The following is a 72,089-nucleotide window of genomic DNA, read 5'->3' as shown; positions in this document are numbered from 1 at the left end:
TAAGGGTGGAAAAATGAAATTTAAAGTTCAAAATATTTTTTAAAAATAAACTTTAATTTTTTTGGGAAGCATGCGGTGGAGGTCGAGAGTTGAAATATTAATAGGGACATATATATGAAAGTTTTGAAAAATCGTTTCTAAAACTTGGTAACAGAAGGTTTTTTAAAAATTTGGAGAAAACTTGTAATATCCATATTTGACCCGTAGTTTACCCATAATATACCCATATTTTAATGGGTAAAATATGAGTATAGTCCCAAATATTACCCATATTCAAAATCACTTTCAATCCATATTTGATGGGCTATTTAGGCGGGTCAATGAAAAATGGGCTTAAATTGCCAGCACTAGTCACGACCCAAAAATGGTGTGATGACACTCGTCTTATCCTACCAACACAAGTCAGTCTAAAATCCAACATCTAACAAAATGCGGAGTATAAACAGAAGTTCAATAACAGTTTCTATTACGAAAACTAGTCAACTTAAATTAATTCCCAAAACCAGGTTGTCACGTGCACAAGCCTCTAATGTGAATACTAGAATTGAAATAAAATACGAGTCTAGAATGAAGTTGTCTTTCAAGTAAAAACAAAGTCATAAACTGGAGTAGGAAGGTTCGCTGAGATGACGAGCAGCTACCTCACAATCCTCCATAAGATGCCTCGAAAACGAAGAGAATGAATAGTATCACGAAGATCCGTGGTCGTAACCTACAAAAAAATTGTAGAAGCAAGGGGTGAGTACCAAACCAGGCGGTACCCAACAAGCAAACCACTATACAAGTTAAGTGAACAAAATACGGGTACTCCTTACACCCTACTGAACCTCCACACTACAGCCTAACAATTCACAGTTCACAAAGCTACAACTCAATAACAACACGTTAACAGATTAGTATTCTCAATAACACAACCCAAATTTCACAAAAAAACACTCATAAGATCATCAAAACACAAGTTCAAGTTCATCAATGATCAAAATGTGCAATGTCATGAAATGTTATATCAAATACATTAATGCATGTCTGACCTAATGATACACACCCGATGTCTCTCAGTCTGGGACCCATGGGGGACATATCTGTCCATGCATCTATTGCGGCGTGAGATACAACTCTCGATAATAGTAACCATCGCAATGCGCGATACGTCCCTCGAAATATAATATCCATCGCGGCGCGCGATACGACCCTTGAAATGGTACATCCTCTTATCACATAGTACTTATCACAGGCATGTCAGATGCAATGCAAATGACATGTTCAAACAAATAATGAGGAAACTACCGTTTTGATAACAAGAAACAATTCACAACATCAACAAATAAGTAATAAGACTCCAAATCATTCTCAAACATCACAAAAAGAAATACACGAATTTCATACGCTTAACAAGGGTTTAGAAATTCACTTACCTTAGCCAATCAAATAGTTATTCCGGAACTAGAGCCTTCCCTTTCCATTGAGCTTCCGAATCGGTGAAATCTATTCAAGCATATATATTCACAATAAAGTTTCGGAACTAACAACACTTACATTATTATGTGTTTAATCTTGACCTAAAAATTCACCCAGATGTATAATCAAGTTCTTAATTTTTGATGCCAACTATCATTTCAACTATCATATTTTTTAAGTTTCAAATCTAGAATTGCATCCAAAATTTTTTTTCAATATCATAATTTAAATGATACTCACAAAATATCATTCACCCAATATTTAAATAATATACATATCTATATATATCAAAGCTTGAATTATAATATAATAACAAAGACTTTGAAATGTACGCTCGAATGAATTCACATTCAAATAGCACCTAGTTAATTTTATTATTTTATATATATCAGTCTCCAATGCAAACTAATCATTTTTTTCTTCATCTGGCATCAATTTACCCCAACTATAAATACTGACGTTGCATCAGACGGGACCTAATTGCAATTTTAAACCCATTTATTAAATTCATAACATATTGTATTTAACCCATAATCAATTAACCAAACAAATTACAACAAAGTACGAGTGATTGTTACCTGCAGATCGCTATAACTTTTCCTCTTTTGTGCGTCGCTTGGATAAGGTTTCTGCCTCTCTTTTTTTTCTAAATTAATTGTTTATTAAACTAATTAAAATCACTTACTTATTATTTTTTTATACATGACCTTAATAGTATAGGATCTTAAATAAATGTTCACTTTAGCCCACTAACTATTTATTAATTTCATTATCTACAATTAACCATAAAAGATTAACTCAAGTCATACGAATAATTCAAAATTTTCAAAAATGACCTCGCGGGTCATTACAATTTTAGAGGGAAAAAAATTTAAATTATCTTCGAACTTTGATCGGAATTGCTGTAACAATCCCTAACTTTGAAATTTTTTTTACCCCTACACTATTTAATAGTGTATTTTAAATGGTATATATGTCCACATGGACATCATAAATATTGCATCATTATAAATAGTAATTTGTCCATGGACACATATATACCATTAAAATACACTACTAAATAATGCAGAGGGATAATATATCTTGCTCAAAGTTTGGAATTGTTACAACAATTTCAGTCAAAGTTCGGATATATTACGAACCCTTTTCCCCTATTTTAAACCACAGGTTTCAAAGATTCTATTTTTTTTTAAAAATTTCGTGTTAAGTCAAACTAACTCATATCAAATAAGGCGGAAAGATTCAGTGTCGCTAAAGGCTTTATGAACATACACAAAGAGTACTAATTGCCGTTAACAATTACATATTTAGCTACCATTAAGATATTGTCGCCTCTATATGATAATATAAAATTTTCTTATACAAATATATATAGCTTATACATAATATGTCCTCCGTCCATTTTTTGTTGTCATACTTAGTTTTTTTCAAGAGTCAAAGGACACTACAATAGGAATAGCATTCCACTTTTCTTTACTACCCAGGACTTTGATACATTTAGAAATTAGGTAGAAGAATAAAGTTTTTCGATTTAGCAGTAAAGAGTGTTAAAATCTTTAACGACATTAGTTAAGTGTCATTAGATTCAGTGTTGCAAAAATGTTTTAGGGACATATACAAAGAGTGTTAATTGCCTCTAAAAACATACATTTAGCAGAAATTAAGCTATTGTCATTACTTAATTGCCACTAAAGATCATTTTTAATGTAATGCGATATGAATTTTGACTAACATTTTGAGATGTGTTTTTTCTTCATATATGAAAAATGTTGTAATGTATAGTATTTTTCTTGTGTAGTTTTTGAATTTCTATAATTTTATACTTAAAATATCAATTTAAAGTAATTTTATTTAATTTTAAAAATTATTCGAATTAACTCTCAAAAATATAACATGACAATTAAAAAAGAATCGAGAGAACAAGAGGATAGCCGCCATATGCATGCATATTGCAAGTTGCATGCATATTGCAAGTTGCATGCATTCCTCATGGATATCAAAAGTCTCATTTCACTTTGACACTCATATATGAGAGTAATAACTAATAACTTTAAGCATACTCAATCAACTTAATAACAATAGAATATTTGAAATTTATTTATCTAATTTATTTTGATTAGTAGGGTTTGAAATAGATGTGTATATTATTTGGATTAAATTAAAAATTTAAATTAAATTAAATTGAATTTTTATTTGGATTGATTTTTTGGTTTGATTTTGAATTAATAATTTACTTTGTTTGGTTATTCGGTTTGGTTTCAGATTTAGAAATAAAAATCAAAAAATCAAATTTTATATATATATATATATATATATATATATATATATATATAATATTGTTACTCCTCCTTGTATAAATGTATATTTTTTTTTTCATTTTGCAAATATAACTTTGATTTTGTTTCTAATCATTGATATAATCGAATAATCAAACCGAAAAAATCAAACTAAAATAGAAAAATCAAATCAAATCAAATTTATTTCAGTTTGGATTGAGTTACACTTCTTCAAAATCGAAAATTAAAGATCTCAAACTAAAAAGTTGAATGAGTTGAATGCACACGCTTAATCAAAAAACACTCTATCAAAAAATAAATTTCTTTTTTTAACCTTAAATTCGAGTCTTTTAATTAACGATAGAGTTGCCTGAAGCTATAATAAGCTCATTACTAGTGTTAGAATTAACGTAACATGCAAATAATATTAGAGAATATTATGTTGGGATATATACTATTAATCATATGTTAAGATATAATATTTATTATAGAATAAATATTTGGGTAACTTTCATATATAGCAAACATAAAATTTATATTTGTATGCTGTAGCAAAGTTTACATAATTGCGCTCCATAGCAAACTTATACATGTATAATTCGCTATACATATACAATTGAAGCGAATTGTATAAGGCGAATTGTATTAAACTAGAAATAGAGAAATTATATACAATTTGAATTGTATAAAACGAGAAAGCGAGAAAGGCAGAATTGAACTGTATAAAACAAGAAAGAGAGAAATTATATACAATTTGAATTTGTATAAAACGAGAAAGAGAGAAAAGCAAAAAGAGACTTGTGCAGGGAATATACAATTGAATTGAATTGTATAAAACGAGAAAGAGAGAAATTATATACAATTTGAATTTGTATAAAACGAGAAAGACAAAAGAGACTTGGCAGGGAAATATTTGTATTGTATAATTATAAATGTATAGGATGAAGATATATATGTATTTGCATGCGTTTATACAATTTTCTCTCGCTTTATACAATTAGAAACACAATTTATACAATTCTATTGTATAAAGCGAGAGAGACGAGCGACAGGAATAAGCGAGCGAGAGAGGGAGAGTGGAGAACGGGAATATGAGGGAGAGAGAGACTGACAAACAATTTGCTATGGAACACAAATAAATTAAAGGGTAGCTACTATATTTATTTTATATTATTAGTTTGTCATTCTATACAATTATCCCTAATTATTTGTCAGTTTTAATAGATCATATGTTCGTTTATGGTGTCTATTTACTTATATAGTTGATGATTTAGTGTGTAGAGTTTTAGTTTATACACAGAGGATTAAATCATCGGTTCTTATAAGTATAAAGTTTTTTTGTTCACAATCTAGGATGAAAATTGGACATGTTATCGATATGATTGTAGTACAAGATTATATGTAATTTATCTTGATTATTAGAACGATATAGTTCCAACTTCTTGTGCTGGTGCATTTTGTATATATTGAACGGGATCGAGTAGAGATAATTGTTTTAGACTGGCTGACAAAAAACATATACTCTAAACTATTAAATGTACTTATATTCTTAATCATTTTGATTTATTAGAAGGTGAGATTCTGAGATGGGTCAATATGCCTGTTAAGTTGGATGATAATAATATTTATTGGTGAAATAACAAGTTAGTTGATGAAATTTATGTCTCGTTATAGAGATTGATATGCCTTTTTGAGAAACTTATAAGTTTTCATCGTGTCAAATCTTGCAAGTGGATTTATGAATCCGACACATGAAATAAGTTAAGCAGTGCTCTAAAGGAATTAATCATTAAGTTAAATTTGTCAATAATTTAATTTATTGAGTAGTATCTGAAATCTCAATATGGAGAATTACATAAGTGTTTAATGGAGAATTACGAAATATAAATAGTGGAGTGCAATTAGAAATTTTTAGTGGAACGATTTGTAATTTATTATGCTAAGAATAATTCAAATTAATTATTTAGAATTATTTCCATGATTGGAAGCCTCGGTAATTAATTTTGTGGTCCCTATAGTGTCCATATTTAACTAGAACTCAGAATCCTATTTCTATGGAAAAAGGAAGAATAATACTTCCTCCGTCCCATATTTTCTTTTTGGTCAGTCCCAAAAAGAATGTAACATTTTCTTATATGATAAGTATTTAAAGGTATAATTTCTCTTTTACCCTTATTGGTCCCACTTAATTTTCTAATACATTTATGAGGAGAGAGAAAAATGAGTTATTTTTTTGAAGGACAATTTGATAAACATTTCAAAGTCTTCATTATTTCTTAAACTTTGTGTCGGCTCAAATATTGCCACATAAAATGAGAGGAGGGAGTATAGTTTTTGTAATCTTCTAGAAAAACTAGGTTTTCTAGTCCTTTTTGGATTAGCAAGAAATTTCTATAAATAGAGATTTCCAACCTAGAAAATAGAGGAATTAGTTTTCTATTCGATACTTGTCCACCAAGTATTGAGAGAGTTCGGATGTAAACTTGGGAATACTGTAGAAGACCGCTTGAAGGTCTGTATGTCCTGGGGATTCGCTTGATAGTATCCGCTCACGCTTTAAGAGGTAATTCTTGAATTAAATTTCAGTATATTTATGTGTTCTAGCATGGTATATGTTTTATCATAAACGATATTGGCTATCTATTATTCATGTAAACAGTAAATATCCTGATATACTTTCGTTGTGCATGTATGTTTTCCAACATATTAATCATATCAAAGTTATAATTTTTGACTTATTTGAGCCATAATTATATTAATTATTGAAATATTATTCATGAAAAGTGGACTTTGAAATTTACAACAAGAAAAAAGAATAGAGGAAATATAACTCAACTAACATATAATTCATTCCGTTAAGATAAGGAAACCAATATTTTAACTAAATTAATTAAATAAATGTCAAATGTATAATAGTATATTGGAATGTGGAACAAGCTAAGTCTTGAAAATTAGGGGTGGTTTAATAACATTACCATTTTATAATTATAGGTTACTAATCTTTATTTATTATAGAAAGATTATTTGTACCTTTTTTCTAGATAACAAAAATAAAATAAATAAAATTTAATTTATTATTAGATGACTGCCCTCTTCTTACAAACAAGTGGTTGATCATTTCCTCGACTCCATAATAAGAATCAATTATGAAATTATTTTTTAATCAAATTTTTCGTTCTTAAAAACTTTTTGGTCGATAGATTTTATGAGAGACCTGTCTCATTCACAATTAGATAGGTGTTATATACACATAAAATTTACGAATTGTTAAGAAAAATATAATTGATGCTAGCTAGGAAGGGGAACTATAGCATCGTGCAAATATTTAAACGTCAGATCAATCAACTTGATATATCTATTAAAAAATTTATTAAATATATATATATATATAATTTATATTTTAAATCCGCCTCTATACTAATTTCAATTGTGACAAACGTAAGAGAGTCGATGCATGACTGCCCATTTCTTCGTTTTTGGCTGCCTTTATCTTATCCAATAAACTCATTAAATAATAATATTCTACATGCAGACTTCACGTTTTATTGTTTATTTTTTTAAAAAAAAATAGAGAAAAAAAAGTACTATTTTTGAAAATTTTAAATTCGGTATGGGGAATCAAATGAACGAAAAAATGGCCTAAAATACCCTCAAAGTATTAGAAATGGTACAAAATTACCCTTCATCCACCTATTGGCTCCAAAATACCCTTTCCACCCACCTATTGGATCCAAAATACCCTTGTCATCCACCTATTGGTTCAAAATTGACCACTTATTTAACGGTTTTATGTTTAAACTATTTAAATATTTTTTAAAATACGTGGCGCTCAACTGTTTGTTATAATTAATTTGTATAAATCAATCCACTACCCACCCAAAACTAATTAAACTCCTCCAAATTAATAAACCCGTCACATTATTAATGCAACAAAAGAAAATCTACTGCCAATTGAGTGTTTTTAGAAATTTGAGGCAAAAATATCTAAAGAAGTAAATTATCATACATTCAAGTGTGTAAATAAAAATTATCGCTAAACTTAAAAGTCAGACTATGTTCATCTTAATTATTCTTACGTCTCAATTATGTGATGGTACTTCATAGGTAACTTTTTTTTCAAAATAATATAATAAAGGTTTTAAAATAAATCATAAGTATTTATAAAATTATATTTTAAAAAAGTGCATGAATTAATTTTAGGATGTATTACTTTTTTACCTTTAATCATAAATTTCTAAATTCAATCAATCATATTGAAAGTGTCCTCCTAAATAAGCGATTCAATCTAAATTTAATTGGGGCTTCGATTCGGACTCGAATAATTTTAGATGTCATTTTCAGGAATATATAATTTCATTGTGCTTTAGTAGTGTTTATGACGATTTTTATATTATAGTTGGATTATTACTTGGGTGGGGTTTAGTTAGTAATGAGTGGGTAGTGGGTTGATTTATAAATTATATTAATAAATTAAATTATAACCAAAAGTTGAACGGCAAGTATTTTAAAAAGTTTTTAAAGAATTTAATTTTAAAACAATTAAAGAAGTGGTCAATTTTGAACCCAAAGGTGGATGACAAGGGTATTTTGGACCCAATAGGTGGATGAAAAGGACATTTTGAAATCAATAGGTGGATGAAGGGTAATTTTGTAACATTTTCAATACTTTAAGGGTATTTTAGACCCTTTTCCGTTAAATGATTGCATTATAGTGATTTTTGTTTTTATATTTCTCATTTGTTCATTTCTGCGTGTCCACGATAAATAATATTTATATTAACTCATATAAAGTCTAAATGGATTTAAGAAATAGTTTCAACGGTGAATAATTAATATTGAAAATAAAAAAAGATATAATCGACTAATGCGTTAATATATGTAAAAATGAATAATAGAATTAATCATGTAAATCCCTAATACATTGTGTTTTTTTTTATAAATAGGGAGGCTTTATTTAATTTCGAAAGGGAATAATATTTCGGTTTCAAAATAGTGACATATAGCTAAGGTATTATTTGGCCACAAATATATTTGTAAAAAAATTAGGAATTAGCGTCTGGCCTTATAATTTGTTATTATTTGATAAATATATTTGGTAAACATCTAGATTTCCAAGTTCAAGGAAAAAAGTAAACTTTGGCTATTTAATTTTTTTTTTTTAAAAAATAAAATCATCTCAAAATTTTGTAATTTGATAAAAATTATTCGTCATTTATGAATTTCAATTTATATCTATTTACAATCAACATCATTAAAAAGAACAACTATATTTAATGAATTACAATTCATCTTTGTATCAATGACAGTTGAATATACGATTATTGTATTGCTCTTGCTTGTTTTTGTTGATGATGATTGACATTAATTAAGTAATAAAGTTAGTTTTAACGGAACATATTTATTATAAAATAATAAGACAAACTCATAAATAATTTTTAGAACTATGGGTATAAATAAATCATATTATACGTAAAAGTTAAATAATTCTTTAAAAAATTATGATTAACGCATGATGAAACTTCACTCAAAAAAGACTTGCAAAAAATAACTGCGAATGTGTAACAAAACGCAAGCTAAAGACGTTGGGGAGAGATTATTATTTTTCAAACTAATATAAAAATGAATTGAATCAGAATAATTTTTTTTTTATGAATTACTTACAAATTTTCTCTTTAATTACAAGTTTATCCGGTTGTAATTTTATCTTATTACTCCCTTCATTTCATAAAGAATTACCTGATTTGATTTGACACCGAATTTAACAGTATAAAGAAGACTTTTGTATTTTATGGTCTTAAATTAAAGTTAGTTAAATGTACAAAATTGTCCTTTGATCTGTAACCTTAAATTTGCCACGTGAAAAGGTGAAATTAAAATGTTACAACAAAAAAAAGAGATCATTTTTTTAAAACAAACTAAAAAGAAAAGGAGGTCATTTTTTTTTTAAAACGGAAGGAGTATAAGTTTATCCAACCATAATTTTGTCTTATTATAAATTTATCCAATTATAATTTATGTCGTTACAAGCTTATCCAATTATATATTTATCCAAAAAAAAACTATGTAATATATTTTCACAATATAATGTATTTATATAATTATCCTTATTTTTTTTTTTGTGTTTACTCCAATATTCCAAATTTGTAGTCAACTTAACTAAATAAACCAAAATAAAGCCTTTTTATTATTTTGTATATTTAAGTATTTAATTTCCACTCCATTTATGTGAGTTTCTGCTAGATTTAATTGTGTCAAATGGAAGAGAACTGTTATTGAACAAACTGAACTGTAATAAATTAATAAAAAATCAGTTAAGTAAAATTAATTTGTTAGAAATGGGTTGTGTCTTGATTCCGCCAACTTAACTTGATTTTCCCTTTTTTTAATGACCAACTTCCCCTTACCCCCGGTTTCTACTTTGACCCCTACCCGATCCAGCCATGCGTGACTCAAATTTAAGACATGACTGTAATTTGGAATTCGATCTCAATTCGTAATTTGAGATCTAGAATCTGATTTCGACGTCGAATTAAAATTCAAATCTCAAGACTTGATAATGTAGAATATTTTGTACTCGTGATCCGAGACCTATTCAATCCTGACCTAGGACGTAATACTCGAGACATGGGATTCGAGACCCAAGACCCAGGACCTGATCTTATTGAGTATACTGAAACATATTTAAAAATAATAATAATAATAATAATAATAATTGTGATTTAGTGAAGACAGAAAACAAGTTGAAATTCGTAACTAAATTAGGTTAAGCTAATTAAAATTGTCTTAAAAGATTGAATCGATGGAACTTTAGCCTAATTTTAAATATTTCAAGCTTAGACCATAAAATTTGAATAACTTAGGCGAGTCTTTTGTTTTAGGCTTATTTCGACCGTCCTAATAGAATCATTTAACTAAAATAACATTAATAAAGGATTATCACCACTAATCTTTTCTAAAACGAACATAATAAAATTAAAATTCAAAAAATTCAAATAATCAACCTCAACTAAAATAAGATTAGACGATGAGGGTGTTTGACCATCCAATATTCTACTATGATCAGAATTGTTTTAATTTCCTAAACAAATAGACAATTGTTACTTGAACTCAACTCAAACATTATGTGTATCTAAATTTAGCATGCATTATTATTATTATTACTATTATTATTATTATTATTATTATTATTATTATTATTATGTACATTGAATATAGCCAAATACATATTATAAAATTATTTAGATAAGCATATTATGAAGTACTATAATAGTATTATATTACATGAGAGTAATAGTTTGTTATATTATATTATTTAATATATATGATGAATATAAACAATGTATAGAAAATTTGCTAAAATTATGGAATAGATATTAATTGTAATTTCATAAAGACATTGAAATGTCAAATATTCTATAAATTTATGAAATATTTATAGAGAGATCAAAATTAAATATTTTAATTCGAAAAATATATCACAAGCGACTCACGAATCATGAACAAATATTATATAAGAAACAAATATCTTATGAGAAAAAAATCAAGGAAGAAACGAAATTTTATCAATAAAATCATATTTCTCATATTTTTTAAAAAAAAATTATTTTTTAATGAAAAACTGTATAAAATTAAATGCAGATTTTATGGGATCACCTTTAATGACTAGTCTACAATAATAAAATTTAACACATGCTAAAATTGATATTAGTTATGTCATTTATGAAAGGATGCAAAGTCATCAAACTTAATTAAGATGTTGCATAATGTAAAATAGATCTTCCCAATGCTATATAGGATAATCATAGTATAAAATTAATATATGCATAATTTTTCTTTCTATTTACAAATCAAACAATATATAAAATTAAATACACAAATAATCAAATGTATGCATAATTTTTCATTATCTCACGAAGTTTGTAAGATTCAATATCAATCAAGTAATTAAATGAGAGAAAAAAATAACTCGAGCTTTATAGGGAGAGCTAGTAGCTCACACTCAGATTCACCAAATTCAATAAATTTTTCTTAAATAACATATCATTTTATTGTGTATACAAATTTAAATTTAGAATTCAGATATTATTACTTGAAATTGTCATTATGAAATTCTAAAGTCCAAAATTAAATTTATACTTTCGTTATTTTAATTGTGCTGATTCAATATAATTTTATAAATAAGGTTCGAAAAAGAGTATTTTTTTTCCTACATAGGAAATATAGATTTAATTAAATTAATATTAATTTATGAAAAAAATAATATTTTTTTTTACCAATGGACAAAATTTTATTTTTTTTAAAAAAAGTGAATTATAATTCAAAGTGTGGTCATAAAAGTCAAGAACTCCAGCCGATGTTTTTTGGCTATAAATACATTTCCGATACATTAGCTTTATCACTCACAATACTTCCTCACATTTTTCCATTTCTTCTCTGTAAATTCCGGCACCGGAAAATTTTCACGATGGACGTTCGCCGGCGAGCTGTAAAACCCCTACACGCTTCCAAACACATTTCCTCCGGAGAACCTCTCAAACCCCATAATCAAGATTCCTCTGTTAAAGCTTCAGATGCTCTTCCATTACCTTTGTATCTTACAAATGGTTTGTTCTTCACCATGTTTTTCTCTGTCATGTATTTTCTTCTACACAGATGGCGTGAGAAGATCCGTGATGGAATTCCACTCCACGTGCTTAACTTTTCTGAATTAGTTGCTATGTTTTCGTTGATCGCTTCAGTTATTTATCTGTTGGGGTTCTTTGGTATCGGGTTTGTTCAATCTTTCGTTTCTAAAGGAAATAATGATTCTTGGGACGTTGAAGATGAAGCCCCAGGACAATTTATTGATACAACTGTTACATCACCACCTGTTCGACGAAATATCCCAATGAAATCTGTGCCTGTTGATGAAAACGCTGCTCAGATAATCACACCATATGCTGGAGAGGATGATGAGGTGGTTATCAAATCGGTGGTGGAAGGGAGAATACCATCATATTCGTTGGAATCTAAGTTGGGTGACTGTAAAAGAGCTGCTTTTATTCGAAAAGAGGCGTTACAGAGGAGTTCAGGGAAGTCATTGGATGGGTTACCATTAGATGGATTTGATTATGAATCAATTCTTGGACAGTGTTGTGAGATGCCAATTGGGTATATTCAAATACCAGTGGGAATAGCTGGACCTTTGCTTCTTAATGGGAATGAGTTTTCTGTGCCAATGGCAACCACAGAAGGATGTTTAGTTGCTAGTACTAACAGGGGTTGTAAAGCCATTTATGTTTCCGGTGGCGCTACGAGTGTTTTGTTTAGAGATGGGATGACTAGAGCTCCTGTAGTTAGGTTCGGCAGCGCAAAGAGAGCTGCAGAGTTGAAGTTCTTCGTCGAGGATCCAATGAATTTCGAGACTCTATCTGTTGTTTTCAATAAGTGAGTGTTCTCGTTCTTCTTCGTGTTCAAGTTTTGATTTTTAATATGCTTATACTCATTTTACTGCATTTATCTTTTGCTATGAAGCTAATAGAATCATAGTAATCCCTTAAATTTTACTTATATATCATAATAGTTATAAAAAAAAAAATTATGGTTAAAAGTATAGAAATATCATCATATTTAAGTCCATGAGTTGAATAGCTTTATAAATGTGAATTCTTGAAAATGGTATAAAGTAAAATGTATATACTCCCTACGTTTCAATTTGTTGTCTTGCATCCTATTTAGTCTGTAACGGCTCTTTCATTTTTTGGCGACTCGTTAATTCTAAGGGCATTTTGGTACATTCGACATTTCTTTAGTTCACGTGATTTAGAAGTTCTTTTTTTCTCTCTTAAACTCGTGTTAGTCAAAATTAGGCAAACGAATTGAAAGAGAGTAGTATTTTGCTTTGTAGTTGATGAAAGTTACCACGGATGTGTTCAAACAGTATGGTAGATGAGAAAATCTGAATCTTCCCTTCTTTCTTCTATTGTTGACTAATATCTCGGACATCTTTTCTTAATGCGTTTTCCTTTTGAAGATCGATTGATGTTGATGTGTTCAGTGAATGAAGCCATTTTTTTGCTTCTTTATGATTTTATTAGATTTGTCTGTTACTTCAATATCTGTCATTTTCGTTTCCTTGGATAAATCTATGATTTTTGGAATCAACATGTCATTATTCGACATCCAATACTAGTTGTATAACTTTGTTTTTGTTTTGGACTTTACAGATCAAGCAGATTTGCCAGATTACAGAACATTCAATGTGCAATAGCTGGAAAGAATCTATACATGAGGTTTAGCTGTAACACTGGTGACGCGATGGGAATGAACATGGTTTCCAAAGGTGTACAAAACGTTCTTGATTACCTTCAGAATGAGTACCCTGACATGGACATCATCGGCATATCTGGTACTCCACCTACCTTTTTCTAGAAAGAAAAATCCTTTTTGATACCCCGCGTTCATTGGTTTTTCATGTATACTTAATTTACATACTACCTAATGCCAATGTAATGTAACGACAAGCCTCAACTACTGCACACCTAATTTTTTTTCTTCTTTTTACCCCCATGATCTGGAGACACTTATTAATTAGAATTGTTGAACTATGACAGGGAACTATTGCTCGGACAAGAAACCAGCAGCAGTAAATTGGATTGAGGGGAGAGGAAAGTCAGTAGTTTGTGAGGCAATCATCAAGGAAGAGGTGGTGAAGAAAGTTCTGAAAACCGAGGTTGCTGCTCTAGTTGAGCTGAACATGCTTAAAAACCTCACTGGCTCTGCCATGGCTGGTGCACTTGGTGGCTTCAACGCCCATGCCAGCAATATTGTCTCAGCTGTATATTTAGCCACTGGCCAAGACCCGGCTCAAAATATTGAAAGCTCTCACTGCATCACTATGATGGAGGCTGTAAATGATGGCAAGGACCTCCATATATCCGTCACCATGCCTTCAATTGAGGTATGCATTAAACATATCACTACTTAGCTTTATTTTTTTGGTACACCGTCTTTCCACCCCAAACTTTTACATGTGACGGTTTTAACGATATCATTTAATGGAGTTTTAAAACAACTATGCCTCAAACCCCAAGGAAGTTATAGGTGTCTATATGAGTCCTTTATGCCTTTATCGAAAACAACCTCTCTACGCCTAAGTTTGTGTACACTCTACACTAGGTATGTCGTTGTTGTTGTTGGTACTACTAAAACTAGGTCATGGAAGCATGAGTTTCTTCGTGATGCTTATTATGCATGTCGTTGTGATTTATCAGGTGGGTACAGTAGGAGGAGGAACTCAACTAGCATCACAATCAGCTTGCTTGAACTTATTAGGAGTGAAAGGTGCCAACAGAGAGGCACCAGGGTCAAATGCAAGGCTTTTGGCCACAATAGTAGCAGGTTCAGTTCTCGCGGGTGAGCTATCCCTCATGTCAGCTATCTCAGCTGGGCAACTTGTTAAGAGCCACATGAAGTACAATAGATCATGCAAAGATGTCACAAAGTAATATGCAACAACACAGCTAATGCTTCAAAATTGTAAAGATTTTCTTGAAATATATATATAATCATCATCATCTTTGAAATAAAGGATTAATATTTTCATATTATTGGAGACAAGATGATCTGTATGCTGTGTTGTATGTATTAATATATGCAAATATTTTTTTTAAAAAAAAAGATATGTGGGGATAAGGTAGTTGGTATTATTAAGTTTCAATGTACAAGGTGGATGACCTTATAATGTCTTTTAATTTTGTACTATTACTTTGTAATTTAGGGCCAAAAATTAAAATGGCATCTCAATATTGGTATTGTTTTGCTCTGCACGTAGTGTTTTATCTTTTTAAATAAAAATCCTTTCTCTTGTCAGATACTTAAAAAAATACTAATATTTACTTAAAATTCATTATTGAAATGTACCCCATTATTTCACAATTATTGTATTGAAAATCGACTATATTTATGCGATTAAATATATTATTTATATACATAATATAATTTTTTAATAAATCGATGTCAATTAAATAAAACAAATACAGAAAATCGTAATTTTTATAAGATTACCTTAACGTGCTGCCATGCATGAGTTTGACAAAATCATCTAGGATTGAATGTGTGTGTATAAATATATATAATTGTTTTAGTTTCTTATTCGCGTGATTATTTTTTTATATTTTAATTTTCTGAAAGAAAATTCTGACTTCGTCATTATTTATATGAATCATTCCGTTCATTCACCATATAATAAAATTCACATTAATGACTCCATTGAGTCGGTGTTAATTATTTGAGACATCTAAGATAAATATTTGACAAGTACTTTTAATCTTAATTATCGTTATCTATATATTAAAATACATCTCGAAGTAGACATTGAATATGTAATTAGCAATATATCAAAATGTTAAACGAGATATGTAATTAGCAATATATCAAAACATTAAACGAGTAATGATATAATATGATTAGCTCATAACACTATGAAATTTATAAAAAAATTGGGTAAGATCCACCGAAGTGGGTAGCCTTAACCGGATGCGTCTGATAACAGGTTAAGCCCGAAGGCTGTTCCCGTCCCTGTCGGGGGAGATGCCAACCATCTCTCCTTTCTACGAACACATTCTTACAACAAGTTATCAATTCATATTAACACAAAAAATGTTTCATATATTGGCGATGTGGGACAATTTGGTAGACTTTTCTCAATGTCTTTAGCAACTATAAGCCAGAAAAAAAAAATATTAATAGATATCATTAACTAATGAGTAACTTTTGAATAAGAGATCTTAATAGTATCAATACAGTATACATTTACTGCTTGTATCAAAACAAGTTTAGTCTAGCATGTTGGACAAACTTACTTTTTATTAGTGTATAATATTGGATTAAAGTTTCCACTTTAGATGGGAAGAAAATTTTCATTTCCATGGGACAACTATGACAGGAGATTATAGTAGCACTAGCCAAAATAAAAAATAATTGTTGGAAAAATATATATTGGCTGATCATTATATTGTGGTCCATGCTGGTATTTTAAAAAAAGGAAAAAGTCCGATGCACAAAGCATCCTACATTACGGTTATACCAGGATGTTTCATTTCCTCTTCATCAACTTGCATTTGTATTTATTATGTCTTTGTTACTTTTTTATTACTTTCGAGTACAAGTGCATGTTTATTCATTTTCGTTTCAAACAAAAAAATTTGAATTGAATATTATTATTATGGTACAAAAAATTATTTAGTATTTTTATCTCGATTAAATTTGAGTCATTATTTGAACAAACTTTTCTTTTTTTAGGGAAGCTTCCTTTGCCTTTGAAAATCACTTTCATTCAAATGTCACCAATTGTGATAAGTTTGGTACTTTCTAATATTAATATAAATGTAATATATTGGACAATTGCTTCAAAATGCTCCAATTAAGGCTAAGATTGTAACCCTACAACATGTCATCATAATTGAGAGTGGTCCAAATATTCCAAAATTTGGTCCTACAAAAAAAGGTTGATTGGAACACATACAACCCAACTTTTTTTTTTGCCTTATCTTGTTAAGGTTTGATATCCTCAAAATAGTATTATTAGATGGTGGGAGCGTTTGATCATTCAATATTCTACTATAATCAGAATTGTATTAATTTCCTAAATAAATTAGGAAATTGTTACTTGAACTCAACTCAAATATTATGTGTATCTAAGTTTAGTGTGCATTATTATTATTATTATTATTATTATTATTATTATTATTATTATTATGTACATTGAATATAGCCAAATACATATTCTAAAATTATTTAGATAAGCATATTATGAAGTACTATAATAGTATTATATTACATGAAAGTAATAGTGTCTTATATTATATTATTTATAATATATATGATGAATATAAACAATGTAGAGAAAATTTACTATAATTATGGAATAGATATTAATTGTAATTTCATAAAGATAACGAAATGTCAAATATTTTATAAATTTATGAAATATTTATAGAGAGATCAAAATCAAATATTCTAATTTGAGAAATACGCCACAAACGAACCTCAAATCATGGACAAATATCGTTATGGAGATAAATATCTTATGAGAGAAGAATCAAGGGAGGAACGGAAATAATATATGCATAATTTTTCTTTCTATTTACAAACCAAACAATATATAAATTAAAATACATAAATAATCAAATGCATGCATATTTTTTCGAGAAAATTAAAGGAAAGGTGTCAAATAAGTCTCGTTTTTGTTTTTGGTGACAGATTGACCAAGAGTTGGTCAAATCCTCTTTAAATGTAATTAACTAATTATGAGACCAAATTAACATTTTCAAAACTTTCTAATCTTTTATAAAATACAAAAAAGCACACTTTTATAACTCAAACCAAATCATTTAAAAGAAAAAAATCTTTTCATCTTCCTTCCTCTCTTCTCTCTCTTCTTTTCTTCCTCCCTTGGGGGATTGTTCATCTTCTTCCTTAGAAATTCGGAAATCAACTATGTTGTGCCTGATGGTCCCGCTCCGTCACCGTCCCCCTGAGTCTTGTATTGCTGAAACATATATCTTAGCATCAGCAAGAATCCTTCACCCAGGCGTCCTTTGTCTTCCAAGCTTTCGTATTGCATCCTCTCAATTTTCTCCTTGACCCAGGTATCGAAATCATCATAACCACGCCTTAGTCTTTCCACCTCTTGAGTCGCCTTTGCAAGAGTATCTTAGTTCTTGACAAACTTAGCGTACACTTCTTGGTCCTCTTTCTTTACCTCTTGTAGCTCAGCCACTGTCTTAGCTTCTTTGTCTGTCATACTGCAAAAGCTGCGCGGGGTTGGGGAGGACATACTTTGTATGTCTTTTTTCAACCCTTTTTTTGTAACCCTCATCGTATCCAGCATTGAGTCGGTCTGGGGCGATGGTAGTTTTATCCATTCGCTTAGCACTTTTCCATTCCCTGAACATTTCAGATGCGTCGTGCACTCTATCATCTCCAATATCGTATACATAAGCTCCATAGTATGCCTTCTTGGGTATATTTTGTCTCCTCCCGAACTGTCGCAAGACTCGAAAGGGTGCATTCGATGTCCCTCATTACACTTTCCCAAGGCTCGACATGTCGGACAGGATGACCGGAGCTATAGGGTAGTATGTTATTATTCCTTGGTTCTCGTACCCTTTGAATAGAGTGTGCGCGAGTGTTATAACTCGAGTATTGATGCTCAGACTTGGGCCATGCGGAAAGACCATCGTTCCAAACAACGCTACACAAATGTTAGAGGAAGAATTTCGTTCCATTCTCTGTAAGAGACCTTGAACTCTCGGTTATAAGTGGCGTAGAAGCTCGCATGTCCAAATCTAATATAAAGATCTCTGAATGCTATGTGGGATTCTTGACACCACTAGACAAAGTCAGTCCGCAATATCTTCTATGGAAGGTTTATTAGGGATGAAAATATCTTCTTGTTTCCTTGCCTTTCTTTCTATCCCAGTACCTACTGTGTCTATGCAGTCTCTGATCTCCTCCAAAATCAGGGTAATTTCAACGGTTCCAAATCGAAACATCATTCGTTGTCTATCCCAATATCCCGTGAGGACATCAACCAATTCTGGTCAACCGTTCATGTTGATCAATTCTGTCAATGCACCCACGTATTTATTGAGAGTTTTTCTATAATCCACATCGAAATTATTATACCACATTGTGAGTTGAGGTGACGCTGCTATGACCATGTCAAACTTTGAAAAACAATCCATATCAACAAAGTAGAAACTAGTTAGGTTTACCCACCCCAAATTGGTTTTCACACGTACATCATTCAAATGTCAGATAAAATGATGTGTTGTTAGGTCGGAGACTTTAGACACGATTTTGGCGGTTTTCTACTAAATAGACTTAATACACCTTAGATATTAAGCCGTCTTAGGCTAATGCTTAATTTTTGGTTTTGATTTCGCTCTAGCTTAGTCTTACTAGAATAGGTTTCAAGTTGACGGTTACCCGAGTCGGACAAACCTCAGGGTGAAGCTACTAAACAATGTCGGATGACCGCATTCCAACTATTTATTTGATACTTCCAAATGATTTTTTTGTGTATTTCTAAAGAAAGCCGTGGAAAGCCACGTAACTTTCATTTTCCTAATGCATCTATTTGACCTTTGGCGAAAAAATGTCATGAAAATGCAACAATTCAACAATAAGGTAAAGTAAACAAATAAACAAATATTACAAACAGTCAAATAAAGTTAGTTTTAAGGTTAGAATCCTCCAACCTACCCAGCAGAGTCGTCATTTTTATTTTATCGAAAAATATTATTTGTTTTGAGAATTTTTTACTTTTAGAGTCGCCATTTCTGTTTTATCAAAAAATATTATTTGTTTTGAGAATTTTCGACTTTTAGAGTCGCCACTTAATTTTTGAGAAAAACAACGTTTTCAAAAAACTTATACAGATAAAATCATTTGAAAACATTTTTTAGGGGGTTCCGGGATTCACATTAATATTTTAGGAATGTGTTAGACCCCTAAAATATCCGCTAACTTGCGGTTACCGATAACTAACTTAGTTTGGCTAAAATTTAAAATTGCGATACGATATTTCTTGGAGTTGTTTGAAAATGAATGTCAAAAATCATTAAGATTGTTTTGAAAGTGAAAAATTATTTATCTAAATGAGTTTTAATTTGTAAAATCCTTTAAGCCATTTACTTTATTTGATCGAATCGTTAAAATCAAAGTGGCGTTTTGTGGGGATTCAGTTTATTCTAACTTTAAACTAGTGACAAACAAAACAACAAATAATTGAAAAACATGTAAAGAGGGAGAGAGATTTGGGTTCGAATCCGGGTTTTCTGTTCGCCTTGACCGGAATTTTGGACCCACCTATTTTGGGTTTTTGACCCATTTGACTTTCTTTCGTACCTGTCCTAGACTAAACGATAATAAAAAAAATACAGAAAACTGAAAAGCAACAATCGCTTATGCCCAAAATAAATACAATGCGATAATTTAAAAATAAACTTGGGTTAATTGCCCCAGGCTCTTCAACTCTTCCAACTTGCTTCGAATTCTTCAACTTTTAAACATTTTGACATCCGTTCATAGGTTTGGGAGACTGATTGACTTGATAAGAAATTTCGATCCTTAATGGTTCTCTCTCGAAATGCGAAGGGAAGGCGAGAGTTCATAGCGAACTCGGATGATATCACATACAATAAAAGAAAGGAGGGGATTAACAAAGAAACCATAAATTCAATGTCATGCAATTAGTTGGAAGTATAATAACATATGTAGGTAGTGAAGGTGAATGTAAATATAGAAGAAATCATCAGTAAGGTTAAAATTGAAAGTAATTAGCTTAAAGGTAGTTAAATATAAGTAAAGACAAATTGTATAGAAAAAGACATTCTGTGAAAGAGTTGAGATAGAAAATTTGGGCTGAGAGATAATGGAAAAAATTGGGGAGGAAAAAGGATTGGGGTGTGTTTGAGTAATTGGATGGGCTGAATTTGCTGGAATAAAAAAGGGGGCCCAAATTTTGGTCTTAGTTAATAACATTGCCAACTTAGTCAAAATAACTTGTAATTGACTAATTCGATTGGATTTAAAATAAGATGAATTAATGTGGTTAATTACCAAGCTTCTTAAGATTAACAAAATAAAATAATAAATTCGAATATAAAACTAACTAGTCAAACTATAATCTGAAATAATTAACCAAGTAGTTATATAAAACAAAGTAAAACTCTCAATATTATCTTTTCGATTTAGAATGTTAATAAAATTTAAATAGCTATACAAATAATTAACGTAAGATATATAAATTAGTTAAAACAATATAAAAAGTCAAAATCTTATTGAAAATAATTTGCAAGCTAAAAAATTTAATTATTATCTTATATTTATTATTATTATTATTATTATTATATATATATATATATATATAAAACTTAATTTATAAAATTAATTATTTTAAATTGTTTAAACTCGAGAAGCTCGCTAGTTAATTATATCGGGGAGGGTTAAAATCAAGTGTCAACAACGACGGTTGGAGGCGGGGGAAAAAAGCATTTATTTCCTCTTTTGGCTCGATATTTCCCACCAAAATTGGTTAAATTATGTTTGGTATAGTCAAGTAGGTATTGTGAAATTACCCTTTTACCCTTCATTTAATTCAGTGGACCAAAATGTCAATTTATAAACTTGAGGGCAACTCCACAATCCTAATCACATAATTGTCACCTACATCCAATACTTAAGACTGATGTCACCACCCATTTATTTTGAAACCTTAATGTCACTTTTTTTAAAAAAAATCCCTAGTTTTTCATTACCTCACTGAGTTAGAAAGTTGTTTTTGAAGGGTTCAATATCAACCAAGTAATTAAATGAGAGAAAAAAATACTCGTGCTTTATATAGGGGGAGCTAGTAGCTCACACTCAGGTTCACCAAATTCAATAAATTTATCTTACCCAATAAATTTGTATTAAGCATTTCATTTTGTGTATACAAATTGGAATTTAAAATCCAATTATTATCACTTGAGATCTTCATTATAAAATTTTAAAGTCATAAGTTGAACTTATACCTTCGTTATTTCAATTTTGCCGATTCAGTATAATTCAACAAGATTTCAAAAAAGAGTGTTTTTTCCCCTACATAAGAAATATAGATATAATTAAATTAACGGAAAAGGGCCTAAAATACCCTTAAAGTATTGAAAATGGTACAAAATTACCCTTTATCCACCTATTGGCTCCAAAATGCCCTTTTCATCCACCTATTGGCTCCAAAATACCCCTGTCATCCACCTTTGAGTTCAAAATTGACCACTTATTTAATGATTTTAAATTTAAACTATTTAAATATTTTTTAAAATACTTGATGCTCAACTATTGGTTATAATTTAATTTATTTGTATCATTTATAAACCAACTCACTACCCACTCATTACTAACTAAACCCCACCCAATTAATAATCCAACTATTATATCAAAATCGTCATAAACACTACTGAAACACAATGAAATTATAGATTTATGAAAATGACATCCAAAATTATTCGAGTCCGAATCAAAGCCCCAATTAAATTTATGTTGAGCCGCTTATTTAGGAGCACACTTTCAATAGGAATTATCTTTCAAGATTGAATTAGAAATTTATGATTAAATGTAAAGAATTAATATATCCCGAATTAATTCATGCACTTTTTCAAAATATACTTTTATAAATATTTATGATTTGTTTTAAAACCTTTAATATATTATTTTGAAAAAAAAGTTACCTATGAAGTAACATCACATAATTGAGGCGTAGGAATAATTAAAATGAACATAGTCAGACTTTTAAATTTGTCGATAATTTTTATTTAGACACTTGAACGTATGATAATTTACTTCTATAGATATTTTAATCTCAAATTTTTTAAAAACACTCAATCGGCAGTAGCTTTTCTGTTGTTGCATTAATCATGTGACGGGTTTATTAATTTGGTGGGTTTAATTAGTAATGGGTGGATAGTGGATTGATTTATAAATTATACTAATAAGTTAAATTATAACAATAATTGAGCGCCACGTATTTAAAAAAAATATTTAAATAGTTTAAATATAAAACCGTTAAATAAATGGTCAATTTTGAACCAAAAGGTGGATGACAAGGGTATTTTGGACCCAATAGGTGGGTGGGAAGGGTATTTTGGAGCCAACAGGTGGATGGAGGGTAATTTTGTACCATTTCCAATACTTTGAGGGTATTTTAGGCCCTTTTCCGTTAAATTAATATTAATTTATGAAAAAAATAAATTTTTTTTTTACCAATAGACAAAATTATTTTTTTTTCTAAAAAACAAGTAAAATTTTTTATTCAAAGTGTGGCCATAAAAGTCAAGAACTCCAGCCGATGTTTTTCTGGCTATAAATACATTTCCGATACATTAGCTTCATCACTCACAATACTTCCTCACATTTCTCCATTTCTTCTCTGTAAATTCCGGCGACCGGAAAATTTTCACGATGGACGTTCGCCGGCGATCTGTAAAACCCCTTGACGCTTCCAAACACATTTCCTCCGGAGAACCTCTCAAACCCCATAATCAAGATTCCTCTGTTAAAGCTTCAGATGCTCTTCCATTACCATTGTATCTTACAAATGGTTTGTTCTTCACCATGTTTTTCTCTGTCATGTATTTTCTTCTACACAGATGGCGTGAGAAGATCCGTAATGGAATTCCACTCCACGTGCTTAACTTTTCTGAATTAGTTGCTATGTTTTCGTTGATCGCTTCAGTTATTTATCTGTTGGGGTTCTTTGGTATTGGGTTTGTTCAATCTTTCGTTTCTAAAGGAAATAATGATTCTTGGGACGTTGAAGATGAAACCCCAGAACAGTTTATTGATACAACTGTTACATCACCACCTGTTCGACGAAATATCCCAATGAAATCTGTACCTGTTGATGAAAAAGCTGCTCAGATAATCACACCATTTTCGTTAGAGGATGATGAGGTGGTTATCAAATCGGTGGTGGAAGGGAGAATACCATCATATTCATTGGAATCTAAGTTGGGTGACTGTAAAAGAGCTGCTTTTATTCGAAAAGAGGCGTTACAGAGGAGTTCAGGGAAGTCATTGGATGGGTTACCATTAGATGGATTTGATTATGAATCAATTCTTGGACAGTGTTGTGAGATGCCAATTGGGTATATTCAAATACCAGTGGGAATAGCTGGACCTTTGCTTCTTAATGGGAATGAGTTTTCTGTGCCAATGGCAACCACAGAAGGATGTTTAGTTGCTAGTACTAACAGGGGTTGTAAAGCCATTTATGTTTCCGGTGGCGCTACGAGTGTTTTGTTTAGAGATGGGATGACTAGAGCTCCTGTAGTTAGGTTCGGCAGCGCAAAGAGAGCTGCAGAGTTGAAGTTCTTCGTCGAGGATCCAATGAATTTCGAGACTCTATCTGTTGTTTTCAATAAGTGAGTGTTCTCGTTCTTCTTCGTGTTCAAGTTTTGATTTTTAATATGCTTATACTCATTTTACTGCATTTATCTTTTGCTATGAAGCTAATAGAATCATAGTAATCCCTTAAATTTGACTTATATATCATAATAGTTATGAAAAAGTATTAAATTATGGTTAAAAGTATAGAAATATCATCATATTCAAGTCCATGAGTTGAATAGCTTTATAAATGTGAATTCTTGAAACTGGTATAAAGTAAAATGTATATACTCCCTACGTTTCAATTTGTTTGTCTTGCATCCTATTTAGTCTGTAACGGCTCTTTCATTTTTTGGCAACTCGTTAAATCTAAGGGCATTTTGGTACATTCGACATTTCTTTAGTTCACGTGATTTAAAAGTTCTTTTTTTCTCTCTTAAACTCGTGTTAGTCAAAATCAGGCAAACGAATAGAAAGAGAGTAGTATTTTGCTTTGTAGTTGATGAAAGTTATCACGGAAGTGTTCAAACGGTATGGTAGATGAGAACATCTGAATCTTCCCTTCTTTCTTCTATTGTTGACTAATATCTCGGACATCTTTTCTTAATGCGTTTTCCTTTTGAAGATCATTTGATGTTGATGTGTTCAGTGAATGAAGCCATTTTTTGTTTCTTTATGATTTTATTAGATTTGTCTGTTACCTCAATATCTGTCATTTTCGTTTCCTTGGATAAATCTATGATTTTTGGAATCAACATGTCATCATTCGACATCCAATACCAGTTGTATAACTTTATTTTTGATTTGGACTTCACAGATCAAGCAGATTTGCCAGATTACAGAACATTCAATGTGCAATAGCTGGAAAGAATCTATACATGAGGTTTAGCTGTAGCACTGGTGACGCGATGGGAATGAACATGGTTTCCAAAGGTGTACAAAACGTTCTTGATTACCTTCAGAATGAGTACCCTGACATGGACATCATCGGCATATCTGGTACTCCACCTACCTTTTTCTAAAAAGAAAAATACTTTTTGATACCCTGCGTTCGTTGGTTTTTCATGTATTCTTAATTTACATACTACCTAATGCCAATGTAATGTAACGACAAGCCTCAACTACTGCACACCTAATTTTTTTTCTTCTTTTTACCCCCATGATCTGGAGACACTTATTAATTGGAATTGTTGAACTATGACAGGGAACTATTGCTCGGACAAGAAACCAGCAGCAGTTAATTGGATCGAGGGGAGAGGAAAGTCAGTAGTTTGTGAGGCAATCATCAAGGAAGACGTGGTGAAGAATGTTCTGAAAACCGAGGTTGCTGCTCTAGTTGAGCTGAACATGCTTAAAAACCTCACTGGCTCTGCCATGGCTGGTGCACTTGGTGGCTTCAACGCCCATGCCAGCAATATTGTCTCAGCTGTATATTTAGCCACTGGCCAAGACCCGGCTCAAAATATTGAAAGCTCTCACTGCATCACTATGATGGAGGCTGTAAATGATGGCAAGGACCTCCATATTTCCGTCACCATGCCTTCAATTGAGGTATGCATTAAACATATTACTACTTATCGTTATATTCTTGGTACACCGTCTTTCCACCCCAAACTTTTACATGTGACGGTTTTAACGATATCATTTAATGGAGTTTTAAAACACCTATGCCTCAAACCCCAAGGAAGTTATAGCTGTCTATATGAGTCCTTTATGCCTTTATCGAAAACAACCTCTCTACGCCTAAGTTTGTGTACACTCTACCCTAGGTATGTCGTTGTTGTTGTTGTACTACTAAAAATAGGTCATGGAAGCATGAGTTTCTTCGTGATACTTATTATGCATGTCGTTGTGATTTATCAGGTGGGTACAGTAGGAGGAGGAACTCAACTAGCATCACAATCAGCTTGCTTGAACTTATTAGGAGTGAAAGGTGCTAACAGAGAGGCACCAGGGTCAAATGCAAGGCTTTTGGCCACAATAGTAGCAGGTTCGGTTCTCGCGGGTGAGCTATCCCTCATGTCAGCTATCTCAGCTGGGCAACTTGTTAAGAGCCACATGAAATACAATAGATCATGCAAAGATGTCACTAAGTAATATGCAACAACACAGCTAATGTCTCAAAATTGTACAGATTTTCTTGAAATATATATATATAATCATCATCATCTTTGAAATAAAGGACTATAAAACCAAATTTAGGGAATCATATTTTCATATTATTGGAGACAAGATGATCTGTATGCTGTGTTGTATGTATTAATATATGCAAATATTTATTTAAAAAAAAAAAAAAGATATGTGGGGATAAGGTAGTTGGTATTATTAAGTTTCAATATGTGTCAAGGTGGATGACCTTATAATGTCTTCTAATTTTGTACTATTACTTTGTAATTTAGGGCCAAAAATTTAAATGGCATCTCAATATGGGTATTGTTTTGCTCTGCACGTAGTGTTTTATCTTTTTAAATAAAAATCCTTTCTCTTGTCAGATACTTAAAAAAATACTAATATTTACTTAAAATTCATTATTGAAATGTACCTTATTATTTGAGAGTTATCGTATTGAAAATCGACTATATTTATGCAATTAAATATGTTATTTATATATATAATATAATTTTTTTTAACAAATTGATATCAATTAAATAAAACAGATACAGAAAATCACATTTTTTTTTATAAAATTACCTTTAACGTGCTGCCATGCATGAGTTTGACAAAATCATCTAGGATTGAATGTATGTGAATAAATATATAATTGTTTTAGTTTCTTCTTCGCGTGATTATTTTCTTATATTTGAATTTTCTGAACGAAAATTCTGACTTCGTCATTACTTATATGAATCATTCCGTTCATTCACCATATAATTTAAAAATCACATTTATGACTCCACTGAGTCGGTGTTAATTATTTGAGACATCTAAGATAGATATATTACAAGTATTTTTTATCTTAATTATCATTATTTATTTATTAAAATATGTAGTTAGCGATATATCAAAATGTTAAACGAGTGATGATATGATATAATTAGCTCCTAACATTATAAAATTAAACGAATGATGATATGATATAATTAGCTTCTAACACTATAAATAAAATTTATGAAAAAATTGGGTAAGATCCACCGAAGTGGGTAGCCTTAACCGAATGTGTCTGATAACAGGTTAAGCCCGAAGGCTGTTCCCGTCCCTGTCGGGGGAGATGCCAACCATCTCTCCTTTCTACGAACACATTCTTACATCAAGTTATCAATTAATATAAACACAAAAAAAGTTCATATATTGGCGATGTGGGACAATTTGGTAGACTTTTCTCAATGTCTTTAGCAACTTTAAGCCAGAAAAAAAAAAGACGAAAGATTTTAATAGATATCATTGACTAATGAGTAACTTTTGAACAATCTTAATAGTACATTTACTGCTTGTATCAAACAAGTTTAGTCTAGCATGTTGGACACACTTACTTTTTATTAGTGTTAATGGACAAATGCGAATTTAGATTTTGAAGTTCATGAATGTATATAACGATCTTAAGTTAATATATATCCTCCTTTTCTCAATAAAAATATTTAATGAATTGTTAATACATATACATAGTTTAAACAAAAGCTATTAAATTCATGTGAACCGTCATGTACCGTGGATCCACCCCTAGTAATAGGTCCCTTATCTTACAAAGCAGTGTACGCATCCCGAGGTTGTTTTTAAGTCATTCAAAATTAATCAAACGCCATCTAATCTTTGATTACAAAATTACATGTCTTCAAAGTATGAAAGACTGACCACATGATAGAATTGCAATAAAGCAAATGCTAGCTATTGTATCCATCAAATTCATCCAAACCTTGAGGTACCAAAGGTTTGTAAATCGTTGCAAAATAGTTTCTTCTCATCGATAAATTCATGATAACAATAATTTATTTTAACAGATACGGAATTTAAGCAAATACCAATTCTTTCGTGGCAAGGCTGCCATGCTATCAATCACTCTTTCCTTCTTGGGCACCAAGTTCTTGCAAATAATGCTCTGCATCTAACGCGGCCATGCATCCTGCAAAACAAGTTTTTTCAAAGAGATCACTAACTTTTATACCTGAAATCAATCAATATTAAGACAATTCTAGAAAGGATATCAACACACACATACAGACTAACAATAGACCATATATGATCTCACGAGCACTGACATTGTCGCAAACTGACACTAGATCTGAAATTTTCATAAACAAAATATTGCATGCATTCAATATAAAGCTTACCCCTTGAAAACTACTCTCTTCAAAGCATGTGTCGAAGTACTGGTTAATTCAGGGAGTTGAGAAACGTGCATTGTTGAATGTTTGTGAGATAAATCTTTGACTTAAATCCAGCTAGAGATCAGTAATATAATGGAGATTCACATTCTCCACCAAATCAAAATAGTAAAGCGACTCATTGTGTCAGAAAGAACAATAGCCCACTTATGAAGCCCGTCGCATATAAATGTTAACAGTTCAAAATTGGTTAATGTAATACTCCTTACAGGATCGACACTGATTAATAGTTTTGGAAGTCGGGGTTAGCACTGAAAGGTGCCAACATAACAAATGCACTGCTTGACATTTGTTGACTTGGCATATAAACCTCCTATAAGTATAATGATATCAAAAGATTATAGAATCAAATGGTCGATACAAAAATTTGACGATGATGCTTAGACAAATAGGAGGTCACTGTTTAGATTTCAAAAAGTGCAGAACTGTGTTATGAAAGGTGTATGACCAATTTATTTTATATTTGAGTTGTATAATATTGGACCGGAAGAAATGATTAAAGTTTCCACTTTAGATGGGAAGAAAATTTTCTTTTCCATGGGACAACTATGAAAGGAGATTATAGTAGCACTACAAAACAAGAAATCAGTTCACAAGAAATAATTGTTGGAAAAATATATATTGGCTGATCATTATATTGTGGTCCATGCTGGTATTTAAAAAAAGGAAAAAGTCCGATGTCAAAGCATCCTACATCACGGTCCAGAGAAGGGACGCACTCCAAGGGATGTGATGTATTGTAGGCAGCTTATCCCGATACAATCATCATTGGTTGATTCCATGGGTCGAACCCGTGATAGGGTCATATGGAGACAACTTTACCATGGTCCAGGCTAGTACACTAAGAAAAATTGGCAATCAACTTCCTATCAAATACTTTCACCTCCAGAAACTCTCAAGCTCATTGAAACAATTTTCCAGAGAACTATTGCTCAAAGATATATCAATGCACTACACTATTCCCTTGAGGTGAAAAATATTTTACCTATCTCAGGAAGTTGCTTTCTGCTCAAGCAATCCTTACAAGATACCATCATAATGGACTACAGAAATATCTTTTTGTTTAATATCAAGGGCTATAAATTTATTGTTTAATAAGGGTTGTTTTTCCATTTCTCTTTAATTGGAAGTGATTTTTCACTAATTGTCCAGCAAAATCTTGGGAAAAAGCCAAACCATAATCAAGTGACTTTGCAAAAAAAAAGAAATGAAGAGAAAAGCTCTTCCACAACACTTCCGAAGGACATACTAATTCTTATAAACAATGCATAAAGAAAATTTCTGGTTATACCAGGAGCAGCAGGATGCTTCATTTCCTCTTAATCAACTTCCATTTGTATTCATTATGTATTTCTGGTTACTCCTATATGATACCCTTCTTCTCATTCTCTCTTAAATGGCATTGAGCCTTGAGAAGTTTCATTTACTAAGCTATAAGCAGAATAGATCTTTACCCTGATCAACATTTTGAACCACTACACAACCTTTTGCTAAATAGGAACCTCACTTCTTTTATTACATCTATGATTCTCCTGGAAGTCAGTATCGACACTTGACGCTACTAATTGAAAGTTTTTGAGAATCTCCTATTTCAAACTTTGATAACCTAATTCTCATTCAATAGAGCCAGCCAAACTTCCCCAAAAAGTAGAGATAGGGAATCAGTTAATAAAAAATGCAGGGTGCTACTGCTGTAGCTGCTATGAGGAATGCTTCCTTTGAAGCACTTTCTTAATAAGACAGAAAGTGCCTCCTTATTCTTAGCATCTATCAAGGTCATGTATCGTAAAATCCTTGTACACTTGTTATCAAAGCAGCATGCTTTAAAACATATTGATGCTTTACTTCTAGCTCAGAAAATAAAAGGGTCAAATTGCTAATATTAGTTCTGTATTTCCAAGAAGGACAAAGTATTATCCAATCCTTAACAGTTAAAACTATAGAGAATCACCAAACTAGAAAGAATTTTAATTAACTTCAAAAAACTGGATTTTGGATTATTTATATGACTTCGCATCCATCTATGTGCTAATAGCCCAAGATTCAGACGGGCTTCAATTGAGGCTTAGTTTTCTTGTTGAAATGGGGATTCTTCAGCACTGTTGTAATTTCAACTCAATGACATTCATCAGACACAACCAATAGAGAAGCTGTAGCCATGCTCAATGAAGCAAACTAACAAAGAGCAAACAGCAAAGTAAAATGAGGAACACTACCTGAACCAGCAGCAGTGATGGCTTGCCGGTACTTCTTATCTTGCACATCACCAGCAGCAAATACACCTCTAACGCTAGTCTTTGTCGTCCCTGGCACGGTTGCAACATATCTCTCAGCATCCAACTGCAGTTGTCCATCCAAAAATTTGGTAGCAGGTTCATGCCCAATGGCAAAGAACAAACCCGAAACCTCCAAATCTGATACCTCTCCAGTAACCACATTTTCCACCTTTAATCCACCCAAAGACTTCTCCCCATATGCCTCCACCACAGCAGAATTCCAAATCACCTCTATCTTAGGGTTACTCAATGCCCTATTTCGCATAATCTTCGAAGCCCTAAATTCATCTCTTCTATGAATTATATACACTTTTGAACCATATTTCGTCAGAAATGTAGCTTCTTCCATTGCTGAATCTCCACCGCCGATCACCGCCAACGGCTTGTTACGGAAGATCGGAGCTGCGCCGTCACACACAGCGCAAGCCGAGATCCCGCGATTCCAATATCCATTTGCCCCGTCGCCGGATCCTAAAAAGTCAAGCCGCTTGGCAACAGCACCAGTAGCGATAATAACAGTATCTGCTAGTACAGTCCTTTCATCGGACATGACCTTGAAAGGACTAGCAGAGAAATCAACGTTACTTACAGTTTCAGTGAAGATCTGTGTACCGAATCGAACAGATTGAGCACGGCAGCGGTCCATGAGTTCACCACCGGCAAGTCCTTCCGGGAAACCGGGGAAATTCTCGACCTCGGAGGTGGTTGTGAGCTGTCCACCTGGCGCGATATCATTGGCCATCCATCCTTCAAAAAGGATCGGTTTTAGCTCGGCGCGTGCTGCGTAAATGGCGGCGGTGTGAGCTGCCGGTCCACTTCCGATGATGCAGACTTTGGTCTTCTGTATGTCCGCCATAGATGTTATGATAGCGACCCGGTGATGGTGGTGGTTGGTGGCGGCGACGACGACGGCGACGACGACGGCGACGGCGGAGAGTTGATATTGTTTTTGGGCTTTCTGGAGTGGATCTTTATGACATGTGACCAATAATTACGGGTCAAAACTTTGTTTTAAATGGGTCGGATTTTGGCGGGTTCGGTTTTTTCATATTTTCATTCTTGGGCGGGCTTACTTTGGCGCCAAATTTCAAATAGCGGTTAACAAACTAAACGGCCACAAGCAAGTAGGGTTGCGTATCAGTTAGTTGAGTTCAATTTTGAAGTTTATTAGTTCAATTTTTTTATTATTAATTTGTAGATACGTCAAATCATTGTCGAATATCTAACATTGAATTATCAGTTATAGATTGTTAGCGGCTTAGTTGTATGTTTAACTATTAAGATTTGACATTAAAAAAATAATTAAAATTCACTTAGAAACAAGGTGACAAACAAGATAAGCCATACATATGACTTATGAGCTGACAAATTTCATTTTGCTCAAAAGCAAATATTGTTACATTGTAAAATAATTAAAATTTAAAACAATCAAAAATAAAAATATGAAACTAGATTTTAAATCAAAAAATTTCTTATTATGTTCGAAAATTCGAATTCAATACCTTCACAGTCGTTGCACCATTTGGATTGTGTTTTTTCTTCTCTTTGGAATAAGGGATAGATGGTTATTAGCAAGTTTTCTCTTCGTCCACTTTTATTTATTATGTTGTGCTTCTTAAAAGTATTTGACTAATTTTTAAAGTTAAATTAGATTATATTAATTCGATATTTTAAACAAAAAAAATAAATATTTAAAAACTATATGAAAAACACTATAAATTGTAAATTTTTACATATATACATTTTAAAATGTTAATCAAAATTCTTAAAATTTGACTCTAAAAATAGAAACTATAACAAACAGTACTGGACGGAAGAAATATTACTTTTGCTGTCTTAATTAAATAACATGTCATAATTAGTAAAATGCTTGAATGATATAAAATTAATTTACACTATTGATAAACATTAAACATAATAAGTAAAGTTGGGACTAGTGAATAAAATAAGTAAATAACAACACAGACAAAAAAAAAAGAAAAAAAAAGAGAGATACTCTATCACATAGTTGTTGATTAAACAATATTTTGGTAAATTATTTTAGTTATTATAAGATTTCACAATTGAAGAGATTCTTACTTGGCAGATTTCTTATAAAGTTTGGTTCAAAATTTAATTTGATAGATGTCTCAAAAGACCACGTATTGTAAAGAATAATGCAAACTTAGATAAAAATAAAGTATAATAATAATAAAAAAAATTATATTACCGGAAAATAAATTTTAAACTTGTTTGACAACTTCTAGTTATTATTATTATTGAACTTAATTTTTACTTTTATTCTATTCAGTATGATAATAATAAATTTTGAATATGAGATTATAAATAAAGCAATATAAATTCATGAGATGAGAGAGACATTATTATTTTACTCCATCTGTTTCTATTTACTCGTCTATATTTCTTCTTTTAAATGTTCATATTTACTTGTACATGACAAATCAAGAAAGGACAATTTTTTTCTATTATACCCTCATTTAAACTTCTTGAAAATTTCTATGTTTAATTCATTCTTTTTAAAAACATATTTATTAAGGATAAAATTGTAATTTTACTATATTAATTATTATTATCTTAATATATATATTTTTTCTAAAGTAGACAACAAAATAAGGACTGAGAGAGTATTAAATAAACATCCTAATGAAATGATTAAGGGCCCGTTTGAATGGGCTTAATAAAAGCAGCTTTAAAAAAGTACTTTTGAAAGTGCTGAAACTTATTTTTAAAATAAGCAGTTATGCGTTTGGATAAAAGTGCTGAAGTTATTATGCCAAACGTGAAAAGGGAAAAATGGAAGAAAGAGATATTAGGGTTATATGGGTAATTTGGAGATTGTATAAAAATATTAAGGGAAAAAAGATAAAAATGTGGTCAACTTAAAACAGCTTATAAGCTAAAAAAAAAAAGCACCCCTAACCCAGCTTTTAACTTTTGGCTTAAAATAAGTTTTTTTTACTTAAAATAAGTTATTTTGAGTATTGCCAAACAGTTAAATAAGTCAAAATCAGCTTTTAAGTCAGTTTGACCAGCTTTTAAGCTGAGCCAAACAGGCTCTAAAAGATAAAGAGACTTTAATCTCAACATTTGACTAATCAAAGCAAAAGTGATTATCATCATGGAGACATAACTAGTGAACTTTCCCAAAGTTTGAAAAATAGGATGGCCCTTAATCTAATAAATTATATTAATTTTTTAAACCCCCTTTCAACAACATCAACTTTTATTGATTTTATAGTTATGGTCAATATAATAGACTTTTGTTAGGTGGCTACGTAATCTTTTGAATCTTTCACCTATACCTAATAAGAACCTTTCTCCTTAAAATAAGGCACTCTATAATATTACTGTCTCCGTTTCAATTTATGTGATATATTTCGTTTTTTAAAAGTCAAGCAATTAAGTTTATCAGAAAATTGCACACAGAATCTTTAATTTTTTAAAATGAAATTTATATATTTATAAATTACGTAAAAAATATCATAACTTACAATGACTGATATACAAAATTCTTTAAAAACCTATGAAAAACTTACAGTCAAATATTAACTTATTAAATCTTAAAATTCAAAAAGTATCATATAAAGTGAGACGGAGAGATTTATTTATAAATAGATTACTTATATAAGTACCCTATTCATCTCAATTAAGTATTCAAAATAAAATTTTAGCATGTTTTTTTTTATATCAAACTATGCCATCATATATTATCTTTTTAATAATGTTTAATTTTTAAGAGACATTTATTAAATAAGAGTACTTTTTAGTGTACTATACATTATTTTTGTTGATGATTTCTTAATTGACATGATTTTTATTAAAATAACACTTATTTTATAATAGAAGGAAGATTTTTTTTCCGATATCAAATTATCAATACATCTCGTTTGGTAAACAATACCTATATTGAAGTTTGATTACTTCAAATTTACACCACGTAGAGTCTTATTGGAAGAAAAACGCTCTCTACCAAAAAGAATACATGCATATAATATAAACCCGAGACCTCGGGAGGAGAGCCCCATTCATACAACAAAACTTGTCCTATTTTCATTGTAATTTTGTTCCTTTGAAAGGTCCACAACATTTCCAATCTAACCATTCAACAAGAGGAAACAGAAGGACTAACAGAACTGTATCTAATGTAATACAAACAAAAACATCAACAAGAACAAAACAAACAAAACACACAAAAAAATGTTCTATTTCAAATCTCATGACCAGGCAATTTTCACCTGAATTAAATCTAAGGTACCATATAATCAAACAACTCAAAAAAAAAAATACAAAATTAAATAAAGAAAATAAAAATCAAGGTGGAAATATATAGTACTTATCTTAATAATATTTACAAAGATTTTGACTTTCTTTTTAGGTGGACAAAACTCATTAATCTGGTTAATTTGAATCATCAATGGCGTTGAGCTCATTAAGAAAATATTCTCAATTTTCACGATTCGATTTCAAGACCTCACCATTGACTTGCCATCTTTTTTTTTCTATTTTCAGAACTTAAATTCATAAAACCAAGAGCTCTCGTTAGGGTTGCAATCTTTTCAACCTTCAACTTTTTGGGACTCGAACTCAATCATGACACCTCTTGTTAGACTTGCAATCTCTTCAACCTTTTGAAAATTGCTCTTTTATCTTCAGAACTCGAACGTGAAACCTCTGATAAGTTATTCTAATTATTTCAATATTGAAGTTTCGTGATTTTCCTCAATGGAAAGAGAATTCCTCTTGATGAAATCCAAACAATCAGCAATAGCCTCAGCATAAAATGAATTTGAATTTGTAAAAGACTTTAATTTATAATCATTCCTATTACCATACATACCATAATCAACTTTTTTCTTCACCAAATTCTTCTCATCTCTTTGTTTTCTTCCATTAAAATTCTTCTTCAACAAAATTAACAAATTCCCACAAATTGATTTTCTCAAAATCTTGAAAAAATTCAAGAACTTCACTTGTAATCTTTGAACTGAAAATTTTCTTGAATTTAACTTAATTCCTCTAACTCCATAACACTTTTTTCTTCCAATTATTACTCTCTTGTATCCCATATGACTCATGATATTATTATTTTTTACAAAAATGATGAATTGTTTTTTTTTTTTAAATTTTGGATGGAAATTTTGTGTTATAAATAAGTGTGGAAATTGAATGAAGAATAGCAATGATTTCAAGTTGGTGAGTGGAAAAGGGAAATAACTTGGAAAATGGGGTGTTTTTGGAGGAGACTTTTTGATGGTCTAAACGCGGATTTGTAAGACTTAAAAAAAAAGGTTTAGATAATCGGAGATTTGTTTTAATTAAGCATCTGAATATATAATAAAGTGTTTAAATATTTGAATTAATACTTATTTTAATTGAATATCTGAATATGTATTTTTTCTGTCTATTTTTTTTTTCATTTTTGAATTGTTACACCTATTAAGAAAATAATTAATGACGTAGTTAGTTTACTATTTTATCCTTATTAATTATGAAGTGGATGAAAAATTCTACATTTTTCAAAGTAATTAGTCATTTAATTGAGGATATAATAGGTAAATAAATTGTCCTTTCTTGATTTGTCAAAATGAACAAGTAATTAGGAACAACTATAAAAGAAAAAGTGAAGAAATACAAAGAGACGGAGGAAGTAATAAGTGTTTAGACACTTAAATAAAGATTTGTTTTAATTAAACCGCTAAACATATAATAAAGTGTTTAAGTTGAAGATATTTGAATGAGGTCTTGTTTTAATTAAACATTTGAAAATACAATAAAGTATTCAGAAACTCAAATGAATATTTGTTTTAATTGAGGATATGAACATATGATATAGTATTTTTTGTATATACATTTTCAATTTAAATTTTGAAAAGAAAAATATTTGGATGTGTTTTCACGTATTTATTGTGTAGATATATTAATCTATTAAGATTTGTCACCTCTTTTTAATTTTACGTATTTGCCTCAGTAAGTCGTAAAACTTTAGGCCTTTTCAATCGAGGTTGATGTATATACATATTTAAAGGAAATGGTATATTTAACATAGTTAAGTTAACTACTCAATAAATGTTTGAGAACATATATAGAAAAAAGTTCAAAATTTAAATTAAAAGTGTTTGATAGAAACACGTTATTCCAATTAAAAACCTGAATACATGTAATAAAATATCTACTAATATATACATTAGATATTTTCAGTTCAATATCTTTTAAGAAATATTTAAACGTATTATCAATGAAATTTGCTGAAATAAATAAAAATTAAATTTGTCAATAATTGGGTGACATTATTCTTTTTTATTGAGAATATAATCAAGACATAATAAAGGGAGACAAACGATAGAAAAATAGGGAAAGTGTCTTATATTTCACAAAACAAAGTGACTGGAGTAGTTGTGAGATTAGATTAGATAAGCATAACAAATTAGTGGATTAACAAATTGATAATCACAAAATTAACAAGTAGATTACTACCTTCGGTAGGGCATATTCTGAATTTCAGGATGATAGATGCATTATTATGAAAAGGTAAATCTAATCGCATTATAAGAAAACTGTGAATTACATAGGGATTTTCTTGAGAATTAGTATGAAAAATTGCAGGAAAATAACTTTTCTCTGAATTTTCATACTAATCCCCAAGAAAATCTCCATGTAATTTACACTTTTTTTTGTAGTGTCGATTTGATATTTAGGTTCATAAAATTGAAACGATAAAATTTTAAAATTATATGTCCAAAATTGAAATTCTTAATTAGTTAAAACGTCAAAAGTATGATTAATAACACTTAGATAGGTGTTATGTAATTTTAGAAAGAATAATAATATAAGATAGATACATATTGTCAAATTTCTCATCTCACTGAATAGCGTGCTCAATTATCATCGCAATATATGATACTTCGATTGTGGGTTCACACATCTGTTTGTAACAAAAAAAATTAAAAAATTATAACACTATAATATATAATTTTTGAAGGAAAACATGAATTTACGTATACCCGATGACCTCCGTGATATGCGTCTGCGTCATCATGCAATATACACAAGGTCAATTAATTAATTAACATGTAAGATTTATTTGATTAATTCTTAAGTCTAAAGTCTCTTAATCTTGTCTTATTAATTGCGTGCCTTTAATTAAGTGGTATACTTTTCTTTCCATCAAAAGATAAACTTTAATTTGGTTAATTATGTACCCCTTTATTCAAATTATCTGTCCTCTTTTTAAAAATAGTTATCTCAAATTATTTATTATTTCAAAAGTTTTAAATATTTTCTTTTCTGTAATAGTCTTAAAAGATTTAAAAAATTTTTTGATTAAATATCTTTAATTATGATTTCGTTCTTAATTATTGTATGCATCGTTAAACTTCTAATTAATAATTTTAAAAATAGTATAAAAAATATCACAATAAATAATTTGAGACAAAACCAATATTTAAGAATAGTGTGTATTGATTACATTGGTATATACAATATACATCCACTACACATATATTTAGTACTAGCAATAAAATAAATAAATTTGGACGGTCGTAACAGCAGTTTTCCACTTAATTTTTTTTTATTTTTAAAAAAAAAATTAGCAAGTGAAAGTCCAAAGAATATTTTAGAGCTATTTAAGGATGACTTTTTGGATAATGTTTATAAATCTTCGAGCAATACAACAAAAACAAATTAAAGCACCAATAAATAATAAATACGTATATTAATAAAAAAATATTAAAACAATTATTGATATTATTTAATTGTTATTGGGTCAATTGTTGTTATGAATTTTAGGAACATTTATAAATTTGTCTCTAAAAATATACTATAAGCTATATTAATCAATTCTCATTAGAAAATATTTTTGATGTATTGAAGATCAACTCTTAATTTTGTTTAACATTATTCAATTGTCCTGTAAAATTTGAATAAATTATTGACAAAAGAGTGGAGTATGAAGGGTGTGTTCGGTGCGATGAAAAATATTTTCTAAAAAATAAATGGAAAAGAGCAAAAATTGCCCTTGAACTATGTGAATTAGACCACTTATACCCTTCGTTACATTTTGGGATCAAAAATACCCCTACTGTTATCCTAAGAGACCATATATACCCTCAAGAGTTAACACCCCATATTTTTATTGACTTGGCAAGTCACGTGGGACTAATCCTTTCACGTAAGCATTGCTAACTAGGATTCATTACAAAAGAACTAGACCTTTAGCGGCGACAATATTCGCCACAAAACCACAAAAAATCGTCACTAAATTTTTTTAACATTAAATTTTAATTGTGTTTTTTCTTCATTATTTTTAAAAAAACAAAAAATGATATCGATTAAGTAGGAGTTTGAAGATACTATATGATTTATTTTTATGTTATATGTTAACGTATAGAATGTATAATGATGCATTATATAATAGGAGATGTAAATCGAGAAGTAATTTTCATGATATTTCATAATAATATTTGGTGTTTTTAATATTAATATTTGTAAGTTATTTATTTTAGAAAATTAGGTTGCAATCGAAAATTAATTATCATATTTTTTTTGTTGAAAAAATAGGTTTTACTATTAGTCGTCACTAAAAGTCACTCATAACCTTTAGTGGCAATATTTTGAGATATTAGATCAAGTTCTTTTGTAGTGAATCTTAGTTGGCAACGCTTAGGTGGAGGGATTAATCTCATGTGGCATGCCATGTCACTAAAAAATTTAGGTGTTAACTCTTGAGGGTATTTGTGGTTTCCTATGATAACAGCGGGGGTATTTTTGATCCCAAAATATAATGGAGGGTATATATGATCTATTTCGCATAGTTTAGGGACAATTTTAACTCTTTTCCAAAAAATAAATTATATATTTCTTTATCTATTAGTGATTGATAAATAATAAATATTATTCTAAAATTGTTTATACACATTTTATGTAAACATTATGGGAATGGTAGTGAAACTATCTATTATAGTAACCCTGGTTCTAACAGACTACATGAGAGAGAAGAAGCCATTTTATTTATGAAAAAATGAATTATATATATATTACAAGGAATGAGTTGTCTCTAATTATATTTATTTATTACAAACATACAAATATAAAATACAAGTGGATGGGTCAACATTAAATAAAAGTTAGAGAGAATAAAGATAAGGGAAAATTCACATTTGCGATAAAGACCTTATTATAGTTTAAAAATTCATTTTTCTCAATCGCATTTTAAAGTGTTGTATTAATTTAGTCAATTCGATTGGCGCATAGGTTGAAATGACTATTTACCAAAAAACAGAGGCTGACGCCTTTCCATTGTCACAAGATCAAGGAAGTTGATGACCTGATGAGTAATGACAGAGGAGCTGACGACCTTTGGTCACAAATCACGATTATGTGTATTTATTTTTGAATTTTTCATTCAGAGGAAAATAATTTAAATCCTTTTAAGAAAAAAAGTTTTTGCATTTTTTGACATTGTCTCCTAGTACAACATACTTAAGAAAACATACGATTTCTAGGGTAAACCTATTTAACTGCATGCCAGACCACTAATCAAGTCATGAATGTCTCCATCTTCAACTCTAACTTCAAAATTTTCTAAGAAAGTGAAAAAACATTTATAATAATATTTAGTAGCTTGTACACATGATTAGGTATCTATTTTGAGATATTACTCTTTTAGAGCAAATTTGACAGTATGTTTAAGGTAAATTAATTGAGTGGGATGATTTTGTTAGTTTTTAGAAAATGCAAGATATGAGTCATTTTTTTAAAAGGGAAAAGTGTCAAATATATCCCTAAACTATTTGAAAAGGTCTAGATATACCCTCCGTTTAAAGTTTGGTTCACTCATGCCCTCGCCGTCCAAATATGCCCTTATGGGCGTTAGTTGCCATATTAGACATATCCAACTCATTTTTCATTTCTTGAAATGTCATATGGAATTGTCATGTAATTTTGACCTTAACACATGACATTTATATGAAAATGGAAAGATATTCGGACTCATAAACACCTAATTCGACCCATAAATCAACCCCTTTTAAATAAATTATCTGACCGATTTTCAACAATTTTATTTAATTTTTATTTTTTCGATAAATTCTAAAAATGAGTAATTAATTAATAAAAAATAGGAAGAATATGAAAAAGATATAAAATTAACGCCGAAAATTCACAAATAATTATAGTAACCTTAAATTCAATTTAAACACTTCTTTTTAAAAAATTTATTTATTTTGATAAATTCCGAAAATGAGTAATTGATTAATAAAAAAATATGAAATTAATGCCAAAAATTAAAAAATAAATACAGTAACCTTAAATTCAACAATTTCAACATTTTTTTAATTTTTAATTGTTTCGGCAAATCTCAAAAAATGAGTTTATTAACAAAAAAAATGAAAAAAATATAAAAATTAAGCAAAAAATTCACAAATAAAAAATAGGAAAATATGAAAAAAGAATATAAAATAAAAAATTGTTGAAATTATTGAATTTAAGGTTACTATATTTATTTGTGAATTTTGACGTAAATTTTTTATTTTGTTTTCATATTTTTCCCCTTTTTATTAATAAATTACTCATTTTCGGGATTTGTCGAAAAAATAAAAAAAAAATTATAGAATGAAATGGTACTATATTTATTTGTGAATTTTTGTCGTTAATTTATTTTTTCATGCTTTTCATATTTTTTATTAATCAATTACTCGTTTTCGAGATTTACCGAAAAATAATTTTTTTAAAAAATACTTAAATGTTAGATTTAAGGTTACTATATTCATTTGTGAATTTTTGGCATTAATTTTATCTTTTTTTCATATTTTTCCTATTTTCAATTAATCAATTACTCATTTTCGGGATTTACCGAAAAGTGAAAATTAAACAACATTGTTAAAAATGGGTCGGATAGTGAATTTAAAAGGAGTTGATTTATGAGTCGGATTAGGTGTTTATGAGTCCGAATATCTTTCCATTTTCATATAAATGACATGTGGTAAGGTCAAAATGACATGACAATTTCATGTGACATTTAAAGAAATTAAAAAAATGAGTTGGATATGTCCAACATGGCAACTAACGCCCATAAGGGCATATGAACCAAAAATTGGACGGCGAGGGCATTAGTGAACCAAACTTTAAACTTTAAACGGAGGGTATATCTAAACCTTTTCAAATAGTTTAGGGGCATATTTGATCCTTTTCCTTTTTAAAAAATACATTCAAATATTAAATATTCCTTGCAAAAATATATGATTAAATAGAACTCCAACTCCAATTCCAACTTCATAACGATGGAAGCAGAAGCGTTACTCTTTAGATAAATCAATCATCTCGTTTTAGGTATGATCCACCATGAATTGTGTCTATAAAAGGTACCCGCATCGGGTGTATACACCAATTCAATACGTGTATACCATGTGTTTAAATACTTAACCTAAATTAAGTAACATGTGTTTTACTTCATTGTAATAGAAATTACATTAGTTTGATATAAATACGCTAGCTATACAGGTAAGTGTTTCCCTACTCAAAGTATTATTTAGAAAATATATATTTCAAAATAATTAAACTCGCCAAATTAAAAAAAAAAAAAGTTAATGTTTGATTTTAATTTGGACTCCACAAAAATAAAAACTCTCGATAACTTTACATGCGTAACTATATTCCATGTAAATAGAAGTTTTACTTACTTCTCATATATTTAGGAAGATAAAAATTTCTCATCTATTTATTATAGTCAATAATTTGAGGAAATTAGTGAAAAGACGATTTTATCTATTACAAAAACTTTTAATAAAGGGCAAAAAGTTCAAACAATATTTCTGAAGTCCCTCATAATTTTCATATAAAATATATAGATATAGATTAGGGTTTTCAAACTATCATATGCATGGCCACACCTCCACCTTCCTCCTACATGGAGAATAATATGAAATCTACACAAATAAAGTCCATTCCTCAAAGAGATAATGTTCGAAATATTCTCATGGCTTCCAGTCAAGTCTTTAATACGTTATAAATGTGTTTCTAAATTTCATAATTCTCTTGTATCTAAAATTCGGATTGAAAATAGTTGGATTTGATGTCGGAGCTGAAACTTTATTTATTTTGTATCAAATTCGAAATACAATGAATATAATTGTATTTATTCTTTCTTTGATTAGATACAAATACATTTGACATAAAAGATGAATGTATATTATATTTATGCTGATACAAATACAATTGATATAAATGGTGTTCGGAATATACATATTATACTCTCACCTATATTTGATTTAAAAAATGGTATTGGTTTGTAGTTACTGGGCTATTGAATTAACGAGTTTTTAATGATTTTATAAAAAAAAAAATATCAGGTTACTGGTTGGTTTTGATTTATGAATATTGGTTATTGAGTAAATCGATAAATCATTAAGGCTTTAATAGTTTTATATATAAAAAAATATATTATGAGGTTATTGGTTGGTTTTGATTTATGAATATTGGTTATTGGGTAAACCGATAACTCACTTAAGACGGTAGTAGTTACTACTTTACCTGTACATAAATATTGAATATCAATCTCAATGAGAAACTTACCGTACAAAACGTTAAAACCCTAAAGTAAGAATCCTATTCCTCTTAATTTCTCTTTTCTTGTTAGTTATTTCTATTTATTCTATTTTATGAGCATTAGTAAAGTTACGCTATAGTTTTCTCATATTAAAATTGTTGAAGAAATTGTATATTTATTTTAAAACATTTTCTTATTGGTTAAACCGAAAAACATACTGTTAAGGACCAAAATCAACAAAATATCTTATTTATTTAACTATTAATTTTATCATTTTTAAAAATCGAAAATCATAAACCAAACCGATGATGCACACCATGTGCCTAGTTAAGATCAATTAATCGAATTAATTACCCATATATCACTCCCAATTAGAAAACGTTTGAAGTAGTTAATGTGAAGAAATTTTATACTCCATTCTTTCAGAATTGTTTGTCATGTTGCGCTTATCGAAAATCAATTTGACTAATCTCAAAGGTAAATTAGATCACATTATTTTGATATTTAAACAAAAAAAATTAGATATTCTAAAACTATATGAAAAGTACTATAAATTACATTTTTTTTTGCATATTAATATGATAAAAAAATACATCTTAAAATGTTAGTCAAAATTTTTATAGTTTGACTCTAAAAATAGAAACCATGACAAATAATACCGGACGGAGGGAGTATTACACCATCATTTATATCAAACATGGTTTCTTTTTAGAGATTAAATAGTATCCAACAATGGATAATAAAATTACACAATCATTTTATTTTTAGAAATATTCCTAAGTATTTTCACATGTTATTAATATTTAAATAAATAAAAAAAGTAATATAAAGTTATCTGAACTCTACATTAATTAGATAGAGTTTATTTAGGATTCTCACTCTCGAGAATATAATCTTTTTATATAGTATAGTCCATATATATTTGGAAAAGAAATCGATAAAACTACCAAAATTAATGTATTAGGGTTTACAAACTATCATAAGGCATGGCCCCAACTCCACTCTCATTCAATAGAGAGAAGAAAATGAAATTTACAAAAAATAAAGTCAATTCCGCTAAATATAATCTTCGAAATATTTTCATGGCTTCTAGTGAAGTCTTTAATACGTTACAGATGTGTTTCTAAATTTTATAATTTTCTTATATCTTGAGTTACGAGTATCCTCTATTCAAATTGAAAATAGTTGCATTTGATGTCAAAATTGAAACTTTTAAAATTTTAACATGTCCTTATGATTCCATTGATTATAAATTTAATTACAAGATGATAGAGGTGAAAGGAAAATTAACCGTTTTTGAAGTGCAAAAAAAAAAGGTTTGGAGAGAGATATCAAATTGTGGATTTAGTCTCAAAATGACGATTGGGAGAGTCACATGATTACCTTTACAATGAAAACTTTGGAAAATTGGAATCATTAAAATTTGTGTGCACATATTGTGAAGATATCACATTTTGAAAGTAATATGAAATTCTTAATGTGTTACAATATTACAAGAAAAAATTTGAGAGAATTCAAAGTTGAAAAATCTAGTGAAAAGTATGATTTGTGCAACAATATTTTAGGTTATGTAGAAAGCCTCTACTCATTAGGAAAAAACTTTTGTATGATATTCTCCAACATTATTTTTCTTTTTTTTTTTTGATAATTTTTTTGTAGGATAGAAACATTATTGTATATATAATTTTCTTATGTATTTCTTGTCCAAATACATGTATCTAGGGATACATGAGCCAAATCAGGTATATTTTGTTTCATATATATATCGTATTCAAGTGGATTTGCATGTATCTGAAATACATATATAACAAATCTTGTTTGCCTCTCTTCCATCTCTCTCATCACTCTCCTATATATATATAGTGAGTGATTTACATATATATGAGATATATGACTATTTCACTCGCCTTCTTCCCCATCTTGCTCGCCTCTCTCCCTATTTTATTGTATCTGGTAACAGAAATATATGTATCTAGATATATTTTTCTTGATATATGGTAGAATTTTTTATGGGCAAATGACATAAATAACATACTTTTAGGGCTAAATGACTATTTGTCCCTTATAAGTTTCTAATGACCAAAATCCCTCAAAAAATATACAAAAACACGGATACATAATAGGGCTGATACAATAAAAAGGTGGCGGATACATTATACATTTTTTGTCACATTTTTGTATCCGTCTCATTTTTTATCACATTTTTGTATCCGCCTCATTTGTTATCACATTTTTGTATCCGCCTCATTTTTACATTTTTGTATCCGTCTCATTTTTTATCACATTTTTGTATCCACCTCATTTGAATTAAAAATGAGAGATTTTAAGTATTTTTAAAACTAATATGGGATAAGGATAATAAGTGAACTTAAGGGAGGGATTTTTGTTATTTTACCTTTTTTTTTAAATTAGTGGTGAACACATAATTATTTGAAAGAATAAATAAGATTCGTAATCTATATATATATATATATATATAGATAATATGAATGAGTGTCTAACAAAGAAGTTTTTGTAACTCAAAATACTCAATTAGAATTTTAAAAGAGTTTCCACAGTTTTGGCCAATTGGAAAACTTAATTTGAAAGACTCCTATCTAAGATTGAATTGCATTAATTTGGATTAGGTAATTTTTTACATTTACATATTTTGAAATTCAAAAGCTTTGATTAAATATAATTAATATTAACGCTAACATCCATCTTTTATCTTTCTCCCTTGTGGCTTCAAGTGTTATGTCAAGAAGCTTCATATATGCTTAAGTATTAATTATTTTTCATCTTACTAAATAAGTCAAAGTCACTCTCAACATTATTTATTATATTATATCCATTTTGGGTCAAAGTTTGCATATTTTTTTAATGGCATTTTAAATTCATTATTACGAAAAATCTCATTTTATTAAACAAGCGATTTGATATTATCGTATTGTTTACTCTCTTTTTTTTCATTTTCATTTTGCATTGACTTATTATTAAAAAATTATGTTTTATCCTATAGTATATACCTTTTATCTCATTTATAATAACTCCACACCGTACTACTCTTTTTTTATATAATATATATATAATATTACTTGATCGTATTATTATTTGTGATGTTATATATGTAACAATGTCAAATCATATAATTTATTAAAATTTATATTCATTCAAAAGATACGGTATAATATGATTCGATACAATTATAAAATCATATGTAATAATCAACCAAAGAGTTAATTACCGTATAAACACAAAAATTACAATTGAATATTCATAATATCGATGAATAACTACGCTTCAATGTCAAACCTATTAAAGAATTTAATATTCAAATAATATCTTATAGTCAGACAAATCTTATATTGGACCATCCACTTCATGAAAGGGCAATGTTCCAATTAAAATACACTTTATAAAAATATACTGAAAGATCCCTTTTATTATTTTAAATAAATTTATACAGTCCACAGATGATATATAGTTGCTACCATTACATATATAGTTTAATTTTGTCTATATTCTGCTGGTCCTTTTTCCATTTTTGTCATTTTTTTTATATAAGAAAAAGACTTTTATTAATTTTTAATTTTCATCCTAATACCTACTTCACAAAAATTGATGAGTTACAAAAGAGCCGTGGCTTATCTTGCTGCCTTATTTTAAAAAAATTTATTATAATATAGTCCGAATACTAGTAGAATAAAGTTATTGTATATTTGCAAGTTGTTTCGAAATAAGCTATTTAAGTTATTTTCAATTAAGGACAGATTTAAAAAAAAATACATTATATATAAGATTTTTTTTTGTGTGTATACACATATATAGATTTTGAATCCTATAAATATAAAATTAGTAGTTGGGTTAATATTTTAAGGGGTTCAAAATTTATCTTGAAATTTCAAGTGCAAACTCTTTGCACTATATATTTGTTTGTTTTTGTCAATTTTTTCTTGAAAAATCTAAGAGTCCGTTCGAATTGGCTTAGAAAGTAGTTTTTAAGTCAAAAATAAAAAGTCAAATTTATATGACTTTTAAGTCAAAAGTGACCTTTGATTTTTTACTTATTTAAGTTTTTTTTATCTTGTCAAACACTATTAACTTATTTTAAATAATTTTAAATTTATTTTAAATTATTTTTTATATTTATCAAATAAAGTCAAAATCTGTATTAAAAATAAATTTAATTAATTTTTAAATCAATTCAAACACCTTCTAAATCCGCAACCGATTTCTATTCCTTTTTTCACTAATAGAAATGATGATTTGCTCGCATGCTTTGCCAAGTAAAAGGGAGGATAGAATCACTAACTTTAAAGGGATAAATATACCTTTTAATTTTGTGATTTTGATTTAATAAAGCGGTGTATATATACCTCGATATTTAACAAATGATAGGTATATACTTCAACGTCTAACAAATACTAAAATCATTTTCGAATATTTTGATTATCCATAAATATCTTCAAGATTTCTTTTTTATTAATAGGAGAAAAATATCTTTCCATCTTTTTTAGACAATTATAGTGTGTGATCCAATTTTCACACACTACTACTCCACATGAAATTATAAAAAAATCATCTAATATTTTTAATTTATAGAATATGAATCCTCGAAATCTTCATGATTCTCAAATCACTATATATTATCCATTCTAACTACCATTTTAATTAATTTTAATGCTAAAAAAAATTCAATTCTAACCACCATTTAAATTAATTTTAATACTTAAAAAAAAAAATAATCACCAAGACACACTCCTATTTGGTTGATAATATTAGTAACATAATTTAATACTTCATATTTTAATATTTTTTTACTCATCAATTAAACTTTCAAAAATATCTAATGGAAAAGTGACTTTATTCATACCAATAAAATAGTGTGTATAAAACTCCATAGTCCTTATACTACTAAAAGACTAGGGAAAGTGACAAACAATATCATCGTAGCAAAGTGATAAATATTTTATTATTTAACGTTAGATATTAAGTTTAATTCTTCGTAAATATAAATTGACTTTGTCAAATAGTAATTTTTTCTTAATATAAATCTAAATTTAATGGTACTGCAATATGGACTACAGAAGGAAAAGTGGAGGTCCAATATGTTACAAATGGAAATAAGGGGTGTTTGTGTAATTTACAAAAACTGTCCAAATTCATACTATATATCTGAAAAACAGTTCTTGAATCTCTATGATAACTTTCATAAAATTAAAACCAATTTTGGGAAAGTTTAAGCGGGAACCAGTTTTCTAAATTTGTAAGTCACTTCACATTCATCTTCATTTTTTTTGTGTGTGTGTTTCGATTATGGATTTGATTGAACTCAGTAGTTTTTGGTACAAATTTTGTGTTCTGTATTTAAACAAATCATTTGAATATATAGAAAATATTAGCTTAGAACTTAATAACTTTAAATACTAGAATCTGGAACTTATAAACTTTAAATTCTGAATCCGCCTCTGTCAGTTGTATAGTTCCATCATCCTTAAATTGCTTTTATGGTCCAATTTATAAGAAGTATAAAGTTGTTGAATTTAGTTTATTTGGATCTTCTAGAAAGAAATATAATTGATTGTAGTTAATTCGCGATTGAGGCGTAGTTGATTGATTGATTGATTGTGGGAAAATGTTTTTTTTTTCTATCTAGTTACTTGCATGAAGAGGCAAGATTTTAGCTATTAGTTGTAGTTGCAGCTAAAATGCATGATGATTTGCATCAATGATCGATAAAATTTTTCGTATGGTCGTTCAACTAATAGTTATTATGACAGGAAGTCGAAATTTGACTTTTTGGCGATTTGAATCTTTCTATGCGAGCTATCCTATTCTTTAGTGACTTTACTGTTGCAAAAGATTTGTTTTTGTGTTTTTGGTGAGTATGTTTAGTGATGGTAGGTGTAATTAACCTCTTGAAATATCTTATTGTTTTCGAATTATTAACTTGGAAAAGAGATTTATGATGTTTGTTTTTGCGGTTGAGTCCTGTTAAATTTGTGTCATTATCTCATCTAAAAGCTTAAGTTGTTAGAGAGATTATACTTTTATTTACTTCATTATGTCTTCAACAAATCCGAGCTTGAGGAAAGGATATGTGTTTTCTGGCTTGTAGAGAAAGGGAATACCTTTGGCTGACATTTAGATGTTACGTTATTTATGGTTTTTGCAACTCGGAAGAGGTCTCGGGTGGAAATTCTTGGTTAATAAGTTAAATGATGTTTAGTGTTTTACGGATTCAAGTTACTTTATTGCCTAATCTTTCGATGCATATAGACTTGCAGGAGGACATTTGTGAGGTTGTAGAAGAGTATTTACGATGAACATTGAGGAATTGTTTTTCTTGGCATTAATGCCTGTTCTGAAAACGTTGTTGATTGCGGTTGTTGGCTTATATCTTGCATTGGATCATGTTAGTATTTTGACTGCAGAAGGACGGCACCATCTGAACAATGTAAGTTGACATGAGACTGCTAATGCATCCTCCTTCCGCGTTTTAATCAAAGTAGTAAAAGCAAATGAAAGATTATGCAATCAGATATTATTATATACTGCTGATTTCTACCTGTGTGTTTTCTCGTGTGGATGGTGATGTGCTGAAACGTTCTGCTTTCGTGAGAGTTAAATTATCTGCTTGTGTTTACTCAGAAATATATGTGTGAATTGGTAGTCTGCTATAAGCTGTGTTGCTCGGGAAGTCCAAAAATGTTGCTGCACGTGTGTCAAATCCTCTAAAAATGAGCTACTTTTGGAGGATCCGACACATAGTTGTCAACATTGTTGAAAAGTCCGAGCAACATTTAAGCATGAAACTGAAAGACGGGTGGTTATATGTAGCATTTTTCCCGTATAGATTTTCCTTTTATCGTCAAGTTGTCTTATATTCCACGACAAACAAATATTTAACTGCCTTGAAGAGAAAATGAAAACGGAAAGCAGAGTAGTTTTGTCGTCTAACTAACCTTGCAAGGACTAAAGACGGTCTTATGTTTTCTTTTTTTAATTTTGGGCAGCTTGTATTCTACGTCTTCTTTCCATCACTTTGTGCTAGTGGTCTCATCAGTTCAAGTACAGCGACGGGGTTATTTTCTTTGTAGGTGCATTCTTGTCTCTCCACCTTTCGTTTAAATGCATTTGTACATTTTCCTTAGTTTTCAACATTTCTTGTGTTTCTGGTACATTTGTTTCAAGTACAGGTGGTTCGTTCCAGTGAGTATTCTTATTACCTTTCTTGTTGGATCAGCCCTCGGGTGGATACTTGTCAAAATCACTAGAACGCCTCAGCATTTGCACGGCCTTGTTATTGGTTGTTGCGCGGGAGGTAGATCAACAGCATTTTGTCGTTTTTCTTTAGTATGCTAGAACTTATCGATCTTCAAACACAAACTTTTTCTTCGTAACATCCTCTGATGGATTTTCCTAAAACTTTCAAGTTTTTCTTCTGAATCATTAAGTCCGTATTCATACTCACGAGTTTCTGCAAAAAATGATCATGACAGGAAACATGGGGAACTTGCCTGTCATTATAATCCCAGCCATCTGCGCCGAGAAAAACAATCCGTTTGGAGATTCATCTACGTGCTCGATAAATGGGATGGGCTACGTATCCCTCTCTATGGGGGTATTGAATACAACTTCATTCTATCCGTGATAAAACATAAACAATTTCCGTCTTGGATGTGATGACCTTCAGCTTGGTTTTATTATTCTGTTTCCAGATAGGAGCTATAGGCATTTGGTCATATGTATATAATATCATACGGGCATATGGAAAAAGGGATGACGGGGATGTCTCAGCCTACTCCAAATTAAGAGAAAATAGCCACAGTGAAACGTCAAGACGAGCCTTGGATAGTACTACACAAACATTACTACCAAGTAGCAACTCAAAAGGTGCTGAAGTTTCAGCTGAGCTTATTTACCAAGGATCCATCGACGAAACCAAGGTATTTTCTTCACTTTTTCTCATGCACCATGAGACGGATATTGTATAGGCGAAAATAACTGCATTATTTAAAACTTCATTAAAATTAAGGAGTTACTTCATTTGTAGTTTCTACTAAATATGAACAAATAATAGATTATGAACCTCTGTTGGTTTCATGTAATCGTTTTCGTAATCAATAATCAAGAAAGTGTTATAACAATTGTACTTTGTTCCACTACTTTTCATTAAGATTTATCCTCATTTATTACTTTTTAAGTTGTTTGATGTTCAAAAAATCAAATATAAACACTTCACAACTCGAAACAACAGGTTTCGGTACCTACTATCATTGAGAAGAAGGTGAAGTCGTTGGTGGAATATATCGACCTGAGTGTTCTTTTCAGACCACCTACAGTTGCAACGGTATGACAATGGTGCTCAACTGCATAACACAATGTCATCCCAATTAGGCTCATGGATGCATGCTTGTTCCGTTCTTTCTTTATACGTGGCTTATCGTTTCTTGTAGGTTATTGGCATTATCATTGCTTCAATATCTCCCATCCAAAATTTCATGGTTGGCTCTGGTGCTCCACTTCGTTTCGTTGAGAGTTCCGTTGTTTTGCTAGGGTATGATTCCTCATGCAAATAATGATACTTGAGTTACTTGTAGGAGGGTATATCATATCTGTTGCCTGAATCCTCATAGCTCTTTACCAACGTAAATTAATAATTTATACATATTAAATAGATTTCTTAAGACAAATACAAAGTTTGAACCAAAGTTACTCTCCCAACGAATCTCTAATGTAACAACAACATATCCAGTGTAATCCGCCACATGTAGGGTCTCTGGAGGGTATAGTGCACATACACCTTACCCCCGCACCCATTTCGTTGGAGGTAGAGAGTTTGTTTTTGAAAGACCTTCAACTCTTAAGGCAAACTCAACCATGGCGTAGCATGTAGAGCATTTCCATCATTACTCTCTTGGTTCTTAACGCGGCCATTTGGTTACACGATTTTATCTACTGCAGGGAGGCAGCAATTCCATCAATGACCATTATAATGGGCGCGAATCTTCTAAGAGGTAAGTAGTATATCGAACTTAGTATCCTATACAATCGCATATCATTCGAAATCCACTGCATTGTTCTGTAACATCATTTCAACTACTATTTACGTACTCGTTCAGGTTTCAAGCGATCAGGAGTGGGAATTTGGCTTCTTTTCGGGATCATTGTAGTTCGATTCGTTATCTTGCCTATCATTGGTGTTGCTGTTATTACAGTTGCAAAAGATCTAGGCATGGTGGGAACAGATCCTTTATATCACTTTGTTCTTCTGCTTCAATATGCAGTTCCACCTGCAATGGCTATAGGTAAAGTTCACTTGTAATGATCCCTCATTTCATCTCAAGTTTTAATCAACTATCTCGCTCAAACTATTCAAAAATACTGTGTCGGATCCTCCAAAAACGTGAGATCGATGAGCGGAGTATGAGTTTCCTCATTGATCTCTAAGTGCTTTAGAGTGGATATACCTCTCGTTAGAAAAATTATGCATATACTTGATATAAACCATTTTTTTAAACAAGAGATACATCCATTTTAAATCGCAAAGTTGAGAAGTATATTTGTCCCTTTACTCTTTTAATAAACTATATATCGCTCAGACTTTTTAAAAATACTGTGTTGTGTGTGTCGGATCCTCCGAAAACATTGAGATTAATGAGTGAAGTATTTGCAGGTACTATCACACAGTTGTTTGAAATTGGTGAAAGTGAATGTTCTGTTATCATGTTTTGGAATTATGCTGTGGCAGCAGTTGCTCTGACCCTTTGGTCGACATACTTCATGTATATCTTGTCCTGATCAATACTTTTTATATCTCGAGGGGAGCCTTGATGCAACGTTGAGTGTTTGTTGTCGTGTTACCAGGAGGTCATATAGATTTAAGTTTGAGAAAATAATTTGTAATTGAAATGCAAAGGTAATATTGCGTACAATGGATTAAATGTCTTTTATAAGCTTGAGTACAGCGGAAGCTTAGTATATTGGAATGTCATTTTTTGGGTTCATTTGTAAAAAAAATTATATATTCATGAACAAAATATTGTGTTTGATTGACTTGAGGATAATGAATAAATGTGGTTATGATTTATTTGTTAAGGAATTAGACAGGAAAAAGGCAAAAAACAAAAAATATAACAAATAAAATGAATGTAATAAAACTAAAAAAAACAAAAAACATATTTAATTGGAAAATTTACGTAAATATATTATAATAAAAGAATATTTATCATTTGTAGCAATAATATTTTTTTCACTTGATTACTTTTAATTCATTTATAATACAAGTTTAATACAATGAACAATTTATTATTTACATATAATACAAGTTTTAATGATGGATAATACATTTATCACATTTTAATACAATGTGTCAAATTTCTATCAAACAAACATAATATATTTCAAAAACAATTATAATTCATATATATTGCATACATAATTCACTTTTAATATATATTGCAGATTTAACATATTATTACTATAAATGATAATAAGAAAAAAGTTTCGCTAAAATCAGTAATTATTTATTAAAATGAATCAATTCATGTAATTTTTCCTATATAATTGTACTTGAGAAAGCAAAATGGTGAATCACATCATATGCATATTATATTTGAAATAAATCATATACATTCTAAAATACAGATAAATAGGGAGAGAAGTGAGCGAGATAGGAAAGAGGCGAACGAGTATAAGAGAGAGTTACAGGAGAGAGCCAGATACATGTGAATTCACTTTACTATAGTATATCGTGTATAAATTACACTTAATTTTGATCATATATATTTGAGATATATGTATTTAGATCTACGTGATACATATATCCAAAGTACAAATTCTGATAAAATTTATTACATTAAAAACTCAATTTACTTATTAACTAGAGGGATTTTTGTTGTTTATGAATGTAATTAAAACAACAATAACAACAACATTCTGAATATTAAAGTAATCAAATATCTGGCTCACTGGCTCAAATCATTGATATATCCACTTCTGAAAATTTTAGCAATATTTGCAACTTGCATACAAACTTTTTAAAAAGTTTGTTAAATAGTTATCATTGTGTTATGCCAAAGTTTCTAATACATCATTAGGTAAATATTAAGAAAAAATTAAATTAGAAGAAAGTGAAGATGTGAATAAGTATCAACTAATTATATTTACAATATGAACAACAACAAAAAAAAGTCTTTGGTCCACCTTACCACAACTCTATTTTAATATTGACTTCACTTTATACTACTAAAATTGACTTGCTTTCCAACAATTATTTTCTCTATTAATTAGGAAAAAATTTATCCGTATCAGATATTTACATCAAGTCAACGTAATTTTTATTATTATGTAATTTAATAAAGTAAAATGAACTATAAATTTAAACACATGCATGCATTATTGACTTGATTTAAACATCCGATTCGAATAAATTTTACCCAATTAAAAAGTGTACTGATTTGGATTAAATATGTAATTCAAATTGATCTCAATTCAAGTAATGAATCAATTTATTATTAATTAAATATATTTTAATTCATCTTAGTTCAGTCTAACTCGCTTATTTGATGTGTCAGTAATAAATGCACCAAAAATCATCTTAATGTTTGACTCTATGCTCTATAATTTTAATAACCAAGACATATATGTTCAATTGATGTACTCATTATACTTGTCCTTTCTTGTATCATTATATTGCACTATTTATTTGAGTTCGAAATTTAAAAGGTAAAAAAAATTAATAAAGATATCAAAAGAGCAAATTAATTTTTTTATCAAAAGGACAAAATCGTTATTGAAGGAGCGATTTTATTTTCACATTGTTACTCCGTTAATAGATTAAAATTGCTGATCTATCAGTAATTTTATTCAGTTATTATTTATTTTTTCAGAAAACCGCTGTCCCTGCAGCATTTTTGTAAAAAAAAAATTTTCTGCCGTGACAACATTTTAATTTTTAAAAAAATTGAGTGAATTCTTTTTCTTCAAAATCGCTGCCTAAGCAGCGATTTTGATGATTTTCTTTTTTCTTTTTTTAAAAATTGCTTCCTTCTTTTTTTCCTAATGTTAAGCCACGAAAAAGGTAATTTCTTTTGTTTTTGATCTATTTTACACATAAATAAACTAAATTCTTTTACTAAATTCGCTGCCAGCAATTTGTTTTTTTTAAAAAAAAATTTATGGTGATAAAAAAAATCATTTGTAGCGACTTAACAAAAATCAATAAAATCGCTGTTAAGGCTGTGATCTAATTTTTCTTTTTACTAAAATCGCTATATGGAGCGAATTTCAATCTAAATTTATTTTTAAAAATATTTTTATATTAAAAACACTGTCATAACAGCGATTTTATTTTTTAAAAAAGAAGAAATTGGCCAAATTGCTACTGAGGTAGCGATATTCTTTTTTTAAAAAAGAGTTTTTGGAGAAAATCGGTCGAACGTCAGCGATTTTGAACTTTAACAGAGTAACGACGTAAAATTAAATCACTATGCCAATAGCGATTTTGCCCCTTTTGTTAAAACAAAAATTGATATGTCCTTTTGGAATTTTCAATAATCTTTTTTGCTCTTTAAGCTTCGGACTCCTATTTATTTATTAAAAGCATGTAAATCGTGGAAATTATTTTTTAATTTTCTTTTGTTTAAAAGTCAAAGTAATTTCTTTTTTAAAAAAAAAAAAGTTTATCTCTCTTTTTTCTATCACCTCCTTTATTATTGTTTTAATTTTCTTATTCTAATTGATTTCTAGGTTTTAAACTAATAATCAATAGAAGTGAAATATTTGATGTCCAGAGGTAATAGCGTTATTGTGCTAGATGCTCATTAAATTTGTAACACTTTTTTGGTTAAGTAATGGTAATATTTTTATCATATTTTTATTAAAGACGACTTGTTTTATTAAGTGAAGGGTGTGATTTTTTTTTCTTTTTATGATTCAAAGTATATAATTTTTTAGAAATAATGTATGACGGTGAGACTCGAGTTAGGATCTTTATCTGTTTAGATATCGTTGTGAAGTGTGTGATTATTTTATTTAAAATTTAAATTTTTAAGAAAGTTTGATGCTTAAGTTTTCGCTAAGCGCGGAATCCAGGTGGAAGGATCGCAACACTATCTTTATCCTACATTTTTGCAAAAAGGCTATTTCCATATACGTCAAATTCAAGACACTCTTGATAATATGATAACGATTTTACTAATTACATCAAGACCTTCTATATTTTATTTATTTAATTATGCATGAAATTAAAAAAATTTACAACTTTTATATTTATATAGTTCCCCATGTGGTCCATCTGAGATGAACAAATTAAAATAAGATTTTTTAGTTGATTTTTTCTTTAATACTGACTTTACTTTATATAAAGGCATAGAGCCAATTAATCTGCGTAGAACCAATTAATCTCCTCCTACTTTTGACTCTATTGGTGAGTTTGGTAAGGAGGAAAATAATTTTATATTTTTTCATATATTTTATTAATTAAAATATTTTGGTAGAAAATTAAGTTCACAAAACTGAGAGAATAAATGATTTAGTAAAAAAAATAAGTTTCATAAGTGACATTTCAAATGCATTATCTCCTCTCGATTCACCTAACGCCCCAATCTCAACCCCGCATTCATCCCACCTCTTCCACCCGTGAACCTCCACTCTCGCTGTTCATTCCGTCATAGTATTTTTATTAAATACCTATAAATATATGACATGATACATAAACATGATTCTTAATCTTGGCTTCAATCGATAACTATGAACAAATACATATTCGTCCTACATGACAATCGATACCTATAAATATATAAATATATGACATGACACTTAAACTTTTAAAAAATTGAACAAATACATATTCGTCCTACATGACAATTTTGTGTCTTTTGTATATTATGCCACGTAGGAAACATGTACCTACTTGTTCAATTTTATACAAGTTTAAGTGTTTTTTTGGACACAACAAAATTGGAGGACATAACTATCAGCTAAGCCAAGTTAAAAGACATATTTATGTATTATGCATAAATATTTTTTGGATAAATATTTTCCTAGCTCCTTACTCATCAACCATTGATAAACTCGCTTTTTTTTTCAAGAATCATTTTCTATTTTCCTACGTACCAAACATACTTTGACTAATTTTATATAGATACCACTTAACTAATTGATGTAATTAATATTTATCTCTTATATATAATATGTGAATTTTATATAGATTCCACTTAACTAATTGATGTAATTAATACTTATGTCATATATAATATGTGTTAACCAAGTGTGAGAGCAAAACTTGGCCCAAAAGAGAAGAAGGACCAAAAAAGAGAGCCAAAAGATAGAGAAAACAACTAAACAATAACATATTAAAAATTTACTTTATAATTGGCATAAATAATTTTTTAAAAATTCAGTTACAAAAAGTATAAATAATTTATCAAAAAATTAACAATAACGTAAAGTTTAGAGGAAAAAATTGAACTTTACATAATTGTTATTTGATTTTTAAAAAAAATGTGTGCATTTTTTCTATAATTTAAAATATACCGTAAATGATGACTTCTGCTTTGTATAAAGTGTAAGCTTTATGATAATTAGTTGGTTGATATCTTTATTCTCGAGAGATTTCGATTTCAAATTTTGTTGGATAGAAAATTATTATTTATGAAAAAGCGATTTAATTCCAATATGATTTTAAAAATAAAATCAAATTTAAATGAAAATTAATATAATTATCGGGTAAAAAAACAACATATATTAAAGCTATATGTAAAAATAAAAAATATTGGCAGTGTGAAGAAAAGAAAATAATGCATCCACAAAAATATTTGTCAACTCAAATTAACTAAAGAAAGAAAATAAATAAAGTCTTTTCACTTTCTCTTCTTTTTCCCTTTTTTTCAAACAATAAAAAGTAAAGGGCTAATAATATTTTTCGTGACCTAATTATTAAAAAAATTAATTTTAATATTTGTAATATTGACTAAGTAATTTGATTTTTAATTAGTGAAAACGTGCCCTTTTTATCGTTTTCTTGTGAATACGCTACACAAAAAAATATCCTTACCAGCAATTATTAACGGCATAACTTAATTGTCATTGAAAATATGTACTTTTAGGGTCAATTAACATTCTTTATATATGTCCCTAAAGTTTTCAGTGACTTTTAATCAAATGACAATTAATTACTATCGATAAAGACTCTACCGCTCTTTATTAATATGTATATTTAATATCGCTAAAAAGTGTTTTTGTTAATTTTGAGAATTATTAATCGTACTGTTCGACTATTTATTAGCTTGTGTTATTCTAAGTTTGTTTTCCATATTTGGAAGTAGTATACTTCTAAAAATAGTCCATACACGACATATTTCCTACATAATGAGACCAAAAATTTATAATTCCAATCAGAAGGATCAATTAAAATTTGTTCTAAAATTTTTAACGGTATTGAATTTAATGAATTAAAGCGTGTTTACCAAATAGAAAATTAATTAAAATGTTATTTCGTAATCAACTCGTGTTGCCAAAGTGAGTGAAGTTCAATCACTTCCATTTAAAGAGAAATGATTTGATTCGTTTGTACTAAGCTTTATATAAATTTTTTTCGATAGAGCGATCTTTTTTTTTTTAAAAAAAAAAATTCATTACTAAAACAAAATACTGTTAGTAGATTGAGATGGATTAATTTTCATTATCGTGCCTCCTCTTTCTACTAATGATGATGGAGCATTGCTTAATATGAGTTTTTTCGTGCCCCAGAAATAATTGAGGAATAAAAAATATTATTATCCGTAAATAAATAAAATAATAAAAGACAGCCAAAAAGAACCAAAAATAATGATAAGAAAAGTAACTTGAAGGTTTTTATACATTACTATTATTATTATTATTATTATGTCACTTCATACTTTATTTTCTCCTCTTTTTTTTAATTTCTTTAAATACAAGTTACTCCAAACTAATCAACATCCTTGTGGTCCATATGAAATTTTATTATATACCTAAAAGAATTAATTAATTAATTAATTAGCTCAGCAGGGTCATGATGCATGATCAATATTCACACTAATAAAAGAACCTAATCCTACTATTTAAAATATTTAAATGCATATACACATTCCTTTTTGTACAATTGAAAGCTACTTTTATCAATTTATTTGTTAATTTTATGTAATGGAATAATCCTTTTGCCTTTTTCTTCAAAAAAAAACCTTTTTAATTATTGCGTAGACATAAAGTTCTTTTAATTGCATATATTCGTAGCAAGATGGACATAAATACTCAAAGTCAAAAAAATCAATTTGGACTAATTCGATTCTTTGATTTTCAATTTGTATATGACCATCTGTTATTATCAAATTAAAAAATATGATAATATTCGATTACGTACTAACATTTCAAAATAAAATACTAATAAATATATCCAAATTTGAATGTGCCCATCAATATCATCCATTATTATCAAATAAGAAGACAAAAGGAAGGAAGGTGGCAACTTCCTTGTATATTAGCAGGAAAAAGGATGAATAACAGGACATACACCATATAAAAAAATATTTAAATAAAAATAAAAATATACCATATAAAAAATAGCAAAAATGTTATTAAAGATATATTTTTACTCTACTGCATAAAAAGTATTTTAGTTTTGCAATAGTTATACTTTAAATATCATTCATATTCTTTTTGTTAGTAAACTATCTCATATTTAATTTCTACTTTAAAATTTTTTTTAACATGAATTAGATGAATTTTATGTGTCAAAATACTTCGAAAAAAAATAAATTAATTACTCTTCTATTTTTAGCTATTATTTAAAATTACTTCACTCTATACTTCAATATCATAATAGTCAAATCATAAATCTGTCTCTAAAGTTGCTAAGCATACTAAGTATATGTGAATGACTTCAAAGTAAACCAAAGGTAAAACTAAAATAGGAGGGTAACTTTTCGACAAAATGCCTATTATACATACGCGGTCGTATTTTATATTTTATTTCAAGAGCCTTTTTTCACATATCAAACATGTGACCTTTTGGTCACATATGACAAGAACTTTACTAGTTATACCAAAACTTTCCTTCAGGGTGTTCTAAACTCTCCGTATGCACGGAGTTCAATGAAGAATCAGAACACAAGAATCTCTATTATAAGCAGTCTTATCCTACATTTTACAATAAATTATTTTCACAATTCGAACATATAACCTCTTTTGTAAGCAGTCTTATCCTACATTTTTGTAATAGATGATTGTTCTCTTACTCAGATGACATTAATTTTATCAGTTACTTCAGGTTTAAAAAAAAATTAACCATTACAACAAAAGTACCAAACAAATTTGAGGATAATTAGTGTGGGTGGTTGAGATAGGGAGGTGTCAAGTTCCTAGTAGTGCAATGAAAGACCAAAAAAAACAAAACATATTCAAAGTTGAAAGTTCAAACTTCAACCATATATTATCATATTATATATCATCATTATAAAATTGTATATGTCTCCTCTAATATCTCATTTTACACAACTCCAACATGCTTCAAAATAGCTTCTTTTATTGACCCTTCCTCTTATTAAAATCCCTCACATCTCTATACTTCTTTTCACTACATGAAAAACAAAACATGGAATTTTTCACACCAAAAATCTTCATATTTTTCTCTTGTCTTCAACTCATATCACAAGCCAAAATCATAACATTTGACAAACAATATGGTGATCCTTTTGATCACACATATGCTCCTTTACTTGAAATCAAATATCCTGCACAAATAAGCAATCAAGCACTTCAAATCACCCCTGACACAGCTTCCACTGCTTACAAAACGTTAAATAATTCAGGCAGAATCCTACTAAAACAACCTTTCAAATTATGGGTAGACGATATTTCAAGGACAGCGTCTTTCAACACGTCATTCCTAGTAAACATTTATAGACCGGATAACAAAACAGCAGCCGAAGGTCTAGCATTCTTGATATGTCCAAATTTGGATTTGCCACTAAACAGCCAGGGTCAGTACTTGGGCCTAACGAACGCTACAACAAATGGTGCACCATCCAACAAAATAATCGCGATTGAGCTAGATACATTCAAACAAGAATTCGATATTGATGATAATCATATTGGGATTGATATCAACAACGTTGAATCCGTTAAATCAAAATCTTTAACACCATATGGAATTGAACTAGCTCCAATAGGTGAAAGATTCTACAACATATGGATACAATATGATGGAATCAAGAAAATACTTGATGTGTACATTATTGAACAAATGACAAAAAATGGGGCAACACCAACAAGGCCAAAAGTACCAATACTAACACACAATGTTGATTTGAAAGAAATTGTAAATGAAGATTCATACTTTGGTTTCTCAGCTTCAACAGGACATTTCAAACAGTTGAATTGTGTGTTGAGATGGAATTTAACAGTTGAGTATTTTCAAGAGAAGAATAATCAAGAAAAGGTGGTAATAATAAGTGTAAGTGTTGGTGTGACACTATTGATTGTTTTATTAATTTTGTCAGGGTATTTTGGGTATTATTATTTTTTTAATGAGAAAAAAAGGGATGATAATAGGTCAGAATCTACTATATTAGGTGCATTAAAGAGTTTACCTGGAATGCCTAGGGATTTTGAGTTTAAAGAATTGAAAGAAGCTACTAATAATTTTGATGAAAAAAATAAACTTGGTGAAGGTGGATTTGGAGTTGTGTATAAAGGGTATTTAGTTGGTGAAAAAATGGAAATTGCTGTGAAGTGGTTTTCTAGGGAAAGTATCAAGGGTCAAGATGATTTCTTGGCTGAGTTGACAATTATCAACCGTTTAAGGCATAAACATCTTGTCAAATTACTTGGTAAGTATTTTTTTAAACTTTTACTTTTTATGTTTTTTTTTTTTTTGAGTATTTGTTCTTTGTTTAAGTTAGGATAAAGGATGAAAAGATCAGCAAAAAAGAATATTTCATAAATATCGAGTAATTCTGATTATTCAAATTGATTATATAAAAGAAATTATTTAATGTTTTTATATCGATTAAATTTGAATTATTGTTTGAACAAACTTTTTTTTTTTTTAAAGGGAAGCTTCCTTTGTCTTTGAAAATCACTTTTCATTCAAATGTCAGCTATTGTGATAAGTTTGGTACTTTCTAATATTAATATAAATATAATATATTGGACAATTGCTTCAAAATGCACTCAACTCCAAATTAAGGCTAAATTGGAACCCTACAACATGTCATCATAATTGAGAGAGGTCCAAATATTCCAAAATTTGGTCCTACTAAAAAAGTTGATTGGAACACATATACAACCCAATTTTTTTAATTTTTTTTTGGCCTTGTCTTGTAAAGGTTTGATATCCTCAAAATAGTATTTATTAAATGTATTTATAGATCATTATCATTGTAGAAACAATTTAGCTTATATATGCATTAATAATTTTAACTCCATTTGCATGAACTCGCTCAAATTGTCTGTCCCTAATCCGAATTAAGGAGAGTTATCGAGAATCACTCAGAAACACCATTCTCTATCCCATAAGAGTTGGAGTAAGATTGCATACATTCATAGATCAGTATTATTGTTGTCATAGTTTGACTTATATGTGCTACTATGTCAGCGGTGTAATCTCGCTCAGATTGTTGGTCTCAAGATTAATAAAGAATGAGAGTTGTCTAGGGTCAATCAAAAAAAAGGGTCTCTCTGCCTTATAAAGATAGGAATATGGATATTTACATCTTACCTTTTGTCAAACGTACCCCCTTGTAGGATTTTAGTGAATTTGTTGTTGTTATTGTTGCACTAACAATTTCAAGTGATGTAAAGTAATCCTTTACCTTCTAATGGGAATGTAATCTAAATGTTACATGTAGTTATCATTTATGGTGACTTGGTAATGGTATAAAAGTTCTTTTACGATGTCAGTGTATATATATATATATATATATATATATATGATATGCTAATATTATTGTTACAGGATGGAGCCATAAGCATGGTAAGCTACTCCTTGTATATGAATACATGCCAAATGGTAGCCTGGACAAACATCTCTTCTCCTCAGGGCAGCCACTCAGCTGGAGTGTGAGGTACAACATTGTATCGGGAGTCGCGTCAGCTCTTCACTATCTTCACAACGAATACGAGCAGAAGGTAGTCCATCGCGATCTCAAGGCAAACAACATCATGCTCGACTCAAACTTCAATGCACGTTTAGGTGATTTTGGATTAGCACGAGCCATTGACAACGAAAAGACCTCCTATGCTGATGAAGGTGAAGGTGTACTTGGCACGATGGGATACATCGCGCCAGAATGCTTCCACACTGGAAAAGCAACTCAACATTCTGATGTCTATGCATTCGGAGCTGTGTTGTTGGAGCTAATATGTGGCCAAAGACCTGGAACTAAAGTGAATGGCTTTCAACTCTATCTTGATTGGGTTTGGTTCTTGCATCGCGATGGGAGAATCCTTGAAGCTGTTGACACGAGGCTCGGGGATCAATACGTGGTTGAAGAAGCAGAGAGATTGTTACTACTTGCTCTGGCTTGCTCCCATCCAATTGCCAATCAAAGACCTAAGACACAAACTATAGTTCAAGTTATATCAAGATCAGTACCACCACCACAAGTACCACCATTTAAACCATCATTTGTTTGGCCTTCTATGGTTCCAATTGACATAGATTCATCCGATACCATATCCATCACAACTCCTCAGTACAGTTCAGAGAACAACAGTATTGAATATCAAAGCAATAGCTTGATTTAGGCCACTTCACATGGATAGCACCTCATGTATATATTTCTCAGACTGTTCGGTTTGTTGTATTAAAAATGACAATGTATTGCATAATTTCTAAAGGGAAGTTGTTTGTTTACATTAGTCCTCTCCACCTTATTTATTTAGTAGAAAAAGGGTTGAGGTAACTAATCTTTGGGACTATTAATCCAACATATTATAGAAATAACTTAATTATTGATCTTGCTATAACTTATACAAGGATTAGTAACCAAATAAGAGATAAGGTGGCACTAACTTTTTTTATCTCAAAATTATCTATGTTGGTCCACCATACCAAACAAGCCCTAAGAGTAAGACCAATCCAAAAGAGAGAGCAAGCAAAGGGTCGTAGTGAAGTGGTACGTACTCTTTCATTTTTAATCATATCACAGGTCTCAGGTTCGAGTCATTATGGGTACGGAGTCATCCTTTACTAGAGAGCGGCAGAGAGCTTTACCCCCTAATGTAGGACTTTTCAGCGTGAATCCAAATTTAGTCGGACTCATGTGTCCAATACAATCCAAATTTGAGTGTCCTCAACAACCTGACAATTCTTCGATCAAACCCTGAAATTGGTCTAACATTTTGCTACGAGTTAACTAGAAAAGAGGGTTTTCTAGTAATGGGATGTTAACAACCATCCTTCACTTTTTTGGGATCTACCTTTTCTTTATCAACTCGCTTTCATGGTTTTCATGTGATCATAGGTACACATTTCTCGATCATATGTGATATTCACCAATATCTCGATCATCCAACCACGTTGGCTTTAAAGCAGCTGCATAGTACTGGCATTTCGCGGGCATGGTCCTTTTCGAAAAAAGGGAATTTACTCACAAAAGTTCAACTGCATTAACAAGTTTACAACTCAAGATTCTTAGTCTACATCACATATGTCCTGATCCTCAGTACAGTGATTAAGATTAACTAATACAAATAGCATTGTAATACAAATGACAGATGGGGATTAAGTCTTTACTACATAAAGAACAGTGTCTTAGAAATGAGACCGGATTAATTAGGCAAAAGCAAATGAACGCCAAGCTCTTGTGAAGCAGAGCCACACTTGGTTTATCGAACAACGACAACAGTCAGTAATCAAGTGATCCTATAGATGGAAGTCCGGACATGAAATCTCGACCATCAGCACTATTATTACTGCTCATCCTTTCAGGTGGACCGCGATTTAGGGATCCTACCTCCTCTTTCCCCAGTTTCTGCACATCCTCGGGTGAAAGAATTTTGATGTACCAAACATTATTGACAAATTCCCTGAAATAATATCATGTCTTTGTTTGAACAAAAGATGGTAAAAAGCCAACAACGTACCAAGTGTAATGTGTGGGAAGGGCAGTGTGCACGCAGACCTTACCCCTACCTTGGAAGGTAAAGAGGTTGTTTCCTATAGACCCTCGACTCAAGAAGACGCATTTCATAGCAGTTCGAAAAAAGAAAATAAATGGGGTTGAAAGATGGTAAAAAGACTTCTTTTTTAACAGAACGAATAATTCAGACAAAGGTACTAGCATTGATATATAATCAGCTATCACTACCAAATACCCGATGATCCTGTGAGTAGTACAAGGACTTGCAGCATAAAGTTGTTTGCTCCATCAGATTTAAAAAATTTGGAGCAGAGTCGAAATGTAAAGCAACAATAACACACCCAGTCTAGTCTCACAAAGTGGGGTCTAGGGAGGCTAGAGAGTACGCAAACCTTACCCCTACCTCAAAGGTAGAGAGGCTGTTTACGGTAGCCAAGGAAAAAAAATCCAAAACGAAGTAATGGAAGTGAAAGAATAACAAAACATTTTGAGCAGTAACCACAACAAATAATATGATAGACAAAGTACAAGAGTCAAAATGTAAAGTTTTCTGGTTAATTAGGTACTTACTCCCATGGATCGTCTCCAAGGAGAAGGACATCATTCTCCCTGTCAACAAATACAAGCTGCCAGCCTGATCTTTGAGGGTTTTCAAGAAACCCTTCGATCCCGAACATCTGTCCAAGTTCCTGTCGTAGCTCATGATAGCTATTGAACCGAGTGATATCCAATGACCTCCCAAGGGACGCTGATTTGTAAACCTGCAAAAAAAAAATCATCTATATCATAGTAATATGCAAGAAAGCAACAATGAAATGCATAACCTATACAACAGAATTAGCACCTTGACAAATGTACGGGGCACAGTTTGTGCATCAGCTTGCCCTACATTATGCAACAAGTCAGTAGAATCTTGCACATAACTATACAAGGAATTCGGAAATCCAGAAGTCCCTAGTGGCATAGAGGATATATCAGCATCAATTGATGTAGTAGCGACATTAGACACAGTTGTTGGGAGGAGAAGCCCTGAAGAATCAACATTAGCACCAAAAAGAGATTGATTCTGGGCATCTAGACTACATGTTTCCTGTGAATTGGAAGTTTCTTTCCCATATCCAGAGAGAGAGGGTGAACTGGGGCCCGTGTTCAATTGTGAATTTGCGAATTTTGCCATCCAAGATTTCTGCTGCTGCTGCTGCTCCATGATCACAGGCTGCTGACCAATTATATTGAAATTCAAAAAGTTAGTAGTTCCTTCCGAACATAAAGAACCCAGCACTGTTGGCATGCCTGATGGAGCAATGGATGCCGAGAACTTGGAGCTTGGATCTGCTATATCTGGCTTTGAAAATGATGGAGAAGGAACATTTGATGGTTGCTTCTGCTGGAGCTGGCTGTTTGGTATTTGGTACGCATCCTGGTAAGAATGTTGATGAGATTGCTCCTCTGTCTGATTGCTAACGTGTTGCTGTTGTTGCCTTTGAAGGTTATCTTGAGTTTGTGCAGGCAACATATGCTGATGAATTGTCTGCTGCATTGTTTCTTGTTGTTGTTGCTGCTGCTGCAGGAGAGGATTAACACTGCCTGCATGCTGAACATATTGGACGGGCTGCGGAAACTGCATCAGTTGTTGTTTCATCAGATCTCCGCTCCCAAAATTTTGCAAACCGCTAGCCAGCATAGCTTGATACTGCTGGTTAAGATCATTTCGGAGCATTGTTGGATCAACTCTTTGTTGCATCCAGGGGAACATGCCACCAAAAGATTGGAGATTCAGTAGATGTGGTCCTTGCTCACTACTTTCCCCTCTCAACCATGTCATTCCATTAATAGCTTCGCTGTTATTTTCTGCAAAAAACCAAACGGCAAATATTCATAATAGACCGTGGGAACATATATAAGCTGAAAGTTCAAATAATGAAATAAATGATACTGCTAAAGAAAGGTTTTTTCCTACTTAGAAGAGCCATCTGGATGACAACGGAATTTACATTTTTCTCAATAAACAGTATTCCCTCTGTTTCAAATTGTTCGTCTAGTTTTGATTTGGCACTTAGTTTAAAAAACTAATAGAAGACTAATAAATCTTTGGTCTTAAAACTAAAGATGTGTATAATGTACCCAAATGCACTTTAATCTTGTGGTCTTAAATATGTCATGTGAAAAAGTTGAGATTAAAGAGTAGTCAAAAAAGGAACGAGGCATTCTTTTTGAAACTAACAAAAAAGGAAAGTAAGACAACACAAATTGAAACGGAGGTAGTACAAGGAAACCTCAGGATTACACAGCTTCACTTTCCTAGCAGCATAACATTGAGTGCGCAAAGTACCTTGAAAAGATGAAGTTCCTGGATACCAAGGCCGCTTTAGCCTAAGAGGGAACAAAGATGGATACATTGGAAAAGTAGTCAAAGGCTCTATCTCCCATAGTGAAACCCTAGGTTGCCTCTCGCCTGCCGTTGACTCATCCCAACCAACCTACAATTTCACAAGTAAATAGACATCTGTGAACATAGAATAACTGTTTACAAACATATAACAATTTTACAATCGTAAATTTGTAATTTCCCTACGAATGATGGTAAAAGCACAGCAAGATAGTCTGATTTCTGCATTTGCTACGTGAGTTCTGAGACAAACAAGTTCTATACACTAATGAACATAGCACCAAAGATAGACAACCTTGTGGAGAAACAACTTGACATAGTAAAGAAGCTTGGAGATTTGATAAAATAAACCAAAATACTTCTATTAAAAGTTGTATTTGAAAAGCTGATAGATAAGCATTTGATGCTGGTGTAAAAGTCTTTCTAATTAGGCAACGAAGTCTATAAATCTTTGCCATCAAAAGAACCATGAGCTCCGAGGCAAGTATGTCATCATTCTTGAAGAAAAACTTGGGCATATTATAAAATTGAAGATATCAACCACAGGAAAAGGAAAAGAGGTAGAACTCACAGGTGTATTTTGTTTGCACAAGAGAGAGAGAGAGAGGTGGGGTGCGAAGTAGCATAGCAATGTCAAAAAGTATGTAGGACAAGAATGCACAAGTAATAGCTAGTTTAAGACATAGGCAAAGCTAGTGCATGCCAACATAAATTGAAGATCAAAATTAGTGCCACGGAAACATGACAACATCAATGACTGAAATCAACCGAAAAAGAAACTGGGGGAAGAAAAATCAGTTGAAAAGATATTCTATTAAAAATTCCAAATTTCCTAATAATATGGACATACAAGTAAAACCTAATATGTGCACAGAATGCGTTTTAAAGTAAGTTGCTTGTACTCTCCAACAATGTTGCCACACCCGTATTGGATCCTTCAAAAATGCACTACTTCTGAAGGATCCAACACGCACCTGATGACAATTTTTAAGTGTCCGAGCAACATAGGTTTTAAATGCTATGGCTTTCAAAAGAATTGTTTATAAAAATACTAAAAAGTAAAAACTATGACAGAGCTGAAACACATTTACCTTGACAGACCGCCAGTGAGAGTTGGCCCAGCGAACTGGATCTAAGTCACCAATGCCAGTAATTGTGCCCATGTACCTGAAAAGTATCAGATCCACATTTAAGAAAAGAAACCTGACACACAATTTGTCAACTTGAATTTCAATTATAGCCACAATCAGGTCATTTAACTCCCATTCCCAGCTATGGAATTCCAATTTAGTTGGTTTACATACATGTACCAAAAAACAGAGTTGGCCCAATTCATACTCTAGTGTTACTTGTTGCGAGCACTGGACTAAACAAGATATGCAAATTATGAGTAAAAAGTGAAGCAACAGGGGCCATATAAACTTGCACCTTCATCTTAAATCACCTCTCCCTACATTACTAGAATTATTGACAAAACAAAGGAGCCGCATCCAAAAAAAACACTCATCTGTGTTTAGGAGCCAGATCAAAGACCCACTTATGTTAAGTATCAAAAAGTGCCTAAGATCCATCTACAAGAAACAAATATGCTACTCCCTCCTCCATCTCAAATTACGTCGCACCATTTGACTTGGTATAAAGTTTAAGAAAGAAGAAGACTTTTGAAATTTGTTGTCTTAACCACTCCTTGACCATATTTGTAGCTATAAATCATTTCATTAAGGATAAGTGGGGAACTCAAAAGTTAAAATTTTTACCAATTATAGAAAGGTGACATTCTTTTTGGGACAGATTAAGAAGTGTGTCACGTAAATTGGGACAAAGGAAGTTTTTAAGTAGCTGTATGCACTTGTCTAAACAAAAGAGATTTAAGAGACCTAACCACGAAGGAAACAAGGATAAGATCTAAGATCAAATACTTCCGTACCTTCGAACACTTGATTCTTCAGTCTCAAATAGCATCCGGAAACGCATTCCAACAGAAACACGTGTGTGATAAACAGCTTTGATGTATTTTGAAAGTGGTATAACAAACTCGGATGGGCTAGCCCTGATGCGGTAAGTGTTAGTTCAAATAGCAGAAAGGATATGACTTTTTTTTAAAAAAAAAAAAAAAGAAGAAGCAGACAATCGCTCAGCACCACCTTGGGTTAAAGAAAACAATGAAACAGCTATTGGTAGAGGCAGCATGAGCAGCAGCAGCAAGTAATCCAATGTGCATGCTGTCGCTAGACAGAACAGATGATGGCATCACAGTCTGAGGTCGAGTTGCACGACGAATTCCCAAAAAAAGCTGATTTTTCTCATTCCTGACACCGGAACAATGAGAAACCATTTAAGAGAAAGTCTCAAGGAATAACAAGGCACTTAATTGCAATTCTACAAGTGTAAATTTACTCAGATATTTTGATAAAAAAAACTTAAACTACCAGATGAAAAGAACTGAATCTCCAGCAACAAGTCTTTTAGCACTAACAAACACACTCCAGCCAGTCGTCAGAAGATGCCGCTTAGGCTGTCCTACATGCATAGACAAAAAATATGAACATATTTCAGCATTAGTTAATTTCATATGCATTATGCTCATGCTTCCAAGCGACATCAGTATTCACTAGTTATCCAGCAAATGACCCAACAAACAAGCCAAGAATGACAAAGGGAACAGGATTAGGATGACAAGAGAAACAGTCCCATAATAAGGTTAAAGAAATGAGAAATTAAGAGCACATAGCCGAGAACTCTGAACCATTTATGGGGACCATTTTCATTTGGATGTCCAAAATCTATAGCATAAGTCTAAAGACTACAATAATCCATGCACCATATTACATGTACGGTAATTCAGATAAATTAAACAATTAATTTCGAAGCACTGGTGCAAATCTCACTCACAATGTCAGTCCCACTGAAACTGAGTAGACGATTAAAGATAAATGGGTTTGTACAAACAATTGACCTGCTTCCTCATTCTATAATTACCCCATTCTAGGCCATCGACTAATCTATTCAGCCTGTTATTTTGTTTACCCTTTTTCAAAAAAAAAAAATTATACATTTATGATTTACTTTTTCCTACTGAGGTTGCCTAATGTGAACCTCATATGGCCTTAGTTCCTACTTGAATTTCACATTCTATACCATCTCATCCTCGGCCCACTGAATAACAACTTTATTACTACATAACAGATTGTTAGTCCTCCATAATTATAATCACAACTCTAATCATTCATAAGGAGTACAGAAGACAAAACATCACCCCTATACACCAGCTACTATCCTGCTTCTTTTTTCTCTTTTCTTTCAGTCTGGTTGATTCAATAAAGAAAATAAAATGTACTTCTAAAGATTTTCTCTAGACTCATCATCATTCGTGTTGTTACAATACATTCAAGTGAAGGAAGTACCTAAAACTCAAGAGTTCTAAACAAGCAAGTACTAAAGAGGATTAAACTAAAACATTGCTAAATGACAGCACATATCTAAGTGTGCAAACTTAAATAACCACCAGCTGTTAGATAAAAGCCCAATACACTTAACACGGCGTAAATCTACACATAGCAAAGAAAGGATCCTCCGAAGCTTGCCTCGGAAAATATGCCTGAATTTCCATTCAATGTCATGCAGATCCCTCGCAATTAATTCTTGACAGGGTGGTGTCTGTGAAAAATCCTGAGAGCCACAAGAAAATGAGAACAACATCAGGCTCAGAACCAGAGTGGTATAAAAATACAAGACAGTGGACCAGTTATCACCAAAGGAGGGAAAACTTTCTCAGCAGCACGACGAGGAACAGAAAAGCCGCCATGCGTACTGGTATCACTTGCAG

At 30.5% G+C, this 72,089-nt stretch overlaps 6 protein-coding genes and 2 non-coding genes across 12 annotated transcripts in view; 4 read left to right on the top strand and 4 right to left on the bottom strand.

The window, feature by feature from the left end:
* The first annotated feature begins 12,118 nt into the window (after positions 1-12,118).
* LOC107014402 (3-hydroxy-3-methylglutaryl-coenzyme A reductase 3-like) lies at positions 12,119-15,541 on the top strand. Its single transcript, XM_015214295.2, has 4 exons — positions 12,119-13,160; positions 13,940-14,121; positions 14,327-14,673; positions 14,987-15,541. The coding sequence occupies exons 1-4, from the start codon at positions 12,199-12,201 to the stop codon at positions 15,218-15,220; spliced, it is 1,725 nt and encodes a 574-aa protein (XP_015069781.1). The 5' UTR covers positions 12,119-12,198; the 3' UTR covers positions 15,221-15,541.
* Positions 15,542-16,206: 665 nt separating this feature from the next.
* LOC114076632 lies at positions 16,207-16,334 on the bottom strand. The gene has a single exon (XR_003577688.1). It is a non-coding gene; the product is annotated as a U6atac minor spliceosomal RNA (small nuclear RNA).
* A 7,302-nt stretch (positions 16,335-23,636) lies between these two features.
* On the top strand, positions 23,637-27,095 carry LOC107014404 (3-hydroxy-3-methylglutaryl-coenzyme A reductase 3). The gene is made up of 4 exons (XM_015214296.2): positions 23,637-24,682; positions 25,465-25,646; positions 25,852-26,198; positions 26,511-27,095. The coding sequence occupies exons 1-4, from the start codon at positions 23,721-23,723 to the stop codon at positions 26,742-26,744; spliced, it is 1,725 nt and encodes a 574-aa protein (XP_015069782.1). The 5' UTR covers positions 23,637-23,720; the 3' UTR covers positions 26,745-27,095.
* Positions 27,096-27,757: 662 nt separating this feature from the next.
* LOC114076633 lies at positions 27,758-27,885 on the bottom strand. Its single transcript, XR_003577689.1, has one exon. It is a non-coding gene; the product is annotated as a U6atac minor spliceosomal RNA (small nuclear RNA).
* A 466-nt stretch (positions 27,886-28,351) lies between these two features.
* Positions 28,352-32,219, bottom strand: LOC107015365 (thioredoxin reductase 2-like). The gene is made up of 2 exons (XM_015215618.2): positions 31,183-32,219; positions 28,352-28,704 (listed from the first exon to the last, which is right to left on the bottom strand). Exons 1-2 carry the CDS (start codon positions 32,096-32,098, stop codon positions 28,634-28,636), a joined length of 987 nt encoding a protein of 328 aa, XP_015071104.1. The 5' UTR covers positions 32,099-32,219; the 3' UTR covers positions 28,352-28,633.
* Positions 32,220-48,873: 16,654 nt separating this feature from the next.
* On the top strand, positions 48,874-53,829 carry LOC107012173 (protein PIN-LIKES 3-like). 2 transcript variants are annotated; one of them, XM_015211939.2, is made up of 11 exons: positions 48,874-49,031; positions 50,045-50,222; positions 50,782-50,861; positions 50,965-51,089; positions 51,268-51,389; positions 51,487-51,714; positions 52,026-52,118; positions 52,225-52,325; positions 52,733-52,785; positions 52,891-53,076; positions 53,445-53,829. In XM_015211939.2, exons 2-11 carry the CDS (start codon positions 50,088-50,090, stop codon positions 53,567-53,569), a joined length of 1,248 nt encoding a protein of 415 aa, XP_015067425.1. In that variant the 5' UTR covers positions 48,874-49,031; positions 50,045-50,087; the 3' UTR covers positions 53,570-53,829. The 2 variants fall into 2 exon arrangements, with proteins under 2 accessions (XP_015067425.1, XP_015067426.1); XM_015211940.2 differs by having other exon boundaries at positions 48,883-49,031; positions 50,053-50,222.
* Positions 53,830-61,240: 7,411 nt separating this feature from the next.
* On the top strand, positions 61,241-64,651 carry LOC107012231 (probable L-type lectin-domain containing receptor kinase S.5). Its single transcript, XM_015212013.2, has 2 exons — positions 61,241-62,619; positions 63,747-64,651. The coding sequence occupies exons 1-2, from the start codon at positions 61,383-61,385 to the stop codon at positions 64,535-64,537; spliced, it is 2,028 nt and encodes a 675-aa protein (XP_015067499.1). The 5' UTR covers positions 61,241-61,382; the 3' UTR covers positions 64,538-64,651.
* A 709-nt stretch (positions 64,652-65,360) lies between these two features.
* The window catches only part of LOC107014502 (auxin response factor 8-like), an 8,028-nt gene continuing 1,299 nt past the window's right edge, over positions 65,361-72,089 (bottom strand). For all 4 annotated transcript variants that reach the window (XM_015214428.2, XM_015214431.2, XM_015214430.2 and 1 more), the window contains 10 exons: positions 72,016-72,089; positions 71,848-71,932; positions 70,693-70,783; positions 70,408-70,572; positions 70,191-70,313; positions 69,355-69,430; positions 68,207-68,354; positions 66,719-67,725; positions 66,445-66,635; positions 65,361-65,821 (listed from right to left, as the gene is read on the bottom strand). The exon at positions 72,016-72,089 is cut by the window's right edge and continues 82 nt beyond it. In XM_015214428.2, the coding sequence (XP_015069914.1) occupies positions 65,641-65,821; positions 66,445-66,635; positions 66,719-67,725; positions 68,207-68,354; positions 69,355-69,430; positions 70,191-70,313; positions 70,408-70,572; positions 70,693-70,783; positions 71,848-71,932; positions 72,016-72,089 (2,141 nt within the window). In that variant the 3' untranslated portion in view covers positions 65,361-65,640. The remainder of the gene's footprint in view (positions 65,822-66,444; positions 66,636-66,718; positions 67,726-68,206; positions 68,355-69,354; positions 69,431-70,190; positions 70,314-70,407; positions 70,573-70,692; positions 70,784-71,847; positions 71,933-72,015) is intronic.

This window comes from Solanum pennellii, chromosome 3, assembly GCF_001406875.1.
Source record: "Solanum pennellii chromosome 3, SPENNV200".
NCBI classification, from domain to species: Eukaryota; Viridiplantae; Streptophyta; class Magnoliopsida; order Solanales; family Solanaceae; genus Solanum; species Solanum pennellii.
The sequence above is the reverse complement of the archived record's forward strand: the minus strand, read 5'-3'. Positions and strand labels throughout refer to the sequence as shown.

Excerpts from the sequence above, each read along its gene's own strand:
- LOC107014402 (XM_015214295.2), top strand. The coding sequence starts at position 12,199 with ATGGACGTTCGCCGGCGAGCTGTAAAACCCCTACACGCTTCCAAACAC. Across the intron at positions 13,161-13,939 it reads CTATCTGTTGTTTTCAATAA|ATCAAGCAGATTTGCCAGAT; the intron begins GTGAGTGTTCTC and ends TGGACTTTACAG. Across the intron at positions 14,122-14,326 it reads GGACATCATCGGCATATCTG|GGAACTATTGCTCGGACAAG; the intron begins GTACTCCACCTA and ends GAACTATGACAG.
- LOC107014404 (XM_015214296.2), top strand. The coding sequence starts at position 23,721 with ATGGACGTTCGCCGGCGATCTGTAAAACCCCTTGACGCTTCCAAACAC. Across the intron at positions 25,647-25,851 it reads GGACATCATCGGCATATCTG|GGAACTATTGCTCGGACAAG; the intron begins GTACTCCACCTA and ends GAACTATGACAG. Across the intron at positions 26,199-26,510 it reads TCACCATGCCTTCAATTGAG|GTGGGTACAGTAGGAGGAGG; the intron begins GTATGCATTAAA and ends GTGATTTATCAG.
- LOC107015365 (XM_015215618.2), bottom strand. The coding sequence starts at position 32,098 with ATGGCGGACATACAGAAGACCAAAGTCTGCATCATCGGAAGTGGACCG. Across the intron at positions 28,705-31,182 it reads CATCACTGCTGCTGGTTCAG|GATGCATGGCCGCGTTAGAT; the intron begins GTAGTGTTCCTC and ends CTTGTTTTGCAG.
- LOC107012173 (XM_015211939.2), top strand. The coding sequence starts at position 50,088 with ATGAACATTGAGGAATTGTTTTTCTTGGCATTAATGCCTGTTCTGAAA. Across the intron at positions 51,390-51,486 it reads ACGTATCCCTCTCTATGGGG|ATAGGAGCTATAGGCATTTG; the intron begins GTATTGAATACA and ends TTCTGTTTCCAG. Across the intron at positions 52,326-52,732 it reads AGTTCCGTTGTTTTGCTAGG|GGAGGCAGCAATTCCATCAA; the intron begins GTATGATTCCTC and ends TATCTACTGCAG.
- LOC107012231 (XM_015212013.2), top strand. The coding sequence starts at position 61,383 with ATGGAATTTTTCACACCAAAAATCTTCATATTTTTCTCTTGTCTTCAA. Across the intron at positions 62,620-63,746 it reads ACATCTTGTCAAATTACTTG|GATGGAGCCATAAGCATGGT; the intron begins GTAAGTATTTTT and ends TTATTGTTACAG.